The sequence below is a fragment of the Rattus rattus genome, chromosome 3 (assembly GCF_011064425.1).
Source record: "Rattus rattus isolate New Zealand chromosome 3, Rrattus_CSIRO_v1, whole genome shotgun sequence".
NCBI classification, from domain to species: Eukaryota; Metazoa; Chordata; class Mammalia; order Rodentia; family Muridae; genus Rattus; species Rattus rattus.
The window spans coordinates 102,874,791-102,936,725 of NC_046156.1; the positions used below are offsets into that span (position 1 = coordinate 102,874,791).

At 47.3% G+C, this 61,935-nt stretch overlaps 1 protein-coding gene across 1 annotated transcript; it reads left to right on the forward strand.

The window, feature by feature from the left end:
* The first annotated feature begins 16,298 nt into the window (after nucleotides 1-16,298).
* Nucleotides 16,299-58,484, forward strand: Setd7 (SET domain containing 7, histone lysine methyltransferase). The gene is made up of 8 exons (XM_032898434.1): nucleotides 16,299-16,428; nucleotides 26,913-27,042; nucleotides 36,862-37,063; nucleotides 41,147-41,336; nucleotides 44,711-44,792; nucleotides 47,385-47,502; nucleotides 51,423-51,580; nucleotides 57,001-58,484. Exons 1-8 carry the CDS (start codon nucleotides 16,389-16,391, stop codon nucleotides 57,179-57,181), a joined length of 1,101 nt encoding a protein of 366 aa, XP_032754325.1. The 5' UTR covers nucleotides 16,299-16,388; the 3' UTR covers nucleotides 57,182-58,484.
* Nucleotides 58,485-61,935: the final 3,451 nt, after the last annotated feature.

Genomic DNA, 61,935 nt, shown 5'->3' on the forward strand with positions numbered 1-61,935 from the left:
TTGTTGGTACTGGGAACAGAACCGAAGGTCTCTCATGTGCTGAATAGGTGTTCCACCGCTGAATTACACCTTCACCCTGCCCTCTAAATCCACACTTGTCAGGGCTAATGCACAATTAGCAACTCTTCTTTTTGGTCATTTTAGTAGCTGTTTGAATAGGGTACACGATCTTAAACTGGGCTCGCTGAGATGGGCTTGTCTCTGTCTCCTGAAGTCTGGGATTAAAGGCATTACCACCACACTCAGCAACTTTGTGGCCATCTTTAAAACACTGACTCGAGGAGCCTGGAGAATGCTGGCTATGCTGACAGAGGACCAGAGTTCGGTTCCCAGCACCTATGTTGGACTGTTCACAACTGCCTGCAGCCCAGAGGATCCGATAGCCTCTTCCGGCACCTGCACTCCCAATGGACATACCCACTCACACTGACACATATGCACATAATTAAAAACAAATAAAATATATATTTACAAAAGAAAACCATTAAGAGGTCTTCTTTCAAGGACTAAGAACTGAGTCTCCTTTTTTTGTCTCGGACCATTTCTATACAAGCTTCAGAAGTATTGACTGGAATAATTTTAAATTGGTAGGTCCTTCTCAAAAGAGCCCTTACACAAAGTAACTTCATAATTTTTATTTAGTCTCCCATATGAGGATGATTGCCCTTGCTTTTTTGAAGACTTTCAAGGGATAAAAGCTTTTGCCTCAAATAAACAGCAAAATCAAATAAAGGAGTTTAAAAAAAAACACAAGTAGTTAAAAAACAAAACAAAAACAACAACAACAACAAAACACTTGTCATTACCTTGTAGCGAGCAATGTTGTTGATGAAAATAAACTGAAGTTGTTATTGTTATTTTATCTGGGGCTGTGGGACAGGGCGCCTGCATCCCAAGCTGGCTTTGAACATTGTGTAAAGAAGGGTAAGTTTGAACTTGTGACCCTCCAACTATCCAGTGCTAGGATCACAGGTGTGTGGCCACCACTCCTAGATTGTGGGCTATAGATCAAAGCTAGAAAGAGCCTCTGCTGAGCCTGTTCATTTTAAAGCTGTCCAATTGTTCATACTTGGGGAATTCCTTACAGGGGCTCCTTGCAAAAGCTCTCGAGTCGCCTCCACTCCATGCAAATGTCGGTGTTCCAAATAATTCTCTTGTATTTATTCCAGCTTCTAGGATTCAGTGAGTACAAACATCGGCATCAGCCTCTGCCTGCCCTTGGTGCTTGGAGATATAAGGGAATGTTCCGTTAGGCAAGTTGAGACCTGCTCCAAACAGCTAGGCTTTGACTAAGCCCCAGTCCCCAGTCAGCGCTGAGGCTGAGGTAACTGCTTCGGCCCCTCCTCCTTCCTCAGCGGCCTGATCCTTCACCCTACACCAACTCAAAGCGTTCCTCAAAAAACATTCAAGATACTCATGCAAATATGCTTCTTATTCATCCCCCAGGTTGCACTTCCTTGAACATCACGGCATTTTTTTTCTACTTTGCATTGTGGGTTAAAAAAGATTTGTGGACCTGTCCCAGGGCACTGTTCCCAGTGTGCACAGGGAAACTTTTCTCTTTAGAGAGTGGGGACTGCCTGATCAGCCTGCTAGGATCAAGGCTAAAGGCTACAAGGTTCTCTTTTCAAATCTGGGAGGCCCTTTAAAAACTTAGTTTGAAGTAGAGGACTATGAATACAGGTGCGTGATAGAGGGGGATGGAGGGCGGGCTACTTCGGTAGTTAAAGTCATGAGTTGATCTCTTCCTTGAGAAAGTAGTCATCTCTAAGGCAATAGAAAGGGGTCAAGTTTAATCATTAACTTTAGTACCTATGGTAGATTGAGTACCCATGAGCCCTCTGGCAGTTTTAGGTGCTGTCTCTGGCAGGTCAAGCAAAGTGTGTGGGTTATAGAATAAAACAAGCACACAAAACCTTGTAAGGTAGCAAACACGTGTCGTGATGAAAATTCCACAAGGGAAATCTTGAATACCAAGTGTGTATAGGGGTGACTGCTGGCTGGGCACCCAGGGAGCCATCTGAGGAAGCACCTCCCACACTAAAACTATAATCCAACTATGGCAAAGCCAAGAGAAGGACATCCCAAGTAGAAGAAACAGTGCCTGCAAAGGCTCCAGTGTTGGCTAACACTTGAATTTAGTCAGGGAACAGAGAGCCAGTGTGGCTAGCGTGTAAAGTCTGATTGGAGGCCAAGTGCCAGAGGGCAGCTCACAGGGATGAAGAGGGCTCCAGTGTGCCAATTCAGATTTGGCCCCAAGCACTAGGACATCTGAGGTCTTATCTAGGGCAGTGATTTATGAAATACCACATTCCTACTCCAAGAAGAAGAAATGAGGGCTGGAGCGATGGCTCAGTGGTTAAGAGCACTGACTGCTCTTCCAGAGGTCCTGAGTTCATTTCTCAGCAACCACATGGTGGCTCACAACCATCTGTAAAGGGATCCAATGCCCACTTCTGGTGTGTCTGAAGACAGCTACAGTGTACCTACATAAATAAAATAAATAAATCTAGGATGAGGAGGAGGAGGAGGAGGAGGAAGAGGAGGAGGAGGAGAAGGAGGAGAAGGAGGAGAAGGAGGAGAAGGAGAAGAAGGAGAAGGAGAAGAAGAGAGAAGGAGAAGAAGAGGAGAAGAAGGAGAAGGAGAAGGAGAAGAAGAAGAAGAAGAAGAAGAAGAAGAAGAAGGAGAAGGAGAAGAAGAAGAAGAAGAAGAAGAAGAAGAAGAAGAAGAAGAAGAAGAAGAAGAAGAAGAAGAAGAAGAAGAAGAGGCGGCAGCGAGAGATAGCCAGGATAATGGTGACTGCCATGCCCTGAACACTCACACTGTACTTGATATCTGTAAAGTGCTTTCTTGTGTTTGGTTGACTAATCTCAATCATCTGTCTATGGAGAAGAAATTACCGGAATTTCAATTTATATATAAAGGAAATGAAGCCTAGAAAAGTAAAGAACCTTGCCTGTTGCCGGGAGGGTAAGAACCCCATCTTTATAGTTATATGAGCCCCAAATAGCTATTATTTAGAAAGCCTTTGAATGAGCATAAAAAGGAAAATAAAATTAATTAAGATTGCATCCCTCTGATAGAACCATTGTTAACATTTTGGTTTCTATTTTTCAACACGTTCCATGTAGGCATTTTAACTATTGCTTTCTTTAAAAAAATTATAGAGTATGTTTTCTGTTTATGTATGTGTGTTTATACCCATTGTCTTAGGGTTTCTATTCCTGCACAAATACCATGAACAAGAAGCAGGTTGGGGAGGAAAGGGTTTATTCAGCTTACACTTCCACATTGCTGTTCATCACCAAAGGAAGTCAGGACTGGAACTCAAGCAGGCCAGGAAGCAGGAGCTGATGCAGAGGCCATGGAGGGATGTTGCTTACTGGCTTGTTTCCCCTGGCTTACTCAGCTTGCTCTCTTATAGAACCCAAGACCACCAGCCCAGGAATGGCACCACCCACAATGGGCTGCCCCCTGACTCCCCTTGATCACTAATTAAATGCCTTATAGTTGGGTCTCAGGGAGGCATTTCCTCAACTGAGGCTCCTTTCTCTGTGATAACTTCAGCCTGTGTCAAGTTGACACACAAAACCAGCCAGCACACCCATACACAGAGGTACTGTGCCACTGTGCATTTTGAAGAGGTCAGAGGATAACCCTCAGGAGTTGCTTCTCTCCGTGGTGCAGGTCCCAGGCAATAAACTCAGGATCTCAGGTTTCACAGTGAGTGCCTTTTCCCTCCGAGCCACCTCACCTGAGCCCTTGACTGCTGTTTTCAAATGTACACACTTGTCTTCTTTCAATGCCATAATCCCTGAGTATAGTTTTTTACACAGTTATTATTACTTTTGAGAATTGAGTGATACTATGAAAGCAATGCTGGACTCTTAGAAAGTTAACTTATATGAAATATTACTTAAGAATAGAGTTCACTTAAAAAAAATAAAGATTGTTACAAGCAAGGCAGGGTGGCTACCAGTTGCAGGGAAACTGAGGCTGGAGGATTGTGGTGAGTTTGAGGCCACTCTGGGAGACACGGTGTTTGAGATCTTGCCTCATCAACAGCAATAATGAAGAGACTAGTTAATGGTGGTGACTCACGAAACCCAGCGAGCGTTCCTAAAACGTGCTGGACCTTCTGCCATGAGTATGCTAAGCATCTGCCCATGAAGTGACACAGAATAGGACATGCCAGGAGTCTTTGAGAGCCCAGAGGAAGGAGTTATGGCAGTGTCTGTAGTGGGCAGCCAAAGCCCATTTTTTGACAAAAATACTAGCACTCCACAGAAGACTGGGCAGAGATTTGAGTATGTCGAGCCTAAGCAGATGTTGGCTACTAAGAGACACAAGCATTATGAACTGGGGGTAACAAGAAGAGAAAGGACCAGCTCTAGTCAACTTTGGTATGAGGACAATAAAATCAGACATTATGGTCACACACAAAACATGCCTGGAAGGACACAGACTGCATGATTTAGAGTGGTGCCTGTCAGGAACCAGACGGATTTTTACTTCTTTTCAATATTCTTTCGTTCTAGTACCTCTGCCATGACTATTTTCCTCTGAAAGTGGCACTGACTTGCTGTTCAGAAGTATAGGTTAGAACTAGATGTTTTGAGAATTGAATGAAGTCCCCAAGTGACCACTAACTTCTTCTAAACTTCTCAGCATTCCCAGTTTAGATTCACCTTTCAGATCCAAAATGCTCCCTGGAGGGCCATGGTCAGCCCAGGCCTCATCTGCTCATCGTGCATTGGTGAGCCAGACCCCCTTGTTGGCAGGATGGCTCCACTTGCCAATGTGCTTGCCTGAATCTCCAGGACACCTCCGAGCCCTGGGTGTGGTGAAAGATAGCACATTGCTGCCACTGAGATTTTTACTTTCCATTCGGCCATCACAACCCAAAAACCACTCAGGGCAACAAGAAGTATGGGATCTCAAAGAAGTGAGGGCCATCTCAAGTAAGGAGGGTCTCTTGGAACACTCTCACGAAGCAGTACCCACATTCAGCACCTTCCTGGGCCAGATGTGGACAGATGTGGCCAGCTGTGGCCAGATGTGGTCAGCTGCATAGCTGTATCACACTTTTGCAGTGACCAAAATACTCGTCAGAGCAGCTGAAGGGAGGAAAGACCTACTTTGACACACAGTTTCAGAAGTGTCAGTCTGTCATGGTGCAGAGGCCTAAAAGAGTCGCTCAGGTCATAGTGGCAAGAGTGTGCAATGGAGTCCACACCATGGCAGACAGGAAGCCAAGAACAAGGCTGAAACCAGGGTAAGATATAGTTTCCCAAGATCCACCCCTAACGGCTTACTTCTCTACTTAGGCTCCTACCTCCCAAAGTTCCCAGAACTTTCAAAAACTTTCACTTGTCAGAAAACAAAACATTCATAATAAGAGCCTTGTTTTTTATGATCATCTTACCCGCATAAATCCAGCATCTGTGGCACCATAAATATGAGCGTGAGAAAAAAACCCTCAGGTGAATGACCCACTCCCATATTCCCAGCACTTGGGAGGACCGACCATAAATTAAAGGTCAGCCTCAGTTATCTAGTGAGATCTAGGCCAACCTAGAACTGAAAAAAAAAAAAAAGTTAAGGAGACTGCTTGTCTGGAAAAGTGCTTATGATGAACAAGGTCCTGAGTTCACATGCCCAAGCACCCACATGAAAAGCTGTAGCATCACATGCCTGTAATTAGAAGGCAGAAACAGGAGGATTTCTGGGGGTCTTGCCCACTCAAGGAGCTCCAGATTCAGAGAGAATCCCTGCTTCAAATTATAGGGTATAGATAGCGAGAAAAGACATCCAACATGGAGCTCTGGCCTCCAGCATGCATGCATGCGCGTGTGTGCGCGCGTGCACACACACACACACACACACACACACACACACACACACACACACACACACACACACACCATGAATCTTCTAGAACTTTTCCTTTGCTCACCCATCTTCTAGAATGATCCCTCCAGAGCTATGCTGCTATGCTCTCTCTGTGTCTCCTCATAGTTTCAAGACCTACAAAATCCCACTCTCACTAGGTGCAGGACCCCAGGAAGCTGTTTAACACCGAGTCTCTGCATTGGTCACCTATGAATGGATTTCAGGTCACTTTTAGAATTAAGTCTTGTGAATCAAGCTGCTGGGACCTTGTACTCTGTCTCTAAGTGCATTCCGTGCTCACTTTAGAATGGCTCAGCCTGCCAACCCCTTGAGGGCTCCAGGTTCTATACAGGAAGTGTCGAAGGGGGCAGCTGAAGATTCAAGGAGTCCAAATTTGTGTTTCATTGCTTGTGTCTTAGTTGTGAGAACCTGGGTAAAGTCTCGAAAGCTCTCTTGCCTAAGAGACTGCCATGAAGGAAAACAGGTACCAAATGAGTTTCTAATCTCTTCAAATACCTGAAAGAGTATGCAGCAATAGAAATGGTACTTCCTGGGATAAAATGACTTTATGAACAAGATAACCCTCCTGTTTGTTATCAGGGTCCTCATTTTCAGAGAGATTGTCTGGAAAGAGGAAGGGAGTCAGTTACATAAACTGTCTCATGTCCATCTGCCCACAAACGGCCATGTTTTCCATCCAACCTCTTGCTATATTTGTACAGGAGAAAGACTCCAGAACAAGGCTGGAAGGGGGCAGCTCAGTGGGGTGAGGCAGTGTGGAGGAGGCAAGTTTGCAAGCAAGCAGTGGCATAGCACCCCACTCCACTGGGAAGCTCACATTTATCGAAACCCAGGCATTCCTCAGACGCCAGGGAAGGGTGCTGGTGACTTGCAAGACCCACTCCCATGGCTGAGCAACTGGCCCTTGGCCAAAGGTACTAAGCCTGCCTCGGGGCTGCTTGCTTTGTGTCCCTCTGTCCTGAACACAGAAGCATTTGAGCTAAGCTTTTTGAATCTGCCTGAAAGATATTCCAGAAGCTAGGCATGAATCTATAGAGTCAGCAAACAGAATCAATAGGGTCTTAAAGTAACCTGAAAGGACACTGTCCGTTCAGACACTTTTGGCAATGCCCCCGGCAGAGTACATCCCAGGAGAAAACGACAACCTCTAGGTGTCCCCAACCTTTTGACACTGCAATGTGACATTGTCTTCTAAAGAATTCAAGCTATTCAATCAAGTTACAAAATTTCTCCGGGCTGGTGTGATGGCTCCACTGGTAAAGGCTCTTGCCACCAAGCCTGAGTTTGATCCCTGATCCCACATGGCAAGTTGTCTGACTGACATACAAGTTCTCACCCACATACACACTCGAGCCCAGTTAACCCAGTCTAGCAACTCTCTCACAGACATGCCCAGAGAGGTTTGTCTCCTAGGGCATGCCAGACCCTTGCGAGTTGTCAGTGGGAACCACCACACCTCAGGAAGTGGCTCATAAAACAAAAGGAGACACTTCACTGAGATAGAGTGGACCACTGCTCTCAGTTCTAAAAACCACACACACAAGAGATGTGGCTGGAACCCAGACAAAGTAGGCCACGGTAGTGAAGGAATGGGGGGGGTTAATCTCTTTCCCCCTAAAAGTGACATAGAGATGGCTCAGTGGTTAAGAGCACTGACTGCTCTTCCTAGAGGTCCTGAGTTCAAATCCCAACAACCACATGGTGGCTCACAGCCATCTATAATGAGATCTGATGCCCTCTGCTGGTGTGCCTGATGACAGCTACAGTGTACTTATTTATAATAAATAAATAAATTTTTTTAAAACAATGGCATAACTAATATCAGAAAGACAGAGAGATGCAGTTAGGACTTTAAAAACTGAACCTAGGGGGCTGGAGAGAGAGCTCGGGTTCCGTTCCCAGCATCTACAAACCACTCACTGGTAACTCCAGTTCCAGAGGATCCATCACCCTCTTCTGACCTTCTTGGGTAACAGGCACACTCGTGGCACATTAACCTACATAAAGGCCAAACACTCCTGCATATAAAATATAATAAAGTGGAAAACCAAGGTTGTGTGTAGAGCTCCATGATGTGGGAAGGGATACTTAGCGTGCTCCAGGCCCTGAGTCCATTCGCCAACATAAGAAAGGAAAAAACATGGCAGTCTGATGGCAGTCTGTCGCATTGGCTACAGAGGCTTGAAGCATGGAACTCAAACCCTCTGGAGTTGATGGACCAATGTACACAGGGGTGGGTAAGAGAGGGCAGCTTGTGCTTTTCTAAGTCTCCCTGTCTCTCTTGTGGCTCCCGTGATTTTCATTTACCCTCACTCCCAGCTACGTAAGCAAACATGCACAAAACTTATCTTCTAGGCCTCTAATCCCAGCACTTGGGAGGTAGAGGCAGGCAGGACCCTGAGTTTGAGGGCAACCTGGTCTACAGAGTGAGTTCCAGGCAACCAGCGCTACACAGAGAAGCCCTGTCTCCAAAAACAAACAAAAAGCAAACACAGGAAGGGAGGAAGGGAGGCAGGGAGGGAAGGAGGGAGGGAGGGAGGGAGGGAGAGAGAGGGGGAGGGAGGGAGGGAGGGAGGGAGGGAGAGAGGGGAGAGAGGGGGAGGGAGGGAGAGAGACTTATCTTCTCAAACACATACATCTTCAAAAAGAGATTACCCTGGCCATGACAAGAATAACCTTATCTATCAGTCACACCTCAGCTATTCTGGGATGCAGCTCATGGGAGTCCACTTGGAGACTCTTGTGAGTGGCATCTTTAGTCAGGTAGAGCTGATCTTTTATTCATACTGAGTCGTTTTTTTTTTTTTTAAAGAATGTATCTCCCCACCGCTTTTTTTTTTTCAAGGATTTATTTATTTATTTTATGTCTGTGAGTACACTGTAGCTGTCCTCAGACACACCAGAAGAGGGCACTGGATCCCATTACAAATGGTTGTGAGCCACCATGTGGTTGCTGGGAACTGAACTCAGGACCTCTGGAAGAGCAGTCAGTGCTCTTAACCACTGAGCCACCTCTCCAGCCTCCCATATGTTAAAGGAGTATGTTCCTTGGGTTCCAATCCCAATGCTGTAACAGATTGATTGCCTCCTGCAGCGTCTCTGATTCTATATGGCAACTGTGAGACCCAGCTACCTGCATGTGTTCCTATGTATGGGGTACATTTGCACATGTGTATGGAGGTCAGAGATCTGCTCCTGTGTCATTCCTCAGATGCTGTCCACCTTGGTTTTTAGATAGAGTCTTTCATTGGGACCTGGCGCTCACTAATTGGTCTAGCTGGCTGGCCAGTAAGCTGGGGTATTCACCCATCTCTTTTCCCACTGCCAATGCTGGGATTACAAGTATATGTGACTAAACCTGTTAGGATGATTTTTTTGTTTGTTTGTTTGTTTTCCTTGTTTTGTTTTTTAGAAAATGGATTCTGGGACTGGACCGCCACACGTACAAGCCAAGTACTTTGCCAGTTGAGCTCTATCCCTGATCCCCCAAAAATCATTGTAATTGTAGCCCAAGACAATAAAATTTAGACGCTAATAAAGCCAAATAACATTTAAGGAGGTATGTTTGATTTGATGGTAATTGTATTTATTTTTCGAACCTCTGCATCTTACTTTTTCCGAAGTTATTGCTACAGAACTACGCAGTTTCCAGTGTGGCCTCTCCCCCCTCTCCCAAGTTGCCTCACTAGACCCAAATCTAACCTAGGTCCTCAGATCTGAGAAGGCAAGCATGTCATATGACCCATAGCACACGGAGACAGAGATCTGGACCACATGGATCCTTCTCTGCTGTCCCAGAGGGTCTAAATTTAGTTTACTGGATACATTGCAGGGACATGAGCCTGTTGAAAGAATAAGAATCAGGCGAAAAAAGGAGAAAGATGTTTAATATGGCCGGAGGCATTTGACGCCATGGCAACTGTGAAATCTTCGATATTATTAAATTCACTTCCTCGGGTCAGGCTATTCTGCTCGCTCCCTGCACTTCCTGTTGCCATCATCGAATCAGGTCACCCTGAATGTATGAGTCTTCGCCTAACTGCAGTCGTGTCTATTTCCAGCAGCATGAGGTTTCTCCTCTCCTCCTTTGCTCCCCGACCTCAGACTGAGAGCTTACTACCATGGCCCCTTTCATGCAGTCACCCCCACTCCACCCCACCCCACCCCCAATGCCCTTCTCCCCAGCACTCCTAACCCTGCCCCTCTGCCCTCCGCTCCAGCTTCTGCAGCTGTCATTTAACACTGTTAGGCACTGGAATAATGTGATTCAGTGACTCAGAACCCGAGAACCATGGGCCTCATAAAAGCTCATGTCTCCCCCCCTAAGGTCAAGAAAATGGCCTCCCCAGCCCTCTCTTCACGTCTCCTTCATACTAGGAAAAGATAGCATTAGAAAGTCGACGCTCAGTTCATCAGCCAGCCTAGATTCATCTTTTCCTTTCTCTCTTACTGTGCTAGGGTTTGATGGTTTACTTAACCTAAATGGTGAGTCCCTGACCTGACCTTCCCCAGTTGAGTAGAGTGGTGTAGCCCATTCTATCTATCTCAGTACAAGCATTTCATCATCTGGTCACTAGTTCTTAGCTGGACCAAATCACACAAGGAGAAAATTCAATCAAACTCTTTGACTGTCATTTATGTATGCCTGTCTGTGTATCTATGCGGGGGAGGTGGGGAGGTGCCCACAGAGGTCAGAAGAGGGCATTCGATCCTGTTACAGGCAGTTGTAAGCAGCCTGCTGTGGGTGTTGAGAACCTAACCTGGGCCCTCTGGAGGAACATTACATGCTTTTAACTCCCGAGCTATCTCTCCAGCCCAGAAAACTGCCTTTTTAAAGAATACGTAGTCAAATGGGATGTTATTACATAGGATTCTCTGGTTGGGAATGTACACAACTGGGATCTAGCACCCAGGAGGTAAAGGCAGGAGGACCAATAGTTTGAGACCGACATGGATTACATAAGGCTGACTCAAAAATAAATTTAAAAAATGGAAAATAAAATTAAAATTAAAAAAGATCCCTCCTTCACGGAATCATATATAGTAGCACCTATAACACCAACCCACTGGAGTTAGCCACAGGAGGACCACTGAGCATTAAGGGCCAGCCTGGACTACACAGTTAGCCACAGGAGGACCACTGAGAATTAAGGGCCAGCATGGACTACACAGTGAGTTCTGAACCAGCTGTAAAAGACCCCTTTCAAAGTCAGTGGCAAAAAGAGCCTCTGATGAGGGCTGGAGAGATGACTCGGTGAGTAAGAGCACTGGCTGCTCTTCTAAAGGACCACTGCTCAATTCCAAGAACCCAGATGGCAGCTCACATCAGTCTGTGACTCCAGCTCCCGGAGATCCAGTGCCCTTTTCTGGTTTCCATACGAACCAGGCATGTATAGGAAGCACATACACATATGCAGGCAAACACATACTGTACTGGCTGGCTTTGTGTGTCAACTTGACACGAGCTGGAGTTATCACAGAGAAAGGAGCCTCCCTTGAGGAAATGCCTCCATGAGACCCAACTGTAAGGCATTTTCTCAATTAGCGATCAAGGGGGGAGGACCCATTGTGGGTGGGGCCATCCCTGGGCTAGTAGTCCTGAGTTCTATAAGAAAGCAAGCTGAACAAGCCAGGGGAAGCAAGTCAGTAAGTAACATCCCTCCATGGCCTCTGCATCGGCTCCTGCTTCCTGGCCTGCTTGAGTTCCAGTCCTGACTTCCTTTGGTGATGAACAGCAGTGTGGAAGTGTAAGCGGAATAAACCCTTTCCTCCCCAACTTGCTTCTTGTTCATGGTGTTTATGCAGGAATAGAAACCCTGACTAAGGCACATATATAAAATAATTCATATTTTTCCAGGACCTCCTGGTGTCAGCACTTGCTTGGATGCTCCTAAACTCCCAAGAACAGGTAGACCTGTTATGGGTGTTAAGAACTGTGGGTCTTCCAATCCTGATCTTCTGGGTAGGAATAGTTCTTTACTAACAACCACAAGGGAACTCACATTGGCTTAGTTTCCCCAGTGTTTCTCACATGCACATCAGCTATCTGACAACCTTGTTTACCCAGGACATAGGAAGTGCCATAGATGCAGGAAGAGTGTAGAAATATATTTACTGTGGAAGTGACATCCTTTTTGCAAGGAGACGAACCTCGTGGGTTCTCTGGGGAAAGCCATGGGTGGGGAAATGACCTTAAGTAGCTGGGTATTTCAATTTGCAATGACAATGGAGGAGGGACTTGTGTTTCCTACCCTGAGTATGGAGAGATGGGCCACAGGTGAGGACAACGGAAGCCCAGTCACTCTATGTACTGGGGGCAAGGCTCAGCAGGAGAATACTCACTAGAAGCTGGCAGATGGGGAAGCAGTATCTCAGTGATGGAGTCCTGTCTGACTGGACCAGTGAGGGACTGAAGGCATGCTCAGCTAGGCGAAGCCTTCCTGAATCCGCCATCAAGGGGCTAGGAGTGGCAGTAGCATGCTTGCCTAGTATGAACAAAGCCTCAGCATTGCAATCATTAACTAATAAGCTAATTAACTAATAAACTAATAAGCAGAACCACAGAAGTCAGCACTCCATACGGTGTGCAAGCAAGTCTCACACGGGGCTCCACTGCAGCTGTCACGTGCACACCCTACTCTACAGGAATCTGTGAGTTAGGAGCAGCCAGCTACTATTTTGTTGCCGCACACTGACCAAGAGCTTTATTGATTTCTAGCTCATGACCACATTGGGAGGAAACTGGTGGGAAGCCACATGGAGAGTTTGTAAAACAAGCTCTCAGAGAGAAGAGCCCTGTAGAAAGGAACGCAATGGATCCCCACGTGGGGCCTGCAGAACGATGCAAAAGATGCCACTGACGATTGGACTGAAAGGAAGCATTTGGCCACATCGCAGAAGAGGAGCAAATCTGTGAGGAAAAACTCAGCACTGTCTACAGGAGACAGAAAAGTCCTTTCTGCAACAAAAATAATTTTATAATTGGGGGGTCACCACAACATGAGGAATTGGATTAAAGGGTCATGGCACTAGGAGGGTTGAGAACCACTATTTATGGGAGCCAGCAAACATTTTCCCTAAACCTGTGGTCTAGAGCCAAGAGGAGTGAATGGTGAGGACTGAGATGGACCGTCCTAACGGCTGCCTTTTCCTGGCCCTGCGTCAGTACCAGAGGGCCCTGGCTCCCCACACAGCCCCTTCTAGGCATATTCAAGACCCATTTCTGTAGTGCAGGGAGTGGGTGCTGGTTCCAGACACTATCAAAGTAGCACATAGAAAGGCTCTTGACACAGGTAGACTGCTCATAACAGCCTGGGCTAACCTCACTCCTCCAAGAGGACATTCCCCTCTGAACCCAATGACAGACACTTGGGGCAGACCCTTCCCCTCCCCCCGCGCACACACGCACCCTCCCACCATGAGCCTGTGTATGTGTTCTGAGGGGGTCGTTTCCTGCCCTGACGTTTTTCACCCTTTCAGTAGAAAAATAAGTTATTTTTGCTTCTTCCTTCCGTTTTCAGCGTTTTTATTGTGTAGAACCTGAAGGAGATGAGCATGTGATATTCTTCATCACGTGAGCATCAGCATCATGTGTGAGGATGGTATCGATACATAAGAGCTGGAAATGAGAGGAGATATCACATAGCTCAAACCAGAAAGGGATGAAGCACAGTAAATGCCTTCTCAAAGACTCTGAATAAGGACTGGCAGGATTCTCCAACTCCACAATCCATGGCTTAAAACAAAACAAACAAACAAACAAAGACAAGTGTGAAGGCATATGCTTGCAACACAACCCCCGGGAAGGCAGAAACAGGTGGGTATCTGAGGCCTGACCTACTCCATGAGAGACTGTCTAGCTCACCCTCGTAGACATGTGCACACCGCACACACACTCAGTAAAATCCTGTGTCTGTCTTCATGTTTTAAAGCGATGTTCTATGGGGCTGCGGATGACTCAGAAGACCCACATTTGGTTCCCAGCACCCACATCCAAGGGTTTACCACTGCCTCAGCTCCAGTTCCAGGCATCCAATGCTCTCTAGCCTCCTTAGGTACACACACACACACACACACACACACACACACACACACACACACACATACACACACACATACATACACACACATACACACACACAAATAAAATCTTTTTTAAAAAAGATTAAAATGTAAATTATAATCTGAAGGTACCTTTCACATTTCCCCGCAGAAGTAGATTTTTGTGGAGCCTAAGAACCCAGGTATCTGCCCTGGAAAACCTTAAGGAGATCAACCCCAAGACAGACCTCAAAGGGGTCTAGAAGATTTCACAACAATGTAGCCTAGGGTCAGAGTGTACAGTGGTGTAGTCTAGGCTAAAGGTACAAAGGGTAATCCAGCCTAAACCAGAGAAGTCTCTCCCTGCCGCGCCTGACCATCTAATGCTCAGGAGAAGTCCATACTGCCAGAGCGGCCTCCCTAGTGTGTTTGCAGGTGAGAGACTGGACCCTAAGCCTGCTAACTGAACATCCACAGTCTTATTCTTTCTAAAGCAGAGTGGAGCTAAACTTTCTGATAATATTTGGGGCTAGTGTCTCTATAACTTTTCTCTTAAATGTTTTTTTTCCCCCTTCGAGTCAGGATTTCTCTACACAGCCCCGGCTGACCTGGAACTCACTCTGTAGACCAAACAGGCTGGCCTTGAGCTCAGAGATCTGCCTTCCTCTGCCTCCCTAGTGCTGGGATTAACGTCACCACGCCGTTTCTTTTGCTCTTTTTTTTTTTCTATTTTTCTGACATATATATTAGCCAGCGGTGGTGCGGCTCAATTGGTAGAGAGCCTGCTTCCCTAGCACGGAAGAACCAGTCTTGTAAACTCAGCATGCTGGCCAATGTTTGTAATTGCCGTGCTGTGGCGATGGAGGCGAGATGGTTAGTTCTCCTAACCAAAATCGTCCTCCTGTACTTAGTGAGTTAGAGGTTAGAGACCCGGGCTACAGGAGACCCTGCCTACAATACTTCACCCCACCGAAGGACATTTATGAAAAGAAGGGGATGTTGGGGGTGGGGGTGCTGACTCTCCGAGGCGTTGGAAGTGCCTTGAAATCCTGCCTCATTCATTGTTCAGAAAACCAAACGGAATAACTTACTTAGCCTCCTGCCCTACCCGCCACGATGACTGTTCTTGGCAGAAGGCCAGACCGACACCCGGTAATTCCATGGTACATTTTGTACATGTGTAGCCATTTAACCCGCTATTTAAAGTGGTCCTTTGCTGCCACCTGTAAGAGGTAGACCCATAATAACACTCGTTAAGTGTCTGGGCTGGGAAGGGGGTTTTCTTCCCTCAAAGATGCCTGAGTCCGTGAAGTGGTTGGCACTTGGAGAACCTAAAGAGACATCTGGGGACATCACAAGTATAGGACCGGAGGCGAGAGGAAGCGCGCTAGACACGGGGTCCTAGCTCAGGCTCTCCGCTTGGTGGCTCCATCTCCAAGACAAGGAGAAGGAACCCGCCAAACCTCGGGTGCGGCCTGCTGCCATTTGGGTTTGGTAAATTCCTGGATCTCCCTAGGGACCTGGGGATGAGAAAGAAGGTGGAGACTGGGGACTCTGGTAGAAAAGGCAGTCGGGCGGAATCCGGGGCGCAGGACGCCCCCTGGAATCTAGGAAACCGGCTTGTGGAGGGGACTCTGGGCAGTGGAGAGGGAGGGGGCACCTGCGCTCCTGTGCGCGCCGCACTTTGCAACTCTGGGCCGCCGCGAGCCGAGTGAAGTGGGCTCCAGGGCGAGAGGAAGTCGAAGCTCAGGAGCAGCAGAAAGGCTTGGTTCCGAGTGAGCTCTAGCTGTCCTGGAGTGGGATAGTGGTAGGAACACCCAGCACCGCTCACTTCCAAGTCCCCGGTGGCACATCGCGGGGTATCAGGCGCTCCGAGCCCCTCGCCCACCCCAGGCGGGTACCCTGGCGGCCCGGGGTGCTAGCGAGCAGCCGGCGGCGACCTGGACCGCGTGGCTGGCGAACAGTGAACCAAGCCAAAAGGTAAATGCAGCCGGGCCGGCCCATAGCCTGGAAGAGGCGGCGCAGCCCCGGAGCGTCTTCGGCTCTAAGGAGCCTCACTTCTGGGAAAGGACAGGGAACTGTCAATCAACGAGGGAGGGAGCGCACCGGCGCCGGGTGATGTCAGCGGATCAGCTGCTCCATAACAAAGAGGGGGTATCGCAGGAGAAAGTTGCAGCGGCAGCAGCACCCCGGAGCCTCAGGCACCGGAGACGAGGGGAGGGGGAGCGGCGGTTGCGGCAGCCGCGGCTGGCGGAGGAATTAAAAGGACTGTAGGGGGAGGCAGTGCGAGCCGCCCCGACTGCTCCTCCTCTTCCTCCCCCTCCTCCCCCTCCAAACTCGAAGGGCTTAGCTCCTGCGCTCGCTCAGCCACCGCGAGCACCCGGAGGGACGGGAGCCGGACGCACGGCCCCGTGCTGGGTAGGGTCGCAGCTGCCATGGATAGCGACGACGAGGTAGTGGAGGAAGCCGTGGAAGGTACGGCAGGCTTTTCTCCAGGACCCTGGGGTGGGGACAGGCGCCTGGGGCCGAAAGCACCAAGAGTGATGGTCTGCGACTCGCGCGGGGCCGAGCCGAAGGCCACCGCGGTCCCTAAGCGGATGGCGGGTCGCTCGGCTCAGGCGGGGGCTGCACTGCCTACGCCACGCCGCCGGGAGCGCGCGGGGCGCGGTGGGGCACGGGCAGGGAATGGGGCCCCGCGGCCCTGGGAAGGCTGGGCCCCTGCATCCAGCCGGGCCACGGCAGCATCCTCCCTGGGAGTTGCAACGCTGCCTAGCACCTTGGCCTTAGTCCTTGCGGGGATGGAGGATGGGAGGGCGCCGGAGGGCAGTCCCTTGAGGCCCTCGATCTCCGCGGAGCAGCTGCGTTTCAACCACTTCGACTTCCCCTCTCCGACCGCCTGCCCTTTTCCTAGCTGAGTCGCTGCGTCCCGCGACCACTAGGGCCGAGTTTAGGTGGGTCTTCCATCGCAGCGCACCGGGCCAGACACATGGTAGCCCCGGGCGCTCCTCCCGGAAAAAAAAAAAAAAAAAGAAAAAAAGAAAAGAAAAGAAAAAAGATGAAATCATGGCTAGGTAGTGCACGCCGCTCCCCACCAGGCTCGAACGCTCTGCGTTCCGGAGGCGGCTGGCCCTGGTCTGCGCTGCCCCCGGGCGAACTCAGCCACCCACCCCTTCCCCCTCCCTGGCTTCTGAGTGAGGTGCAGCCGCGCCGTGCGGACGCTCCAGCCGGGACCCAAATTGCTGGGTGACACTTAACTTTCTGAATTCCGAGCTGTTGGCTGCTGGTGATATCACCGCCTGGGTGTCAGGTTTCTCCGCCCCTTCTTGCGCACCCCTCCCCCGACTCTTGTCGCCACCGTGTTTTGCTGAGTTTCTCTGACTCTTTTTTTTTTTTTTTTTTTTTTGCCCCCCACTTATAAAAGGCACCGTAGGAACGTTATACAATCTCGATGTTTGTGTCGTGAGAGGTTATGATTTTATAACAATAGACACTGAAAAACATTCTTAAGCGTATTTATTATTTATCTTATTCTATCCCAGATAGTGTTCCCGTGATGTTTTGCAAGATTGCGTAGTGTTGTTCCAGAATTTGTTAAACGCAGCTTCTCAGTAAATAATTTTAAGTCCATGGTTGGTTCTCGTTTTGATGTAATTGTATAAAAAAGGTCTGACAAACGATAAAGAAAAACGTGGCGGTGCTTAACAAATGCATATGGATATGTATTTGTTAATGGTACGTTGGGAGGAACCCCTTTTTGGTGTGTTCATAAATATAACTTTTGCAGACTGCTGAAAGCTTAGGGTGAGATGAAGTAGAATCATTTTTTTTGAATTCCCGAAAAGGCATTCATTCTAATTTAAGTTGTAAAATTTATCTTCATTTTAGTTTAAAAAAAAAAACTTTAAACTACATAATTTTGCTTGTAACTTTTGAAGAGACTAAAATGTTGTGGACCCACAGAGCTTATGTCTCTAAATAAACCCAGTGTTGGAATTAGTGAGGCCCAGCCAGCTTGAGGGAGCCATAGGAAGCCTTAACTTTCAAAGTTATTGACTTCTTGTAAATTTCTGTTATGACAGAAAACATGTTCTTAACAAATCGCCCTCCACTGTCTTGCTCATTCCTCTGGGTTTTGTTTTGTTTTGTTTTGTTTTTAATAGTATTTGTTTAGGTTTGTTTGGGTCATTGTCGATGTTGTTGATTTTTTTACTTATTTATTTTACCTCATGTGAAATGCATATATGTCTGTGTGAGGGTATCATATTCCCTGGAATGGTGTTACAGATAGTTGTGAGCTGCCATGTGGTTGCTGGGAATTGTTCCCAACCTGGAACAGCAGCCAGGGCTCTTAACCACTGAGCCATCTCTCCAGCCCCTCCTCCTGTTCTTTAACTTGCAAATTTTCTTGTTTTTTGGTTTTTTGTTTTTTTTTTTTAAGATTTATTTAATATATGTAGTTGTCTTCAGACACACCAGAAGAGGGCATCAGATCTCATTACAGATGGTTTCGAGCCACCACGTGGTTGCTAGGATTTGAACTCAGGACCTCTGGAAAAGCAGTCAGTGCTCTTAACCACTGAGCCATCTCTTGCAATTTTTAAAAAACAAACCTTTGATCACAGATAGTGCCCCCGACTGAAGCCATCTTCCACTGGGCCTGTGTTTAGAAAACATGCCCTGTTGTTTATGACCCTAGCACTTGCATGGGAACAAAAACCAGACCTAGTGGCATACACCTGCAGGTGGAGGTAGAAGGCAAGAGGATCAGGAGTTCAAGGCCATCCTCAGTTGTATAGCAAATTCAAACCCAGCCTGAACTATATGAGACCCTTTCTCAAAATAAAAATGTTTAAAGTATGTTTTCAGGTTTCATGTTAGTCCAGTGGGTTCAAAACACCGAGGTTTCTTTACATAAATGGGGTGTGTGTGTGTGTGTAAGTAAATGGGGTCTTTTTATATAGGATGGACAGATATAGCATTACTATAAATAAGAGTAAACAAGTAGGGTAACTTTCTTGTTTTGCTTTTAGTGAATTTTTGTTTTTGTGGATTTTTGAAACAAGATCTCAGTGGCCCAGGCTGGTTTTGATGTGATGCGCTGGGATTACAGATGTGAGCAACTGTACCTGGATTTTTAAAAGAACAACAACAAAATTTTCTTCCTTCCCTCCTTCCTTTCTTCTTTCTTTCTTTCGCTGTGTATGTCGGGCAAAGGACACACCATTCGGCTACATACTCCTGCAGAAGAGTAACAATATTGTAACATCCTGAGGAAAGCCAGGTATAGTGAGGCCCAGATACATAGAAGGCAGGGGAGACTGGGAGTTCTAACAGAGCTTAGACCTATAATAGGTAGATTTTGTCTCAAAAAAAATAAAAAGCAGTAGAGCGATGGCTCGGTGCCTGCTCTCGAAGAGGACCTGGATTCTGTGCCACCATGTGGTAACTCAGAACCCCCAGTAACTCCAGTTCTATTGATTCATACACATAAAAATAAAACAAATCAAAAAAGAAAAGAAAAAAGGCTGGAGAAGCATCTTAGCCTCCATTTTGCAGTGCACCAGAGCACGTGTGTGCTTGCAGGAAACTACATCCCTGGCCCCTTCCCCGGGTACTGTTGGCCTTGGCACTTCGCACTGCTCTCTGCACATCTCTGAGCAGGTTGGACGGCTGCGGTCTTTTCCTAAACCGAAAGTGGTCTGTGTGCACTGGTGCCTCTCTGCGCACGCTGTCTTGTGATGGTTTCCTCAGCACACGTGTTATCAGCATCGCTGTAGCTCCCCTTACTCTCGGATTCCATGCTGAGTGCCGCTCAGACATTATCCACCCAGCCGTAGGAGGTGGGTACTGTATTATCCTCCTTTTACAGAGAAACTTGGACAAGTTAAGGACAGGATACCTGTCAACGAAGGGAGACAGTCTAGACTTGTGAAATTCTTTTTGTCAATTGCCCTACCATTCTTTCTAACTCCTACATTCCTTCCCAGCAATGCCTCACTCTGGATTTTATAGCCCAGGCTAACCTAGACTTTTATGTAGCCCAGGTTGGCCTGGAACTCACTATGAAGTCCAATTCTCCTGCCTCAGCTTCCTGAGTGCAGAGTAATGGTATGAACTACCATACCCACCGACATCTCTTATCTTTTTAATGCATTTCCCTTTAAAGTGTTTTTTCTTACATTTATTTGATATATATATATACATATATATATACATATATATATATATGAATGTTTTTCTTATGTGTACATCTGTGCATCATGTGCATCCTGGGACTGGCATTGTGGACATCTGTGAACCACCACGTAGGTGCTGGGAATTGAACCCCAGGTCTCTGCAAGAGCAACAAGTGCCTTAACCATTGAGCCATCTCTCCAGCCCAGCATTTCCTTTTAGAAACTCACTTTCTGTATTTTAATGCATCAAACAAGCATGTGATATATATAGATATATAGATAGATACTTATATATATATATATATATTTTTTTTTTTTTTTTTTTTTTTTTGGAGAAAAGAACCTCACTTTCAGCCTCCAGAGCAAACATCCTTAACATCCTTTCTCTTCTTTCCCTCCTCCTCCGAGGAAGACATTGGTCTGACCAAGCCAGCTCTGTGGAATGACCCCAGCCAGTTCTGAGGCTGAAACGGGTTTAATCTTTTCCAGTCTGCTTTTTTACCACTTTAAGTACATGCAAAATAATGAGGTCAGTTCTGGGTCACGGAACAAGCCAGGCTCCTGTAAACACCTTTCTGCTGGCCAGGCCGACCAAGACAAAAGGACTGCTGCACACGCCTCAGCTGAGCGGGCTCTGGGCTTTGAGTTAACTCGAATGTAAATGTTCTTAACTTGGGCCTATTTCCTGAGTCCTAGCCCAAAGTCAGGTTCACACCTAGAGTTTACTTTGTCCTGACCAGATTGTCAGATTCCTGCCAAGTTTCTAGAAGCAGCCCTGAAAGCTCTCCACACTGGCCTCTTCAGGACTTGAGGTCTTACAGGGCGGTGCACACTTGGGATCTCATGGTGGCATTGCAGCCCTGGTGTTCTTCTTTAATTAATGTAATTTTTTTTCCTGGATGCACGTCTCACTCTGTCATCATTGGCTGTCCTAGAACTCATTATATATCCTGAGCTAACCTCAAACCAGCCATGATCCTCCCCGGTCTACAGAGGGCTGAGATTACCATGCCCTGTTGCCCTAGTAGAGTTCTAAATACACGGTGGTTGATCCTCACGCCCTACCCCAGCCTCGTGGAAAGGAGGAAGCAGTTTGGGTTGCAGTACCTGCCCTGCTTCTGTGGGAAGCCAGCCAGCTCCCTGGCATTTCCACTTGAGTTCTCCCTCTGACCTCCCTACCCATGACAGGGCCTTGTTCTGTAACCCCAGGCTATCTTGGAATTCTGGCTCCAAAACATAATCCTCCTGCTTCCTGCTCCTAAGAGGCTGGGTTTAGAAGTATAGGCTACTGCCCCTGGCCATCACTGTGGCTTTAAAACAACCAAAGGAAACAAAGTCTGGGCAAACAAGATGGCTCACGGGTAGAGGCTCTTGCTGCCAAGCCTGCCGTTCTGAGTTCGAGCCCTAGTACCCTCATGGAAGAAGGAGTAAAACGGACTGCTTTGTTATCCTCCAGTTCCCACATTTGTACCATGCTTGTGCATATACAAATACATACATACACACAAATAAACATAAAATCTTAGCCTGACATGGTGACCCACACCTATAATGCCAGCTCTTGGGAGCCAGAGGTTGCTGCAAGTTAGAGGCAGCCAGAGCTCTAACATCCCGAAAGGAGGGAAGGACCAGGACACAGGGCATGCACCTGGAGGCTAACAATTCCCTGAGCCTGGAGAAGTACACAGGATGAGCTTCCCTGAAGAGGTGGCAGAATTCACCTGACTGGGGCTTGGTGCGCATAGGTGAGAGGTATGGAATTGTGTGGCCCTCCTCTTACGTCAGCTGAAACGTGAGACTGAAGAGAGAATTGGGCACACAAGGGGGAGATGGGATAAGGAAGCGGGGCCTCAGGCTGAGAGCATTGGTTGTGGGAACAGAGGCTGTGAGGCAAAGGAGAGGGTCAGAACTCTGCTCAGGAAGTTATACCAGGCAGTTGGTGGGCAGGAAGCCATAGCTGAGGCTCTTGTGGCATCAGATGTGCAGTTATGAGGGCAGAAAAAAAATACAAAGAATAGCCTGGAAGTGCGTAAGAGACACTGAGGGAAAGAGCTCAAAATGGGAAAACGTCGGGGTCCTCGGAACAAGGGACCATGGTGAAAACATATAGCTCCATGTTCTAGTGTTCCTGTCTGCTCTGAACAATCAGGGTTATTTTTATTAACAACCCTGCACTGTCCGGCCCTGCTGTGTCTTATCTGTGTCTGTGCCTGGGACAGAGGGCCGAGTGTTCTGAGAGCATCATTCTCTGAGCCACACATGGAAACCACAGCCCTCGCTAACTCGCATCTGTGCTCTTGAGCCTTTCACAGCCACTGTGAATCCATCATGAAGGAGGCATATTCCGGGCATTAGTAAGCTTGCGCTTTTTTTTTTTTTTTTTTGTCGGGAGGGGAGGAGCCATGTTTTGTCTGCAAACCTAACGGTATGGGCCAAGGTCTCTCGTTCTGAGGGAAATAGACGACCAGACTCTCAGATCTCTTAAGTGGGAAGCAGTCAGTGACCCATCTCTGATCCAAGGCCAACATAACAGACCAATCTTATCAAGTTAAGGGGAAAAACCACCTCTGCTCTGAGGTGACTCTAGGGAAAATGTTTAACTTTCTGTTCGCTTGGTGGATAAAAATATTTGGAACAAAATGGAAAGAGAATCAGACACGTTACTTTTGTCTCTGGCTGCCAGTCAGTCAGTCTTTCTGTAGACAGATTCCGGGTGCCTTGCTCGCTGGAGCTATGTGATTAGCACAAAGCAATCATTCCAGTGAATTTGGCCTGTCGTTCGGGCCTGTTGCCCACCTTCTGCGTAGTGGGAACCGGCCTGGAAGGGGGTTGGCTGACTCCGCACATTCTGTAGTCTTCGGCAAGGACTAGAGTTTCCACCGGGTTAGCGACACAGGCAAGGGTTGGAATCTGCAGCCAGGATATGATGTTGAGAATCTTGGCAGTCCTCTGCGGCCTGCCCACAAAGTCTCCTTACGGTTCTCTATAAGGAGCCTGCATTGCTGGTGGGGGTGTTTGTTTGTTTGTTTGGTTTGGTTTGGTTTTAAAGAAAATATGTAATCACAAACCATTTGGCTTAAAATAGTGCACAGTCACGACATGGTCATAAAACTTGAAACATTGATTTCTTTTAAATATGTATTTTCCTTATACTTGGTACTTGGTTATGTAAGATTATTTTCATACAAGCCTGAAATGTACGCATGTACTTCCCTGCCCTCCCTTTAGTCCCCTGAAACAGTTTCTCTTTCACTTTCCAGTTTAATTACTCATATTGTTTATGTGTGTGCCGAGGGCAGGAGAGGCTGTGGGATCCCTGGGGCTGGAACTGCAGGCATTTGTGAGCAGCCCAGTGTGGTCCTGGCACAGGGTCCTCAGGACAGAGCAGAAAGCCCTTTAACTGCTCTGCAGCTCTTACTCTGCCATCAGCGAGGAGAAAGAGCTCCCGACTTTTTTTTTTTTTTTTGCCTTTCTCTAGAAAGGATGTGAATGGGTGGGTTGGAGGCCGGGGCTCTCTCCACCACCTTGCCCGCATTGAGAGCGATCAGCTTTCTCTCGCAGGTCATGTGGTAGTGTTTAGTCATCTGAGGTTTCAACGAGTGACCAAGAAATCACTTAGGCCCGCCCCCCACTGCTCCAAACAGTAGCCCCGCCGCCCACTGCTCCAAACAGTAGCCCCGCCCCCACCGCCCAGAACAGTAGCTTCATAGTTGTTTTCTTCGCTGGATAGTGACCTTAGGTTAAGGTTGTGATGCCACATCACCTTGCTGTGCTAACAGCATTTGAGTAAGAAGTGGGCTAAGACCTCTCACGGTACTTGTGCTCAGAGGCGGCAGGATTTTAACGGCCTAATCTCTTCCCTAGGTTTGTCTGCTTTGCAAGTCTTTCTGTTGCTATTGTTATGATTGGGGTTGTTCATTCCGTTCTGGTCTGGTGTGGTTTGTGTCGGAGACTGAATGTTCCCATTCCAGGCTAGCCTCAAACTTGCTACCTACTCATGCTGGCCTTGATCTCCTAATCCCTAGTTGTAAAATGGCAAGTTTTTCCCACCACGCCCAAGTTGTTTGGTTTTGCGGTTTGGGTTAGCTACTTAGCAGTGGTGCCTGGTAAACAAACTAGGGTAAATGTGGAAGTTTCAGACAATCTCTAGTTTCTAATCTTTGCATTGCTTACACCCGAGATGCGAAACAAACCAAGTCAAGGGGAAATCCTTTCGAGGTCTGACAGATTTCAGAACTTTCATGTGCAGACAGACTAGCAACAAACAGCCCCCCGTCCACATATCTTCTTCTAGATGCACAAGGTCCTCCGAGAAGTGGGTGTCACTCAGAATCTTTCAGCAAAGAGTAGAAGGGTTCCTTCTCCATTGGCCTGTTGCAGAAGGGTCCAAACAGGTCCGTCAGGGAGCAGGGGTGAGATGTTGTTGTCCTCACCTGGGGTCAGAACTGGCCTCTGCCTGCTTTCAGTTACAGGACGCCTTCCATCTTTAATATCTGAGTTCAGTGCGGAGGATGCCCACACCTTCGGTGTTTGATTCAGAAATAGGGCAGGGAGGAAGGAAACGGATGGATTACCCTGGCTTCCCTTCCCCTCGGTGTTCATGTTTATCGTGATGTTTCTCTTGACTTACAGTAGAAAGACAATTTTATTAACAGTCACTTTTTAAAGTTCTCCATCGTGGGAGTCTTCCCGCACATCAGTAATTACTCTCGTGAGAGACTAACCTAATTATTCCGATACATCCACCAAGTCAAAAGTAGGACACTGAATCCATAGGAATGTTAATGGCTACATTTAATTGATTTCAACGTTTCATAAGAGAAAGCTTTTAGCGAGATACTGAATATTCTTTTATTTAACGAGAGGGGGGGGAGTAAATTTTTCTTCCTTGTCAGTGAAAGAATGTCATCAGTAGATGGTTAGAAAACAGTTGTCCGAATTATTTCACGTGACCCTGTTAGAATTATGTCATGTAACTTAGTTCTTCTACCAAAAGAAAGCAAGTTTGGACGGGTTCCCTGCTGACCACTGATTTCCTGACCCTTGTAGGAGAAGTTTATGTTCGGAAAGAAACTCACCTGTCTGTGGTGTGTTTACATAGCCACGTATGGGCTCAGAGCTAAGAGCACTGCCTTCTCTCGCAGAGGATCCCAGTTGGGTTCCCAGTACCTACATGGTGGTTCACACCCACCTGTAACTCCAGTTCCAGGGGACCCAACCGCCAGTCTCTTGTGGCCTCTGAAGGCTACGTGTGTGTGATGAACACGAACTCAACCAGGCACACACATGCACATAATAAACAAATAGATCGTAGCATGAATTATTGTACTGTGTTCTAGGTAACTCATTCCATCCAGTCAGAGTGATGAGATAGGGTTTTTTTGTTTTGTTTTGTTTTGTTTTGTCTTTGCTGTGATTTTATGTTCCAGTCGTCAGTAATATAAAGAACATTTTTTCCTTCTGACTGTCATCTCTTCTCTCCTGAGACCGTAGCCTTCTCTCTTTTTTTTAATTTTTCTTTCGCAGAGCTGGGTGTTACTTAGGTTCTCGGGCACGCTAAGCCCTCTACCCCCGACTTCTAGCCTTAGCCTGGAACTTTATCATCTTAAATAAAATGTCAGGATATTCAGGCACTCGTGCGGTAGCATGGTTTGTGTTTTATGCCAGTGGGCCCCGTCTGGAAGCCATCTTGAGGATTTAACGTCCCTGCATTACACAGTATTTAATGTTTTCACCCATGAGGTTGTTAGCCCAGGGGAGAAGCCAGGAGAGTGATTTATTTTCACTCATCTGGCTTTATTTTCACTCATCTCTGCAAAATCCTTTCACCTGGATGATGGGCGTGCTAATGGGAGAGGAGGGGCCTGGGGCTTGTGAGAGGCGTGGGTGGTAACAAAGAACCTAGTGCGTCCTCGGCTGTAGAGTCTGTAGATAGGAAACACCAGGATGTCCAAGACGAGTGTAAGGGCCATTCCTAGAGTCCACAATCACTGTTTCAGAGGCAGTGTAGACACGTAAGTCTCCACTTAAGGCAGAGGCCTCTGACGCACAGGGCGTACAAAAGACCACCATGCACCATTCAGAGGGGAGATGGGTTTATAAAGTAAAGCACTCAGGGTTCACTCAAGTTTAAACTTAGAAAACCTCTCGGCCATGACGTGTTAGACACGTGTCTCCCCTCTGTTATCTGAATGTAGAGTAAAATGGGGTGTCCAGACTCTACGAGCCCTCAACACAAGTGCTGTAGTATAACATGTAAGACCATTCTGCATGCTTACAACATGCCAGGACCGCAGGGACAGTGTAGGCGACAGTGAGAGGACAACTCGTTGCCATCTGAGCACGTTACAGTTGAAGATAAGATGCTGGGGACATTGATTCCAAACGTAAGTACTGTGGGGGAGCCTGGGCAGGGGTAACCAGGCTGCCGATGGCCCTACTGACAATACAGCCCAGTCCCGGGGAAAAGGCAAGTCAGCAGGACCTGTCTTCAGACGTACCCAGGCCTTTCTGTGTAGACCAGCCAGTTCACAACGTATACAAACCGTCAAGTAGATACTCTTCAGCGAGGGGGGAAAGTTTTACGCCCTTGGTCCTCTCAACACATGGAAGTGTTAGGAGCACTTGCTGCTCTTACCTGAACTCCGCTCTCAGGACCCATGATGGGCAGCTCAAAACCATGTGTAATTCCAGGCGCAGGGGACTGATGCTCTCCTCTGGCCTCCCGTGGCAGTTTCTGAGACTTGCCTAACCATTCTGAGCCGACAATTTCTCTTTCCCCAGGGCACCTGGACGATGACGGATTACCACATGGGTTCTGCACTGTCACCTACTCCTCCACAGACAGATTTGAGGGCAACTTCGTGCATGGAGAAAAGAATGGACGTGGGAAATTCTTCTTCTTTGACGGCAGGTAGCCCGCACTGTTCTGTTTCATTTGGGGGCGTGGGGACCCCCAACTGTTTCAAGGGGGAAAAGTTATACAAGAATAGAAGAATTCAGTTAAAAGTTTGTGTTTAGCTCATGCCAAAGGTGAGAGTGACCCCAACATGTGTGCACACGGCTTTGGTGACCAGAAATGACAATGGTGGCCGTGCAGAAGCCAGCCGGAGGTGTGCCAAGCCTGGGATGTGTCTCCATCAATGTTCTGCTGTGGCAGAATTAGCACTCCCCCATGTCCTGCACAAATTCATTTCATGGCCACCTAGTTCAAGGTCCATAACATAGCTTAACAGCACCACACAAGGTAGAAGACAGATATAGACACCGCAGTCTGACCTCCACGTGGACCATGACATGTGTATGCTGACACTGACACATATCCGTGTGCACGGGCACATACATCATATAGACACACATGCACTGGCACAGATTCAGTACGCACTGGTTCCCTGGTCCCCAGGGGGCTCTTTCAAGGTGTGGCATCAATGCTGCCTCTTTCCAGAAGGAAACGCCCCTGCTTCGACTCCATGACTATTTAATCGTAGCTCTTTTCCTGGAAAATGTCCACTTTTCCTTTGTGCCGGGGCTATTTTTGTATTCATTCAACAATGTATGTTTTTGTAAATGGCTTATTTCCCCTCCCCACCCAAGGAGAGTCTCCTTGAGTGCACGGTCCCTATGGTATCTTCTATGTTTTACGACCCGTTCTCTTAACTTGATAGTTTAAAATAATGAGAGTAAAGTCCTTGCCGAGGGGATGTAGGAGCTGAAAACAAGTTAGAGTTTATCCAGATGGCCACACACACATGCACAGGCACATATGCCATATGCGCATACACACACACACACACACACACACACACACACACACACACACACACACACACACACACACACACTCACACACACACACACACACACACACACACACACACACACACACACACACACACACACACACACACACGAACTCACATGCATGAGCATGTTCATACTTTGAATTTGGTGGTTAAATGAGGCTAGCCAACAACTGACCGATTCTTAGGGGAAGCCGTCCAGCAAATTGTTGTTATTTGAAGGCACACCTTCTATCTTTACAGACCCATTGTACCAGAGCATTAATGGGCATTTGAACCAGTGTGCCAAAATGTGTTCCTGTTAGCCACAGGAGACTGATCCCTGAGCAGGGAGTGCCTTCCCCGATACATCTTGCTGGCCACCTCCGACCTCAAGTGCCCTACCTGGTCACCTTGTGCCATACATGTGCACTGATTTGTATGTGTTTCAAGTGGCAAATCTGGAGGAAAGGTTAAAGCATGTTCCCAGTGACCAGCAGTAAATCCACTCATGGCTTTTCTTTTCCGTTTGATGTGCCTGGTCACTTCTCTAGACAGGGTTTCGTGTGTAACCCAGGCTGGCCTCACACTCACTGCTTAGCCAAGGATTTCCTTGGCCTCCTGACCCTGCTGCCTCCACCTTCCAGGTGGCTAGATTGACTGGGGTATGCCACCATGCTCAACTTTTTCTCCCTTTGTAAAATTAGCTAATTTTAAGTTCACGTGTCATTTAATGTCTTTCATTGGGATATTTTTCATATGTCTTTTGTTTTTCCTGGCTGAGAATTTGAACCCAGGACCTGGCACATGCTATGCCAGACCTCTACCATAGAAATATAGCCTCATCCCACCCCTACCCTTTCAAAGGAAAAACAGAAAAGAATCGAAGTTAAAGTAACAGAGACTTAGTTCAAGAAACTGAGACCTCTTAAGCTCTCTGATCCTGAGAGAAGAAGGACATGTCAGAAACAAGATCTTGAGATCTTGTCATTAGCCTAGAAATAAAAATAAAAATAAAAATCAAAGAAACCCAGAGGCATCTACTTTTAAGCTATGGAGTGGTCATTTTAGGGAGTCTTGTGGTCTGTAGCCCAAGATAAAAAGGGAAGTAGGGAATCATATGTATGATTATTCTTTGGTACTAGGGAACCCAGGGCCTCATGAATGCAGGCAAATGTTCTACCACAGAGCTTCATCCTCTGCTCTTTGAACGCTACCCAGCTGCCCTCAAACCTGCTGTCCCTCTGCCTCTTCCTCAAGAGTGCTGGGATCCCTCCCAGGGTGAGCTACAGAACCCAGTGTGCTGGGATCCCTCCCAGGGTAAGCTACAGAACCCAGAGTGCTGGGATCCCTCCCCTGTGCTACAGAACCCAGAGTGCTGGGATCCCTCCCAAGCTACAGAACCCAGTGTGCTGGGATCCCTCCCAGGGTAAGCTACAGAGCCCAGAGTGCTGGGATCCCTCCCAGGGTGAGCTACAGAACCCAGAGTGCTGGGATCCCTCCCAGGGTGTGCTACAGAACCCAGAGTGCTGGGATCCCTCCCAGGGTGTGCTACAGAACCCAGAGTGCTGGGATCCCTCCCAGGGTGAGCTACAGAGCCCAGAGTGCTGGGATCCCTCCCAGGGTGAGCTACAGAACCCAGAATGTAAATATTTATTTTCAGTGTTTTTCCTGGACATGCCATCTGGGTTTCAGAGTACTTGCTACTGCATGCCTTTATTTTTCTGTACCCTCGTCTCGTGTGTGTGTGTGTGTGTGTGTGTGTGTGTGTGTGTGTGTGTGTGTGTGTGTAGGGGTGGGGGGATGTGATGTACCTGTGTGAAGAATAAAAAGAAAAAAAACTTCATTGTTGTTCAGTGGCATGAACCTTGATTTTATGAGGGTTTTTTTTTTAATTACATAGATTTATTTATTGGGAGGGGCTAGACATGTCACAGTGTTTGTGGAGGTCACAGCACAACTTACAGGAGCTGGTTCTCTCCTACCTGTGGGTCGTCCCACAGATGGAGCTCAGGACATCAGGCTTCACCGAGCTCCTATACCTGCTGAGTGTGTCCAATGTTTGTTTTTAGAGAGGGCCCCTCACTGGCGTGAAACTCCCCAAGCAGGCTAGGCTGAGATCACAGGTCCACACCAGCACACCTGTCTTTTTCTTTTTTTAGTGGATTCTGAGGGACTAGACCACATCCTCACCTTTGCAAGGCAAATGGCCTACCAGCCGAGCTATGGCCGTCAGCCTCCAAATGCGTTCTCTGATGTTGATTTCCTGTCCTAGTGTGTTCTGCTGAGAGGGATCCATGTGGACTGAGGGGAAATGAGAACACCTAAGGTTTCCCAGGTTGTCACAAAGTGCTTGGTCACATTTCAGAGAAGCTGTCACCCATTCCAGCCTCTCAGCGAAGCACAATCCTTTCTGTGTCCCTGACAGTCTTCCAGCATCTGTGCAACCAAGCTCAGCAAATAAGTACATTTAGAGTTACAGTCCCATTTCATTTACAAAGAAACTAAGGCGCAGACAGGCTAGATACCTTTCCCAGAGTCCCCTAGTTAGTAAGAGTGACAGTTAAGGTGAATTCACTGCTACACTTTCTTTCCTATTTTTTTTTTTTTTGAGACAAGTTCTCATGTAGCCCAGGCTGGCCTTGACCTTACTATACAGCAGAGGATAACCGTAAACCCCTGATCCTACTGCCTTTACCTCCCAAGTGCTGAGATTACAGGTGTGAAACACTGGCTAAATTCACTTTTAGAGGTAACTTTTTTCTTCTTTCTTTTTTTTTTTTTCTTTTCTTTTTTCTTTTCTTTTTTTTTTTTTTTTTTTTTTACTACATCTGCTGCTCCATTCTGACCAGCAGTGAGGAAATAGTGTCTGGTCTGTGTCCTTTTTTCTGAGCTTTCTTCATTTTCTTAACTGTTCTTGGTTGGTTGATTAGTTGGTTGAGTTTGTTTTTAGGGTTTTTATTTTATTTTATTTTTATCTATTAATTTATTCATTTGTTGTAGCTCTGGGTGTCCTGGAACTCACTGTGTAAACCAGGCTGGTTTTAGAGGTCCACCCGCCTTTGCCACCCTAGTGTTAGAGTTAAAGATGTGTGCAACCACACCTAGCACTTCTTAGCTAGAATTGTAATACTTTCCAAGGAGCCCTAGGCTGTTCTTAGCTCCTTCTCTGTGGTGCATTAGCACTTGCTAAGAGCGGGGCAGAGGCAGAGCACATCTGGCTAGTGCCTGGGGCCAGGGGTGAATGATGATGGTGACTAACCTGTCAGATGTTGTTGCTGTAGTCTTAGTTCATTACGATGGCTTAGAGGCCTCCTATGTTAGGGAAAACAGCAAAGTGTCGCATGTCATAATGTCGATACATGCACACAACAGTCAACTACTCCAAAAAGTATAACATCCCCAACCCCCATCAGCAAGCAAGCAATTCAGCACCAGACACCCACGGGTGTGTCACACATTACAATTCAGTTCTGACAATGTCTGTCTACCTTGGGTAGTCTTCCACCTCTCATAGTGGAGAGCTGAAAGCTTTGAGATCAAAATGCTGTTAGATTGGTATCTGGCAAGGACCCGCTTGTTTCCTTGCTTCCCGATGGATGCTTGCTTAACCTGTCCCTTCATCCTCCGGTAGTGGAGAAGGAAGCCGGAGAAAGCAAGCTTCCTGGTTACTTTGTATAAGGGCGGTAAGCCCACTAGGGAGCACTCCAACTTTAGGACCTGATACCCAGTCTCACAATCTCGTCTCCTGGGACCACCCCATGGGGGAATAAGGCTTCAGTGCACAGGTCTTACAGGGACCTAAACATTCAGTCCATGGCAACTCGTTTTCAAGGGTTTTATTTCAAGAAAGAACTAGATCTTGCTAATTGCCGTTACTTAGAGCCTTCGCTGTCATCAGCTCTCTAGACTCGCATCTTCTGTTAAAAAACAAAAGCAAAAGCAATTTTGAAGGTGTCCGGCCCGTAGAAGGCACTTCATGCCACTTGCCCCTCCCACCTCGGTGGTTAAAGGCGATAGCCGGAAGTAGCTTTGGCAGATGGCTTAGGGCTCCTCCCCTTTCCTGGCTGGCAGTGTTAGGTAATAGTACAACCACAGGCAATCATTCCCAGAGCAATGTTCTCAAACTAAGAGCCGCACGTTTGTTAGAGATGGGACTTGTACGCAGAATTCGGGTTCATTTTTAAGTTTCTTTCTCAGCTCTCCCAGTGCCGAGGACATCCCAGCAGGTGTGTCGGGGCTTGTGATACTGAGACTCCGTGTTATTATCTATGAAGTTCAGACTTGAGACCCATGAAGTAATAGTTTCCCACCAAAAAGTCAATCTTAAGTTTTAAGCAAGTTTGAGATTTTGAATTGGCCATATTCATAGCTACCCCAGGCCATATATGACCCAAAAGTTACAGGCTGCACGTACCCACTAGAGAAAAGGAGTGATGGTCAGGCCCTGGAAGTAGAAAGGACAGAAATTCTCAGGCCGTAAACCATGAAGAAAAGTCAAATTTTCTAAATTACCTTTGTGTATTCAGATACTATAGAGGTGACTTTCAAATGAAAATACAGTAATATTTTAATAAAATGCAGGTGCACCCGTTGGGGTGAGAAACTGCTAAATTTCTTCATTATTTTAAGTTATGTTTCCTAGTTTCATTATTTCTGCAAACCTAGCACCTCATAAAATGAGCTTTGATAATCACACCACCAAAAAAACACCATTAAATTGGTGTTTTCCCTAAGATGTCTAGTGTTTGCCGATACCAGAGAAATCAATCAATCCAAAGACAGTTATTGTAATGTCTTAATATCCCAAGCAGTCTGGAAAAATGTTAAAAGGAAACACAGGTTAAAAAACATTAAAAAACCTAGGGGTTGGGGATTTAGCTCAGTGGTAGAGCGCTTGTTAGCATGCTGCTCCTTCAAGGCCCTGGGTTGGTCCCCAACTCAAAAAAAAAAAAAAAAAAAAAAAAAAAAAAAAAACATTAAAACTAGAGCCAGAGAGATGGCTTCATGGGTAAGAACACGTTGCTGCTCCTTCAGAAGATTCAGGTGCTCCCAACTGGTACGCACGCACGCACGCACGCACGCACGCACGCACGCACGGTGGGAGGGATAAAATCAAACTAGCTTCAGCTGTTAGCTGTGGCCTCTGCCTACAGTTTCAGCACCTGGGGGGTGGCAGAAGGGATTCATCCTTGGGGCTGGAGAGATGGCTCAGTGGTTAAGAGCACTGACTGCTCTTCCAGAGGTCCTGAGTTCAAATCCCAGCAACCACATGGTGACTTACAACCATCTGTAATGGGATCTGATGCCCTCTTCTGGTGTGTCTGAGGACAGCCACAGTGTACTTATATATAATAAATAAATAAATCTAAGAGTTCATCCTCAGCTACACAGTGAGTTCATGGCCAGCCTGAAGCCATGAGGCCTTGTCTCAAAACAAACAACCGTTCAAAGACTGAGGTGAGTGTCAGGGTGGTGCAAGGTTGTAACCCCAACACTAAGGAGACAGAGGGATCCTGTGTTTGTCCGGGGCTGCACACTGAGACCCTGTGACAGAAAGAAAGAGGGGAGATGGAGGAGGGAAGGGAAGAGGATGGGGAGGGGGATGGAAATGCTTGATATTCACATAAAAACCAATCAATACTTTGGATAGGAGTTGTAAAGATCTGTACTTTCTGTAGCCTGGGGATTCTTGGTTTATTTTATTTGTTCTGATGAAAACATTACTTCAAAATAAATTTTTTTTTCGGAGCTGGGGACCGAACCCAGGGCCTTGCGCTTGCTAGGCAAGCACTCTACCACTGAGCTAAATCCCCAACCCCTAAAATTTTTAACATAAAAGATATTTATTCCTTCCTTTTCCCATCTTTCTTGTGTCCCTAAGAATGTAGTTTTAAGGGCTCTTGACTTTGGCTGAGCTGTAGACCGTTTGCTGGCCTGCGGTCGGACCGAGCGCTGGACGTCAGTGCTAGGAAGTGCCTGGGAAGGCAGCTGGGCAAGGCTGTTTCTCTGAGAGTGGAGTGGGGTTGGGCTCACAGACAAAGAGGCAAGACAAGCCATGAAAACAATGGGGAGTCAAGATCAAAACAAGTCAGTGGAGTTGGGTGTAGAGGCCCCTCCTTTAGCATGGTCACTTGAGAGATAGAAGCAGGTAGATGTCTGAGTTCGAGGGCAGCCTGGTATACATACTGAGTCTCGGGATAACCAGGACCAACCCTGTATGGCAAAAACAGAAACAAACACATGATTCCGTGGGTAAAAGCTTTCGCTCGATGACCTGAGCTCAGCTCCCAGGACCCACAGTGGAAGGAAGAGCTGATTCCCAAAAGTTGTCCCTGTCCCTCCAAATGCAAGCCCTGGCAGTCATAAACTCACACTCCCCAAACTACGTGCCAGTCACAAGAACGTTAACTTGTCCAAAGGACCTATGCCTTTAAGATTTGATCGTGACTCTGAGAGGGAATGGGATGCTTGTCTGTTGGGGTAAAACCCGAGTATACACAGGGACATTTTGAATGCTGCTGAGGATCTAAAGTCAAACAGGTGGAAAACAGGACTAGCAAATAAAAACTTAGACCTCGCGGTTCAATGAATAGTTCCAGCAAGAACAGCAAAACATATCTTTTATGTTTATATCTTACACTTACTATTTGGGCTGTACGCCTGCTGAAGTTCATGACCTAAAATTCAGACATCGCTGGGCATCTTGTATCTTACCTGACAATCCCTCCCAGAAATGAAGAGACGGTCGATTCACCTCCCCGCGGTCCATGCCACGTCTCCTGTCAGTTGGTTAGCAACCCTTCCTTCTCCGGGCGGCTCTCTCTTTTTTTAATTGTGCGATCCTAATGACAGTTGCATCTCATTAACTCAGCCTCACTGAGTTTAGAGTTTTGATTATTTATGCAAAGATGATGTTAAAGTATACTTTATTCCTTTCGTGAATTTAATAAGCCTATTTGTCATTGATAATACAAACAAACAGGAGAGAGAACTATTTATCCCCTTGGGAGACCACAAGTAGTGTAATTACAATGAAATCAGGAGCTGTCAGCGTTCGGGCTGTGAATTTCGTTTAATAATTACAGATCATTCTCAATCACAAGACAAGGTTTTACTTGGCAGAGGCGGGGACAGCCCGCTCAGTCCCTGTTCCTCGCTTTGTCCTACCTGCCCCAGAACATGCTGTGCAGCACGTCCGCTTGTCCCACTTAACCTGGGACACAGCGTACGCTTGTCCTAGTGTAAGGTACGTGTTTATCCTGCCTACCCAGTACGCAGTGTGTGCTTACCACAAAGTACTGCTGGGCTGTACGTATTCTGTGCAGCATGCTGGCTAGAGCCCCCATACAGTGCTCACTACATAGAAAGATACCTTTAAATGCCTGCTTGCTGCGTCTGTGAATAAAAGCTGGCGTTAGTCGAACCATCTTGATTCCTGAGTATCTTGTATTTAATTTTTAAATCTTTAAATTACATTTGCTTATTTTGTGTGGGGATGTCATGTGTAGGGAGGCGTAGGTGCCATGAGCTACATGTGTAAGTCAGTGTACAACTTACCTCAGTGGGTTCTCTCCTTCCATGGTATGTGCCCAAGGGATCAAACTCATATCCTCAGGTTTGACGGCAAGCACCTTTACCCACTGCGCCATATTGCTGACCCTCACATTTTAAATTTTTAAAATGATTTGAGCCCCTCTTTCCTTTATTCCAAATGGAATTTTTGGTAAACTTACTTTTATTGCATAAGGATATTGGACACAAAACGTATTTCTGAACTTCCAGATGTAGTTTCTGAGGACAGAAGTAAGAAGAGAATGGTGAAATTGCCATAAACATACTGTGAGCTTTCTTTGGGTCCAGCACCATGGGGCTCAGCCTCTGTCAGGCTGCTAATGGGACCAGCAGGGTTGAGCGCGACACACACACACACACACAGCATATGCCTCAAAAGTTCCAATTCTCAGGTAACCTAGGTGTTGAAGCAGCTACAGCATCTGGATTTGTGTGTCTGTGTTTGTGTTGTCCATGCAATGACAAAATCATCTAATGACGAACTTTCGAGAGCCTGACCCTGTCATTGGGAATGCATGACTGTGAGACAGAAATAAAGCCTCCCCTATCTCCAATGGGAGGCAAAGGAGAGAGAGCCTTTTGGTTGGGTGCCAGTTGTCATTACTACTGTAGAATGTAATATGAGTGGCTTGAAAATACGATGACCAGTTGGATAAGGTAAGCCATTCCTGAGTGACTGACGACCCCTGTGTTTGAGCCGTCCAAGAGGGTCAGTGAGTGCTGGCCCACAAGGGAAGTGAATGGCCAGCGATAGAGGAGTGTAACAGCAGAAACGCCAGTGCCCGGTGTAGGCTACTCATCTGCCGGGCCACAGAGATGGCAGAGAGAGGGGGGAAGGGGGGAGAGAGGGAGAGAGAGAGAGAGAGAGAGAAAGAGACTTGTTCTCAACCCAACCTGTACCCAACCTGTAGATTTTTCTTCTCTTTGGCAGAGTAAAAAGAGGGAAGGGGGAAAGATTCATAAGAACCAGGAGATCATGGGTTAAGGCTTCCTGGAACCCAGGGCCTTGGGCATGTTGGGTAAATGCCCTACCAGCCAGCTGACATCGCCAACCATTTATCCATCTGTCGGCATTTTTCCTAGCCATCAATCTCTGGGAACTTCAGGTGTTGTTTTGAATATATATAAGAGTGAAACAGAGCCGGGCATGTGGGTCCCTGGACCCTATCCTTTGTTTTTAAATGGCTCAGTGGATAAAGGTGTTTATCACCAAGGCTGACAACCTGAGTTTGATCCCTGGAACCCACATGGTAGAGTGAGAGAGCCAGCAACAGGAAGATATGTGCTACCCGCCAAATGTATCGGGCTGGGGCAGAGGGGAGGGGAACTATAGCACTGTGTCATCAGACTGTCCCTTCTGTCCCCTCCTTGCCTCACAGCACCCTGGAGGGATACTATGTGGATGATGCCCTGCAGGGCCAGGGCGTTTACACCTATGAGGACGGAGGTGTTCTGCAAGGCACCTATGTGGATGGGGAGCTGAATGGGCCAGCCCAGGAGTACGACACCGACGGGAGGCTGATCTTCAAGGGACAGTACAAAGACAACATTCGACACGGAGTGTGTTGGATCCATTACCCAGTAAGCTGCTACCTGTTCGCTCTGAGGGAAAGAAAGCAACTAGTTTTAAGACAATGTTTTGACTTCTCACGATAAACAGTAAACATGTATCCTCTTTGAAGCCATGGTTAGCCTAAAGCTAAAGTTGAGAGTTTCTGAGGCCGGCCTACCTCACTGTTGCCACTCTGACTTAGATTTACTATTAATTCCTCTTCTGAGTCATGCTGAGTATTCCTGAGTATTTACTCATCCCTGGGACAAACTAGTTTTATTGTACCACCAGTAAAGTACAAATTTATTTTTCATTCCTTTGTCCTATAGAAAGAAGCAGAAGGATATTTCGTTGTTGAAATGCATATGGGGGGGTGGCTGGGTGTGGTGATGCCTTTGATCCAGGCACATAGTGAGATCCAGCACAGCCAGGACCCTGTCTCCAGAGATACAGGAGAGGGGAGTCAGGATCTCACCCTGTAAATTGTCTCACCTCATATTCACTATGTAGACCAGGCTGTCCTCGAACTCACAGATATCCACCTGCCTCTGCTTCTACCTCCCAAATGCTAGTATTAAAGCATGTGCCACCACACCCAGCTGTTGCTTAACTGTATCCAGTGTCTTACAAGTGAAATCGAATTCAGCAGTTTTCTGGTCTTTTTGGAGTTACTTCACTCCTGCTGTTTGCTGGTGAACAGCAAACACCCCTTACCCCACCCCAATCTCCTCCCTGAACTCTCTCACCAGCTCACACTGTTCTCTATAAACCGTTTAATCAGCTAGGGAGATGGCTCAGCAGACAATAATGCTTGCTGAAGGTAAGAAGGACCTGAGTTCAGATCCTCAGAAACCAAGTAAAAAGCCTTGCTTGGTCCCTTATGTGCTCACAAAGCATTCACTGGGGTTTCATGGGAGGATCTCTGGGCTTACTGGCATAGCTCAACTTCAGTGAGACCCTGTCTCCGGGAATAGAGCAGAGAGTGATGGATCAGGGCATCTAACACCGTCCTACACACAACTGGTTTTTATTTATTTTTGAGACAAGGTTTTCCAATGTAGTCCTGGCTGTCCTGGGGCTCACTGTATAAACCAGCCTGGCCTTGAACTCACAGAGATCCAGCTGCCTCTGCCTCCCTAGTGTTAGGATTGAAGGCACACTCCACCATGACCAGTCACACAATTGTTTTTTTCAATCAGTTAAGCTTGGCACAGTTTATGCCCCTGGGGGCCCAGCTACTAGGGGAGCCTGAGACAGAAGGGCTTACGCCTGCAGTTTGGGGCTAGGGAGATGGCCCCACAGTTAGGAGCTCCTGCTGTCCTGTCCTGAGGACTGGAGTTTGAATCTCAGTACCACATTAGAGGCTCCAAGGGATGCAGCACCCTTCCCTCCCCTAGCTCACTCCCCACACACTGAAATTTATAAAAAGAGCTGTGTCCTAAGGAAAGGATGTAGTTGAGAGTGGGGCTGATTACAGCCTTCGGCTGTCTGGAGGCTGTCAGTAAAGAAGCAGGCATCAGTGTTGGGGGAGGCCTTGCTCTGGTCATCACTGTAGTCATTTTGGACTGGAGGTGGGATGGGAACACAGAGCCACAACAGGCTTCTAGGTCCCCTCTGCTGCTAAAGCACTGGAGGTGTCTCTGGAGGGACATGGGCCTTCCTGGGGTTGACAGGACAATGCCTAGCACCCATCATAGGGACATCCCAAGCAGCCTTTATCTTGTCAATCCACACCCAAGAGAGAAATGTGTTGTCGACAAGCATTTGACCTGCCTTCTCACCAGTCACACTTAGGGGGAGCCAGCGAGCAGAAGAAACCAGGAATGACCTCTTCCCCCTAAGTGTAAGAAACCTACTAATCTGCCTGTTGTCCGTGTGAGATCACTCCACGAACAGCTTCTTCTGAAAATCTCCCTCTAATTAGGGTACAGAAGTTTTGCCAGTGATGTTTTGATTTTTGTGACAGTCTTGGGTAGCCCAGGCTGGCCTCAGATTCTCTGTAGCTGCAGAGGACCTCAAACCTCTGATTCTCCTGCCTCTGCCTCCTAAGGGCTGGAATTACAGGTGTCTGCCACCAACTCATGCAGAGCTGAGACTCAAACCCAGGGACTGGCTCGTGCTAGCTGAACACTGGCCAGAGGCACCATGTGCAGCCGCAGTAAACTGTTTGGGTTTGGTTTGATTATTTTATTTATTATTTAGAAAACCAAACGATTTCTGTTCTGCCAGTGCAAAGTAAGAAGTTCGGCTCTTGAGGGAAAGGGCGTGAGGCCCTAAACACAGACTTCTGCTTCAAATAAGCACTAATGTGGCGGCTCCAGCTAGTTGCCGCATGTAAGAATAACACACACCACACGCTAACACGCTGTGTCGCGGCGGCAGTAGCCTGAAGGCAGAATGCACAGAAAGAACCATCCCATTTACACGGCATTCGTAAGAATTAAGTTCAGAAGGACAAAGAGCAACAACTGTCACCCTCCTGCATTTTCTGCCCATGGAAATGATGCTGCATCGTTTTCCTCAAAACTCATTTAAAACTCATTTTAGTTTATAATCTCTCCCCCATCAAAGAGTGGATAGACTGCGGCGAGCTGTGCAACCTGTGTATGTAAGGTCACTTGTCCCTGTCCCAATGAGCAGCTCTGAGGGTCACATGAGTGTCACCTGCTGCTTAACTGGTCTTAGATGTTTGAGCTGAGGAAATTAACCAAGCTATCACAGACGCCATGGTATCAAATTGTTTAGCAAGCTTACGAAGGACTTTGATTGGTCAGTTATGCATTAAGGACTTCCAGCAGACAACCCATCTCTTGCTTCCTAAATTAAATCATCCACAACACTGTGGTAGCCCCGTTCAATTAAAACATCTGTCTTCAGATACACCAGAAGAGGGCATCAAATCCTAGTATAGATGGTTATGAGCCACCATGTGGTTGCTGGGAATTGAACTCAGGACCTCTGGAAGAGCAGTCAGTGCTCTTAACCATTGAGCCGTCTCTCCAGCCCAATAATAATAATTTTTAAAATACATTTTAACTGATGGTTTTGTTGTGTTATATTTTTGAGACAGGGTCTCTCTGTATAATCCTGGCTATCCTTGAATAGGTCAGATTGGCCTCAAACCCACGAAGATCAGAGATCTGCTTGCCTCTGCTTTCCTAATCTTGAGATCAAAGACATGCAAGACCATATCCAGCCTTAAGATTTTCTTAGCAGGCTATTGACAAGTGAGTTGGGCACTCCTGCAATTCCAGCACTTGAGAAGCAGACATGGGGACCACAGTGAATTTACAGCCAGCCTGTTATATATAACGAATTCAAGGCCAGGCTCAAAAACATAGCAAGAACTTTTTTGAAAAAAAAAAAAAAAAAACACAGAAAGAGGAAAAGGAAGACAGATGAACTTATAGAGATGGCTCAGTGGGTAGAGCTCATCCAGAGGACCCAGGTTCAAGTTCCAGCACCCACAACTGTCTATAACCCAGCGCCAGTCCTGTTACCCTCTTCTTCCACTGCATACACAGTGCACAGACACACATGCAGGTAAAACAGCTGTGCACACAAAATAAATTATTTTTAAAAGAAAATTTAAAGAGGTAAAATCGTTTGACTGGCAGATAGTAATACCCTACTATAGATACTTATACCTTTTTTTTTTTTTTGAGGGAATTTGAGACAGAAACAGTTTGTAGCCTAGACTGACCTAAAACTCACAATCCTCCTGCCTCGATCTTTAGAATGCCGAGATTCCTGGTGTGTGCTGTAATAACATATAGCTTGTATTTCCCCTTAAATGTTTGCAGTTCTGCTCTGAGTGTAACTTGTTTGTTTCTTAGATAGCCCACCAAGCCAGGGGGCCAGTAACTAGTTCAGGATTACAAAGTATCCTTCTGTCACCTCCTCTAAATGAGGCACGGGTGCCCAGAAGCTTATTTGCACGTGGCAGAGGCATCAAGAGCTTTCACTTTTGTCAAAGGCTCTAGATTTTTAAGTTTAAAAAATCAGTGTTGGGCATTCTTCATGGTGGAGGAGTGGAAGAGAAACATCTTGAGCTCGTACCCTACAGATGAATCTTTTATATAATATCTCCGTGTTTTGTTTCCTCCTGACAGGACGGAGGCAGTCTCGTCGGGGAAGTCAATGAAGATGGGGAGATGACGGGGGAAAAGATAGCCTACGTGTACCCTGATCAGAGGACTGCGCTCTATGGGAAGTTCATTGATGGAGAGATGCTGGAAGGGAAGCTGGCCACCCTCATGGCCACAGAAGAAGGGAAGCCACACTTTGAACTGACATCGGGAAGTAAGTTAGATCTGCTTCTAGTGGGGTGACAGGTTGAAAAGGTTTCTTTCCTTCCCTGAGTAGCCCACTTTAGTGGACTGTCGGGTTTTGGCAAAAAAACAGGTCCCTCTGCCTCTCCTGAGTTTATAACAACAAACAAAGGTTTGTTGTGTCCCCAGGTTCAGCTGGTCTAGCCTGGTCTGGGCTGGTAGGGCTGAGGCAGGCTATACTCTGAGTTTCTGGTCAGATTTGCTCTGTGTTTTATGGTGGGCCCAGTCTGAAGGCACAGTGGCCACGTTGGGCAATAGTTACTCACAGTGGCTCATAGATGTGTCAGAGTACAATCAGGTAATACAAGCAGGGCCTCCCGAAACCTCCCCGGGGAACTTTCATTCACTTTATGTTGCAAGTCACATGACAAAGCCCAATGCGAGAGAGTCAGAGAAAGTGTAGCGTGTGTGTCCGGGGGATGTGCCGAGAAGTCACGCGAGGAGGCGCCGTGGGGGATTCAGCCAGTTCAGATGGCTGTACCTCTACACTGAGCACTGAGCACTGAGCACTTTATGCTGTTAAAGAATCAAATCAGAAAGACTTCCCAATCTGTATAAACAGATGAGCTGATTAAGCCCGTGAGACAGCTCTGCGGCTGTAGGAGCTTGCGTCAAAGGCCGATGACCTGCGTTCAATCTCTGGGATCCACATCATGAGTGAAGAATCAGCTACATTAAAAGTTGCCCTTTGACCTCACAGGAGCATACATGCAGAGTATATGCATGCGCGCGCGCACACACACACACACACACACACACACACAAACAAACACACACACACACACACACACACACACGCAAACATGCTAAATATATGTAAAGCATTTTTTTTAAAGTTACCATTAAGAGAAAGCGGGAGCATTCTGTGCTTTCTTCGTACTTTTCCGTGTAGTGGCTGTTATTCTAGGAGCTGTGGAAATAGCTCAGGGGAAAAGCGCTCACCACCAAAGCATAAAGACCAGAGTTAGAGCTAAGTCCCGGGTACAAAAGCCATGTAGCACTGGAGAAGGGCAGACAGGCAGGTCCCCAGAGTTTGCTGGCCAGCTCCAGGCCTGCAAAATTGCCAGATTTCGAAATCATGTCTCAGAATCACAAGATGGATGGAGCCTGAGGGCCAGCCCTCAGGATCACCCTCACACCTATTGCCACCGGCGTCATACAAGTATAAACCCATTCATTTAATCCCAAAATGAAGGGTTTCGGGTTTGTTTGGTTTTTTCCGCCGCTCCACCCTACCTCTCCAGCAGGTCAGTGGTGGGCAAATGCAGAGGTCCATGGCTATCCGAGATGCCTGGTGCCTACAGAAGCCAGGAGAGGGCCTTGGATCCCCTGGAACTGGTGTTCCAGACAGTTGGGAGCTGCCAAGTGGGTGCTGGGAATAGAACCCAGGACTTCCACAAGAGCAGTCAGCAATCTTAATCCCGGAGCATGCCTCTAGCCCAGGACCGTAGTTTTGGGTTTTGGTTTGGTCTCTGAGACAGGGTTTCTCTATGTCCCCAGTTGTCCTGGAACTTCCTCTACAGAGCGGCCGGCATCAGACTCAGAGATCCGCCTGCTGTCTCCCCAGTGCTGGGGCTGGGCGTGCTCCATCCGCGCCCAGCTCACTACAGCATTTGAAGTGGGATCTAGTGGCACGCCTTGACTTTATACTAGGGTTCAGACTATGGGCCTCGCACGTGGCAGCTAAGAGTTCTCAGCTGGGGCTCCAGCCCTCGCCTGGGCACACATTTGAAACTACCCACGAGGCAGTGTTTTGGGTGTCAAGAGCCAGAACTTTAAGTCAACTGATCCGATTCTCTCTCAAATTCCAGCAATTACCGAGTCTCGGTCTGGGTCACAATGTCTTTCAGAACGTGCAGTCCAGATTAACGGTGGATCCTCCCACTGCACAAGACTTGATAAGAAAGCAATCCCTCACAGGTGGACTAGCTGCCTGGATTTCGGTTAATGACAGATGTCGTAAAGTTGACAGCCAAGGATAGCCATCAGTCACACTGTCCCTTGTATTCTGCTGCCTGCTTCTTTTACCAGCTCCCTTTCCGGGCTCTGTTCCTGGGCTCCTGTGTGTCTGTCTGTCTCTCTGTCTGTCTGCCTACCTACCTACCTACCTACCTATCTATCTACCTACTATCTATCTATCTATCCTATCTATCTATCTATCTATCTATCTATCTATCTATCTATCTATCTATCTATCTATCTATCTATCTACCTACCTACCTACCTACCTACCTACCTACCTGACTTCTGAGTTTGTTTAAGCCCAAGAGGCTGCTTGCCACAGATGCGTTGTGGGGTTGGGGAGAACGAGCTTCCTCTTCCTCCATGCCCAGCTTGGTAAGGCAGAGCTTCCTACTCCTGCCCACACCTAGATTCCTCTGGGCTCCCTGCTTAGCCTCACGGCTCTCCTGCCTGCCTCATAACCAAGTTGCCTAGCTAAAAGTTCCACTTTTGAAATCCTGAGGCGGTCTGATCCTGGGTCATCTCTGGCTGATTTGGATTTTGTAACTTAAGTTTGAGGCACTTATTTAGGTTGACATTGTGTTTTAGACAACAGGAGAGGGGTCGGGTAACCATGACAACTACTGAAGACCTGACTGACGGGACCGCTTAGTGCGGTGTTGGTGCTAAAAATAATTGGCTTTGTAGGAGTTTACCCTCAGGTTCCAAGTCTTGTTTCTTTGTTTTATGAACTCTCAGAAATCGCCAAGGCTGACAGAAAGCCAACAGTGATTCTAGGACAATTGCAGGAATAGTCCCTCCCCAGGTTCTCAGCCACTGAGACAGAAGCCAAACGGCAGCTTAGCATAGCATGGAGAGCAGCGTTGCTCCTAATTCTCTGAGGCTGACTTCACTCTCAGTAAAGGAGTCAACTGCTGGGCTCTGCTGTAGATTCTACAGACTGTCTGGTATGAAAACCTCCGAGAAATTTAAAAACCATTATCCAGTTTAGTTCTAACCAGAGCAATCTGAAAAGTCTATGAAAAAGTGTTTTTGCTTAAAATTTTAAGTACCCAAGCAGATTTTTTTAAAGACATTTGAATAAAGAAAAAAAATCAACAATCGGAATCCTAAGAGTTTAAGTCCGATGGCTGTCCATTCAGACTTAAATTAAACCAGGCCTGGTAAATGCAGGTCTGGAATCCCATCCACTCAAAAACTTGAGGATTACAAGGTCAAAGCCAGGCTGGACAACTTAGTAGGACCCTGTCTCCTTCAGCTGGGGCGGGGAATGGGGGTGGATGGGCGGAGCCAGGTTGGCACGCATGGCTGCTTGGCCCCTCCTGTGTTGGGGAGCACATCAGGTGCTCTGCACCTGCACTGACCTGTGGATTTGCCTTTTAGGTTCCGTGTTCCACTTTGACAAATCGACTTCCTCCTGCATCTCTAGCGATGCCCTCCTTCCAGACCCCTATGAGTCCGAGAGGTAACTATTTCCTTGTGCCATTCATTGCACTGCGTGTGCCCTGGCGGTGGGCACCCTTGAGCTTCTGCGGCTCTCTGCTCAGGCTGGGCTCCTGCTCAAACCAAGCGCTTTTCCTTGGCACATATCCCAAGTATGTGTTTAGGTATCCTGAGGAAGACCGACTGCATTCTCGTAGCGAGCCTGTCCGTAGAAAGTGTCTACAGTATCAGGCCAGTTCGTCTCGTCCTAGAATGAATTCTCTAGGAAAGGTGTTGGGTCAGGCAGTCGGTCATTTCCTTTCAGATGTCACCTTTCTCAGGACTCTCAGTGGGTAGGGAAGCACGCATGTAGACATCAGAGAACAGCTTTTCCTTCCACCAGGCTTGTAAACAGTCGCTTTTACCCACAGAGCCATGTTACAGGCCCTGTCAAGGCTCCCTCTAGGGGACCAGTTCAGGCCCTTTCAAGCCTGACCTATACCTCCAGCACAACTCCTATTCTCTGCAGCCTGACCTTCGTACCATAAATCAACTTCTTTATTCATAAGGGAAGACAGCGTAGAAAGAAAGCAAATAAGTACTCATGAAATCTCCCCACCACGGCAAGCCTGGCCATTTCACACCTAACCTACGCCATTGGCTGCCTTTTAGCCGGGTCTAGGTGTTCAGAATTCTCTTTATTCTCCAGCAGCTGGACAACCTCTGAGTAAGAACAGCCCCCCAAGCCCCAGGACGGGGTTTATTTCTTGTTTACTTTCTGCTCCCATCTGAGAAACAAGCCTCCTCCTGGTCTGCCTGACAGAGCTGATCCCACAGTGCCACAGGCAGGGAGAGAATGTCCTCTTTTTTTGACAAGAGGTTCTGGCCCAGGGCCAGGGCTGCAGACCGTTTTCGGTGTTAGCCCCAAAGGACTACAGGGCCAACTGTGTCTGTCAATCCAGGCTGTCGTGAATTCTACATAGCAATACCCTCAAACCGCTTACCTGTTCGCAGGAGCGAGCATTTTGTGTTATACTCGCGGTTCTGAAGGTTGGCTTAGATTCAGCCATTTTTATTTGGGCTTCACCAGGCTCAGCCAGACTAGGCTGGGCTCCAGGATTCAAGTCAGGTTCAGGTCTGTTTCACATCTCTTCATTCCAAGACTCTGGCTAAAGGAAAAACAACCCCCGGGACATATCTTTTTTTTCCCTGGAGACAATGGAAACTGGCAGAAACTCGCCATGTCTCCTAACACCTGAGACCCAGCAGCAGGGCCGTCCTCCATGTACCTCCAGCAGGGTCAGCAGGGCATGGGATGCAACCCACCTGCACTGAAGCAAGTATCATGACGTCACCTGGCAAAAGGGTGAGGTGCATCATTCTGTCACCGCGAAGGAGCAGAACTGGAGGAAATAATTCAGATTTCCAGTCCATAAAATAGCCCAGATTTTACAGATGCCCAGCCTCTAGCAGGGTCATCTGTCACGGTGCATGAAAGATTTGTTGGTAGAACATAGGTTTTTATTACATCCATTCCACAGCCAAGAGTGCTTTTCTTGTAAAACTGTGCTTAGCAACCTTCTTCACCCTGAGGAACAATTTGGAACCTGGGAGGCCTCGTGTTGTCTACTGCACAGACTCAGTTCTGCCTTTGAGCCCAGCGGTAGTCAGGCACAGCCTTAAAAAAAACTGCGGAAGGCAACTGTGTCTCAATAAAACTTTATCAACAAGAAATGAGCAGCAGTTGGATTTGACCTGGGGCTGGCTGACCTCTGCTTTAACCCTTTGTGGGGAAATTCTTCTTGGCTATATCTCATTAGTAGTCCTTTTTTGTGTAAACAGTCCATCTTGGCATTTGACTAAGAAATAGACTTTCTCTGTTATCTGGCTTTGAAAAGTCTGGGGATGTTTTCTTGTCTGGTAAAACTAAAAGCCATCATTAGCTGTAAAGATTATCTTCTTTTACAAAAGAGTATATCAGGTATGGGTGGCTTTAGGAACCTATAATAATTACTCCTTGTTAAAGAAGACTTAAAGTATGTGCATGAGTGTTTGCCTGCTGTGTATCTGTGTAGCATGTGTATGCACTGGCCACAGGGGCCAGAAGAGGGCGTCAGATCCCTGGAATTGTGTTACAGATAGTTGTGAGATGACATGTGGGTGCTGGGAACCAAACCCAGGTCATCTGTAAGAACAACCATCTCCCCGTTCTTAGGGAAGACATTGTTTGAGGCCTGGGGATATAGCTCAGTGGGTTTGAGACCAGTCTGATCTATAGAGAGAGTTCCAAAACAGCCAGGGCTATACAGAGAGAACCTGTCTCAAAATAAAATGATAAAATAAAGAAATAGTTCCTGTCCTCATTGGCTCCAGAGCAAGTCTGAGGCCATTCTGAGCCGGATACTTCATCTAAAGAAACAAGAGTGGAGTTCAGTGTGAATACAGTTTTTACCAAGATAAAAGGTGTTCCTTCCACTCCTGTGGCTAACATATTGTGGCTTACTGTCTTGACCTCACTTCCTTCCATTGTTGAATGACTGGAAGAATCTGTGATGGACTTGTGGTGATTGACGTGAAGTGACAGGTCGTACTGAGAAGCTCACGGTTCAATTTTCATTATTATGTATGTTTGCAGGGTTTATGTTGCCGACTCTCTCATCTCCAGTGCCGGAGAAGGACTGTTTTCCAAGGTAGCAGTGGGACCCAATACTGTCATGTCATTTTATAATGGAGTCCGAATTACACACCAAGAGGTAAGTGCGAAAGACTCGAACATCAACCTAATCGGTTAAAGGGCTTTAGCTTAAACAAGCCACTTTCATGGCCACGGAAGATAGGATAATGACATAGTCATGTGTTTTCTCTAGACCCTACCCAACATCTCAAATCCAAGATCCAGTCAGATTCCTAACAATTAACTAATGGCCTCCAATGTGGTATGTTTTTAGGAAAGAAACCCCACTCCTGCTAACGCAAAGTCTTAAAATGGTCTCCATCTTTCCAGAAAAGAGTTAGTGAAAAAAAAAAAAAATCCAAACTCAAAAGCTAAAAGTTAAATAAGCAGGATGTGGTGGTGCATGCCTGTAGTCTTAGCACCTGAAAGGCCCAAACTGTGAGGATCACACGTTACACAGCGCTGTCCCCATTTGAGTCTTAGCCCCTGAAAATGAGTTCCTTTCAGTCTGTCCATCATCTACTCTCAGAATCGTCAGGGGATGTCAGGCAAGGCATGTACCCGTAGCCCCAGCATTTGTGAGGATGAGACCGGAGAATCATGAATCCCGGGCCAGCCTGGTCTATATAGGTCAGGGTCTTTTCTTGGGGGTTGGAGGAGGATGCTGCAGCCGTTAAAGTGTCTGCCTTGCAGGTAAGAGGAAGCTCACCCAGTCCCCAAGGCCTCAGTTTTAAAAGCCAGGCATGGTAGCCTATGCTTATAACCGTAGTGCTGGGAGCTGCAGTTAGGTGGGTGCCTGGGACTCACTGGCCATCCAGCCTAGCCTGCTGGGTGAGTTTTAGGCAATTCGAGACCCTGAGAAGGAAGGAAGGAAGGAAGGAAGGAATGAAAGAAAGAAAAAGAAAAGGTTCCAGGACAGCCAGGAGTACACAGAGAAACCTTGTCTCCAAAAAAAGGAAGAAAGGAGGGAGAGACAGAGTGCAGGCAGACAGACAGACATCAAGAATCCTTGGGGAAGGACACTGAACTTGTTCTCTGGCCACCCCACACATTCATGAAACACACAGCAGCTCTTGCCTTTGAGACACAGTCTGTGGCATATTTTAGACCTCCATGGATGGCTCTGCTTAAGCATCTTCAGCTCACAGGGTCAAGGACCTCACCGGCCAGGAGCAAGTCTGAAGCTTCCAGCGCAGCCGTCAAACCCCACTGTGTTCTGATGCATGTGCCAGGCTCACAGCCAGCGTCTCAGGTCTGGGGTTCCATTCTGCCGCTATTCCAGTGGATAATAAGGGGACATTTCACAAAATGGTCCAGTTAGTCACACAGTCAAAGCAGCTGGGCAGGCAAAAGGCAAGAAGGAGCTGGCATTCACACTGGTGACCCCTTTGCCAGCCTTCCAGAAGGTCCTGGACATTCAACACGGAGCTTCATGGGTAGAGCACCCCTTATCTGAAATGCTAGGGACCAGAAGCGTTAAGAATTTGGGGTTTTTAAATATTTGCATATGTATATCATCTTAGGAATGGGACCTCAGTCAGAGTATGAAATTTGATGTTCCCGTTCCCCCTGTGTGCATAGCTTAGAGGCAGCTGTTCTATATTTCATTGTGTCTACCTTTTGCCTGTGACAAAAAATGAGGTCAGGTGCGGTTTCTTCCAATTACATCATAGCAGCCTCTTCAAAAAGGTTTGAATTTGGAAGCATTCTGGAGTTTTAAATATTAAACCCGTGCTGCTTTATCTGAACACTTTTCAGATGAGGCAACAAAAACCTAGGAGAGATTAAAGAGTTTGCCCCAGGTCACAATTCAGTGAACTGCAGAGTTCAAGGAAGGTTTGAAAGCAGAGGTAGGTAGGCATCTGACACTGTTGTCATGGTTGCAGCATCTGACACAGTTTTGATGGTTGCAGCATCTGACACTGTTGTGATGGTTGCAGCATCTGACACCGTTGTGATGACTGCAGCATCTGACACAGTTTTGATGGTTGCAGCATCTGACACCGTTGTCATGGTTACAGCATCTGACACAGTTGTCATGGTTGCAGCATCTGACACAGTTTTGATGGTTGCAGCATCTGACACCGTTGTCATGGTTACAGCATCTGACACAGTTGTCATGGTTGCAGCATCTGACACCATTGTCATGGTTGCAGCGTCTGACACTGTTGTGGTGGTTGCAGCATCTGACACCATTGTGGTGGTTGCAGCTTCTGACACCGCTGTGGTGGTTGCAGCATCTGACACCGTTGTCATGGTTGCAGCGTCTGACACCGCTGTGGTGGTTGCAGCATCTGACACCGTTGTCATGGTTGCATCTGACACTGTTGTGGTGGTTGCAGCATCTGACACCATTGTCATGGTTGCAGCATCCGACACCGTCGTCATGGTTGCAGCGTCTGACACTGTTGTCATGGTTGCAGCATCTGACACCGCTGTGGTGGTTGCGGTGATGCAGGAGATGCCGCTCGCACCCTGTGCAGTTGAGATTCTGACACCCACCTAATGGCAACATAGCACAAACCACACACACTTCCATGGCGGGTTAGGAGCAATGAAGATGAGAGTGACCACTGACCAGATGTCACATCTAAATGCAGTGTATCAGAGGAAGAGTCAGTTTATGGAGGAAGGGTGGCCAACCTGTGGTTCTCAGGCTACCTGAGGCAATGGGTAACTGCAGACAGAACCTCACAGAAAGTACTAAGTTTACCTAAAGCTTAAGAAACATTGTTTGGGGGTTGGGGATTTAGCTCAGTGGTAAAGTGCTTGCCTAGCATGCGCAAGGCCCTGGGTTCGGTCCCCAGCTCCGAAAAAAAGATAAAAGAAAAAAAAAACATTGTTTGGTTTTTATAGTTTCTTTTTAAAGATGTTTATTTTGTATATGTGAGTACACTCTCACTGTCCTCAGACACACTAGAAGAGGGCACAGATCCCATTACAGATGGTTGTGAGCCACCATGTGGTTGCTGGGAGTTGAACTCAGGACCTCTGGAAGAGCAGTCAGTGCTCTTAACCACTGAGCCATCCCTCCAGCCTCTTGTTTTGTTTTTAAACTCAGTCTTCGGCTCACAAACATGAATTGTAGACCACAGTTGTGTCACAATGTCAGAAACTTGGACACGCCTTTCTGGAGTCTACACATTGCTATGCAAACACGGCCCTTTTTTGGAAAAGGTGAAAGATTTCTACACTCTGAAGATACACCAGAGTGTCATGACCATTTTATCTAAAAGCCCCAAAGGGCTATTCTGCTGTCCTCCCAACATCCAACCTGATGCCTGATGGTTGTATGGTAGGTGATAAGTCACACCCGGTAAGGCACGGTACAGAAGCACCCAGGCTTAAAGACAGCCTCCTGAGCCACAGTTCCTCCACTGGAACAGAAGTGTGGATCTTTTAATAAAGGTTTTAAAAATACACTTATGACCGGATGGTGTTGGTGCACACCTTTAATCCAAGCTGGGGAAGCTAAGGCAAGAAGATCTCTGAGTTCAAAGCCAGCCTGGTCTACAGAGTGAGTTCCAGGACAGCCAGGGCTACATAGAGAAACCCTGTCCAAAAAAAAAAAAAAAAAAAAATGGAGGCATCATGTGGAGGTCAGACGCAGTTTCCTGGAATAGGCTCTCACCTTCGGCTGTGTGGCTCTGTGGACTGGACTCAGGTGGTCAGGCATAGGTGGCTGTGGGTATCTTACCCACAGAGCCGTCTCAACAGCCTCGCCTCTGTTTATTTTTAGTTCGGGCTGTCTGATCTTTTCGTGTGTCTCTGTAAGGGTTGGAAATCCCTTTCTTCCCTCTGAAATGAGGAGAATCCAGCAAGCAGTAGGTTGAGCTCTCTGGTTGCACCGTCCTTGCGTGGGAAGACGACTTGGCTGTCTCGCATGGTCTGCAGCAGCACTCTGACTATGACGTGTTAAGCTAAGTGAGTTCGCGCCTCTGACACGCCGTGAGCTTTTGTGAGAAAGGCCCTCTTTAGCACGACTTCCCTGTTTTGCAGGTTGACAGCAGGGACTGGGCCCTAAATGGGAACACTCTCTCCCTGGATGAGGAAACAGTCATTGATGTGCCTGAGCCCTACAACCACGTGTCCAAGTACTGTGCCTCCTTGGGACACAAGGCGAATCACTCCTTTACTCCAAACTGCATCTATGACATGTAAGTAGGACGCCGTGGTTGCTTGGATCTGTGCAGAGGGCCCCCAGGGCTGAGGAGGGCATGAGAAAGGTCCCTAAGCTTCAGATGGTGGCTGCTCTCACAGAATGACCCGGGTGGGGGTGGGGGGGATGCTGTGAACCTCCGCCTTGTAGTTTAAGGCTCCAGATCTGAGCAGTTTGCCTTCCAGCCATGAGATGAAAATGTGCTTTGAAAAATAGAAATGTCATAGAAATATGGTGGCTGTTTTATTACTATCCTTAGTTGCCCTTAGGGGTTTTGTTTTTTGGTTTAAAGATCACATGACAGAGCTGGGGAGGGGAGGAGCCGCTAAGTCATTCAGGCGCTTGCTGCACAAGCATGAAGACTTGAGTTCAATCCTCGCCCAGCACCCACAGAAACAGCTAAATGTTGGGGCGGGAACCTGTAATCCCATCACTGAGGAGGCAGAGGCAGGGGCATCCCCTGGGCTCACTGGCCACCCAGCCTACCCTAGTCAGAGAGTTCTAGGCCAGTAGGTAACCCGGTCTCAAAAACAAGGTGTTGAGGACCACACCTGAGGTTGTTCTTTGGCTCCCACATACACGTATGCGCAGGAGCAGACATACCTGCATACACATGTATAGACGTAATCTTATAGAGTGTTTCTGACGCACTCTAGCCTGTATAGTTCCCAAATAAAAGTCACAGAAATCTGGTAATTTTTTTTTTTTTTTTTTTTTTGGTTCTTTTTTTTTGGGCTGGGGACTGAACCCAGGGCCTTGTGCTTCCTAGGCAAGCGCTCTACCCCTGAGCTAAATCCCCAACCCCAATTTTTTTTTTAAGATTTATTTATTTTATGTATGTGAGTGCACTGTAGCTGTCTCATGCACACCAGAAGAGGGCATTGGGTTCTCTTACAGGTGGTTGGGAGCCACCATGTGGTTACTGGGACTTGAACTCAGGACCTCTGGGAGAGCAGTCCGTGCTCTTAACCGCTGAGTCCTCTCTCTCTCCAGCCTTGATATTTTGATTAACAAGTTATAAGCCAGAAACCGAGCAGGTTCCGAGCCGATCTAACCTACATCCCAGTCGTAGGCCCTGTGTTACTTACCATCTGATTCTTGCTCTGTTTGCTGTGCTCCATGTGTGTCCTCTGGGGGATTTTCTCTTGGCCACATGGTCCATCCCGCATCATGGAGACTGCCTTCTCCTACCTCTTTCCTTCTCCTCATGGTTCTGCCTGAGACCCCCTACTCCATCTCAAGGCCTGCCTTCCTCCCTCTCCTGCCCAGTCACAGGCTCTAGCCTTTTATTATCCAATCAGGGATTACTGGAGAGCATTCTTGGTCAGCACATTGGTCAATACAATGCCCGTGTCACCCAGCATCTGAATACACAGTGCAAGACCAATCTCAACACACGCTTGCACCTGCATACACACGTGCACAGAGATTATGGGATGGCAGTGCAGCTCAGTTGTAGTGCATCGGCTTCCCTGTTTGGTGCTATGGCTGCAGCCCTAATGCTGTCCGTGATCACAGCAGACATGTCCAGTGCACGACTCTGAACATCTCATCTGTCAGACCTTGCCAAGATTTGGGGCTTGCTAGGAAACGCCCCAAGACTTGTCCTTACGATGCCTCAGAGGTCATCCTGGCAGTGACTTCCTTTCCTTGTCAGCCAGTAACCAGTACCTGGGGCTCCAGCTGCTTCCAAAGGGCGAGCTGAAATGGCAGAGGACGTGTCATGTGAAGTGAAACTAACGCTATTATTAGTTGCGGGGCTTTCGTGGCTAGTGTACATTTGTCTGACGCTCATTCCCAGCTGTGCTGGCATAACAACAGCCCCTTAAAGCCACGGTAACTAACCATCCGAACACCCCTTAGACCCCCTCCTTCAATCAAGCCCCTTCTGTGGCTTCTCTGCACGGCTGGCTTTTCTCCCCACGGTGTTAGAGCACTGGAAACAGGAGACGTTTCTGTCTGTGCAAAATCGCTGTCTGCACAGCAGGTTTTGTTTGGGGGTTTTTCTGTTTGTTTTCTTTGTGTTTTTTTGCTGGCGTTTCTCTTTCAAGCCCAGTGTAGCCAAAAGTCCGTTCTGTGGAAGGATGAGAAGACTCCTTGAATAATAACCAAGTGTAAACCTCAGATTACAACTCCTGGCATCTGTGTGTTTCTCAGGCCACTGGCGTTCACAGAAATGAGAAAGCCCTTCCCTATGCTGCTTTACTGAAGTCTGTCACAAAATGTCCAGGGAACAATTACACAAGTAAATACGGCACATTCCGTCATAAGGTCCAGAGCTGTGTGGCCCACAGGTTTGGGTTCCTTGCTACTCCTGTAGCCCTGAGCTCTGAGCATTCATTCCAGGTCCCTCTCCTTTCCTCCCTCATTCCTTCTTCTTACGTTAGAAATTGAGCCCAGGACCTCACACATGCTAAGCTCACATTCTGTCCATTTACCCGGGCGCTACTCTGGATGCCTTCCCTGTTTCGTCTCAGTCAGTCCCCCTGGACCTTCCCATCAGTTAGAGCTCAGGTCTAGAGGTAGAGCGACCCCATGCAGTGTGCCCCCAGTGCTGTAACTCCTGAGAACAAGTTCTCTGTCTACTCAAACGAAGAACGTGCTGGATAGGTGGTGAGCAGCTGTAACTCTGGTGCCTGGAAGTCTGAGGCGGAAGGAGACTGAGTTCTTTAATCCCAACACTCGGGAGGCAGAGGCGGGAGGATCTGTGCGATTCTAATGCCACCGTGAGACCATGTCTCAACACAAACATCGACAAAAAACACATCAGAATGGAAAGACAACCAACACAGTGGGCATCAGAGTGAAGCTACAAGAACATTGGAAAAGAAGTCTCAGGTCCAAAACTTCAACATCGGGCTCCCCTCCCCCGCCCCCACTAGATCTTCTAGAAGGTTGATCAAAGCTCCATTTCAGGAGCACTATTTAATTTTCACTCTGAAGTCATAGGATGCAGATTATAATGAATCATGCCAACTTGAAAACAAAATGGTCTGGCGCTGCAGCCCAAGTCTTCAATCTTAGCACTCAGAAGTCAGAGGCAGGAGGTTCTCTCTGAGTTCAGAGATAGCCAGAGCTACACAGTAATACACTTCTGTCTGCTTTCCATCGCTGTTAACAGACACCATGACCACAGTAACTCACGTAAAGGACAACCCTTCATTGGGGCTGGCCCACAGCTCAGAGGTTTAATCCGTTGCCATCATGGTGGGAAACATGGCGTCAGGCATGCAGAGAAGGTGCTGGAGAGGTAGCTGAGAGTTCTATATCCAGATCCACAGGCAGCAGGAAGAGAGAGAGACACTGGGCCTGGCTTGGGCTTCTGAAACACCAAAGCCCCACCTCCAGTGCCTCCAACAAGGCCACACCTCCCAATAGTGCCACTCCCTGTGAGCCTATGTGGGGCTGTTTCCATTCAGACCACCACAACTGTCTGTCCATACATTGTAAGTGGATTTTAATAAACTCTATCAAGATGACCCGGCTACCCTCCCAATGACCGAGGCAGAGCCTATGGATTTACTTAAACAGTTCTTGCACAATTACTGAGGGGCTACCCCTATTCTATTTTTCTAAGACTCTACTGGCTACTTCCCCATGGGCTCGCGGGTTGAGTCTTGCCCAAGCTCATTCTGCTCCAGCAGTCTGTCCTGGGGAGCATTTCACTGGGGCATGGGCTGCTGGTCCACCACGTCTAATGGAGAGCTCCTGTGTTTTCTGTCTTCTCCCTCCTTCACTCCCTCTTCCATCATCATACCCGAGCCCCCAGCCCAGTCACTGAAACTCCGCCTACCACTCCCCAGTAACTGGCTATAGCCACCTTTATTTAACCAATAGTTTTAAATTGGGGAACAAGGTTTAAATAGCATCACTTGGTAAATGTGAGGATCTGCTTGCAGGGGCAACCAAATCTTGGGGGCCAATGTTTAGCATTTGTATACATAGCACCAGACCAACCACCAACACATACATATGTACATACATACATACATACATAACATACATACAAAATTGTGATCTTATGACGCTGGAGATCTGTGTGCCAGCAAGTTCTCTTCCGCTAGATAGATCCTCCACCCAAAGCCACAGTTTTAACAAAAGAGTTCTGAACCCACGGTCTGGATATCGTCTTTGCAAAGGAGCGTAATCTGAATGTTGTATGCTTACATGTTCACACGCCTGTGCATGTGCGCACATGTACTCGTGAATGCCCAGGAAGAGCTTATAAGTGCTGTCCATATATCCATATACATGAATGCACACATTCCTACATACATATTCACACGTGTGCATGCTTACATGCATAGTAGCTGATAGCAGGGTCTCAGTTTGTGTGAGCCACTGTGTTAGGGACACGCCATTTTCTCACCACAGAGACCATCCAGGGAAAGCCTTACTAGTGTCGCCATGATCTTATAGAGCAGGAAAGTGAAATTCAGGAACATACGAGAGCACCGTGATATGTATGAGACCAGAACAGCCAGCCAACGCTCTTGGTCCCAAGTTAAATGCCCCTTTCATGAACCATAATAGCCAAGTAGAATGGATAGAGGCCTCTTTGGTGTCAGGTAGAAGTTGTTCATTTTATACCACATAAAAGTTAGCCAAACACACACACACACACACACACACACACACACACACACACACACACACACACACTCCTGGGAGCATAGCCCAGAGAGAGCACTTGGTCACTGGTTCTGTTCCAGCCATCTAAGAAAACAGCAGACACACACCTTTCTCCACAGACAGAGGAGCCAGACGGAGCCGAATACTTAGCTCCTTAGCTCCATCAGGCCCTAGAGGCCAATCTGATTTATGGCTGGCCTTTTCCCATTTCATATGTCCTCTGTCCTCCATTTATCCTGGGGGCCTATGGGAAGGATGAGGGCTAGCAAAATAGCTAAGCAGGTACTTGTCCCCAAGCCTAAAGACCTGTGTTTGATCCCTGGAACCCATGTGGTTGAAGGGAAGAAGCAACTTGTCCAAGTTGTCCTCTGACCTCCCCAGCATGTACTGAGGTGTTCTGTGAGATTTGGGGTTTTAGCTTTAAGACAAGATATTTCATCATCCAGGTCTGGCCTCAAATTCACTGTGAAGCCAAAAACAACCTTGCATTCAGAGCTCTCCCCCACCTCCTGAGTGCTAGGACCACCGTGCCTGGTTTATGATGATGCTGAGAAGAGCCTCGGACCCCATCTGTGCTAGATGAACAATCTCCCAACTGAGCTCCCCCCACCCCCTCCTCCCAGTGTGCCTAGAGTGTTCTAACCCAGCAGATCTGGGTCCTGCTGAAGTTGGCCGTCCCCTGAGAACACAGAAGTGATATCCAGCCGGTGCCTGTAGGTGAGCTGCTCCCTTTGCACCGAGGTCCTGGGTTGGCCCAAGAATGACCTTTCCCATCTTGATGTTTAGGTTTGTCCACCCCCGTTTTGGGCCCATCAAGTGCATCCGCACCCTTCGAGCTGTGGAGGCTGAGGAGGAGCTGACCGTTGCCTACGGCTATGACCACAGCCCCCCGGGGAAGAGTGGGCCCGAAGCCCCCGAGTGGTATCAGGTGGAGCTGAAGGCCTTCCAGGCCACCCAGCAAAAGTGAAAGGCTTGGCCCTGGGTTCCAGAGACCTGGGATAGAAATTCGGATCTATGCACTACATTTATCTGACAACGGGACAACCAGGGACTGTTCATGCCGTGACTTCACATCCTCTCACCCTGCGTTAGCAACGACTCCTCTCGCATACTAACTAGGTTTGACTGTATTACTCATACCAGATTTAAAATTAGCTAGCCTTGCAACAAAGCCCTACTGAGAGGGACTGTCGAACTGTGGGACAACATGATGTTCTTTGATGGTTGAAGTCTAAATCTGGACCACGTTCAGAGATACCAAATGATTAGGCTGAAAAAGGGAAATGGGGTTCTTTGGTCTTTTTTTTTTCTCTTTCTTTCTTTCTTTTTTTTTTTTTTTTTTTTTTTTTTTTTGGTCGATGGGTTTTTTTTTCCCATGATGCTTTTCTCTATGGCCAGTGCAAACGGTGCTCAGTCACCCTTGCACGTTGCCAACCGCAGGGCAGGAAGCGATTACGTCTTTATATACATGTAGGGCCACTTGCCTTTTAACCTTTGATCTGTATCTTGCAATAGAATGGCATTGTTTTCGTTGTTACTCTCCTAGCTTCCCAACGTTAGCTACTACACTTTACAAGAGGAAGCTTCCAAATGGATTTTGCACTTGTAGCAGCATACAGGTCTCTCTGGTTCTTTCTCTGCCATTTCATTCTTATGTCCTGATATAAAGTCCTGGCTCGTAGGGCCAGACTATTATTATAGACTTAACTATTCTCGCATGTCAACAGATATCTTTACTTTCAGATGTGAGAAGAGAGGAATTTACCGTGTTTGCATTAATTATGAGAGAGTTGTAAGGTATACGTTCAGGAAAAGAGGGGGAAATTAGTATTTCTAAACAGTTGTTAGAGCAGTTTTTTGCAGTATCTTCGGTAGCATTGGTAATTTTTTTTTCTTCTTGGGTACACATTAATTGTACATAACCTAGTGCAGTCCGGCTTGTGACACAGCTCATTGGATTCAAATCCCATAGCCGAGGTGCATTCCAAGGCGGAATGCAGACGTCTCTTTGGAATCAGTGTCATGTCATGAAGGCAGACGTGCTGATCACTAGGCACGGATCAGATCCTTAGCGGAAGCTTCTCGTCACAGCGATCTCAGAGCACTTAGCTGCTTCCAAGAGCTCACACCTGTGCGGTTAATACCGCTAGCATTTCAGCCACCTCACAAGCCGTATGTAACCACACCTGCAGAAGTACAGAGAGAACCCCACTCTTTTAGTTTAGCACATTAGGTCTGTAACATAACTGGATTGCTCTGAATGAAGGCCGAGTTTGGGGAGCACCTCCCCAAGGCGTCGCTCCGTCACCAGGAGGCCTGGGAACAACCTTTGCTGAAGCCTGCAGCTGTCACCAGGGCTCCCTGTGGCCTGTGTTGGTTTAGGCTTAACAGATAAAGCTTTCTACCAAGCTGCAATCGATCAATCATCGCTGAAGGAGCTGGGAATGAGGAGAGACGCTTACTTTGACATTCTGCTGTCAGTTGCAGCTTGCTCTTCTCGGCTTTCACAAGTACTCCGTCTGGGGCTGTGACACAGTTTGCCCATCAAACAGCCCCAGGCGGAGAACTCAGCCCTTGGTTACGATAGCCACACCTGAGCTCTTTCACAAGCTTCGCACCTACAGAGCCTGTCTGCACCGTGCTCTGGGTGACCATGCTTTCCAGGAGAGCTAGTCACGTCCCTGTTTGAAAGCTTAAGGAGACAGTTCCCTCAGGAGCCTCCTGCAAAGGTGACTGGATAGTTTCTAGACTGCAAGTCAGCGGGGTAGGATGGCTTCTGGTCTGTAGAAAGAGACCATTCAGTAAACTGTGACAGAAGGAGTCTGTGGATTCGAATTCCAAGTGGAGCTTTTATGTAAATGTGTCCAAAGAGAGTTGGCTGCCTTGGGAAGAAAGATGGCTGACTTCAGTCACCAGATGAGACAGAAGAAGAGAGGGCAGGTCCCATCTCCATTCGCCTGGGCTCACAGGATTTCATATCTGGGTATGGAACCTTAGCCTCAGTTGCTGTAGGGGCTCAACCTCAATCCTAAAGGGCTACTCTAGCAGTCTCATCCAATGGAACTCAATTGTGGGGGCTCCAGGGCCAGCGGAATCATTTGTCAGGTAAAGGTGCTTGTTGTCAAGCCTATGGCCTGAGTTTCGGCTTTAGGACCTATATCGTAGAAGAGAACCGACTCCTGAAAGCTCTCCTCTGGCCATACCCAGGGTGGCATACACACAGCCCACACACACACAGATGTGGCTGCTAAACTGGCTAGTCTGCTTTCCCCATTCCACAGTGGAGGAAGACACGCTGGATTTCAAACCCTAGCAATATGTCTGTGACCCTTAAGACAAATCACAGGAAGCAATTCTCCCAGCTGAGCCTCTCTGTCTCCCCTCTCCCTGTGTTTCCGGTGCCTTTCAGCTCCTTCTTTTCTGCCGTGTGAGAAACCTGGGTGCGTGTGCAGAATGACAGCCCAGCTGATTGCTCCACCTCTTTATGTCTTAAGTTCCTCACCTCTCTCGCTGGACTCTGCCTTTCCCTGAGTGTGACCCATTCCAGTCACCGTTTTCCCCACACACCTTCTCCCTCATGCCCCCTCCCTCTCCCTCTCCAAAATACCCAGCATCATCACAGGTCGCAGCTGTTGGAGAGGCCAGAACGTCACTATGAGGTAGAGAAGTGGACAGCATAGGCACTACGCAGAGAATTAGCTGCTAAGGGAAGTTGGGGTTTGCTCCTTGCTTGAACCAAAATGGAAGAGCCTCAGAACGTGCCTTCTACATCGCATCTGCCGTAGAAGGAAATGGGAAGCAGACAGATCTGTCTTCTCTCAGGATCATAATCACAAACAGACATGATTGAGATTCCGCGTGGTAGGAAGAATAACTTAACTGTCTGCTGTCTTCCACACAGCTGGAGCTTGTGCACTTGCCTGACGCCTTGGTCTCCAGGGGACTCATTCAGAGCTGTCTCAGTCCAACCCTGCATGACTTGACTCATCTTTAGCATCTTTTCTATGATGAACTATTATTACCTTGTGTTAGAGTTAGGATTTAGGACTAGAAACTAATCCACAGAGCATGTCCCTCCACTGGGGCATTCTCTGGAACTAACAAAAGCAAACGGAAGAACTGAATTTAGGACACAAAAGAATGATAAGGTTACAAAGTAACAGGCAGAAGACTTGAGTTTCTTAGTACAGATTCTTATTTTAACCCTCTCAAATCCTGATCTCCCCAGCAACTAAAAAGGAAACGTTTCTTTGTCAAGGCCTCTTTGAACCTGACTGGGAGTTCAGCCTCATTACCCTTTGGGATTCATCAGACTTGAAAAATTATTTATCGCCAACTACCCTCCCCCTTCACACACACACACACACACACACACACACACACACACACACACACACACGTGTGCCAACAAGTCCATGTAACCATTTACAAGATTTAATTGTGACAATTAAAATTGTGTTGGACTGCAGATACAGCTCAGTGTCCAACATTTGCTTAGCAACTAGAGAGAGGCCCTGGCTTACATCCCTACTACTGGGGGTGGAAGGGTCAGTTATAAATGCTGAATTAAAAGGATGTCTTAGCGAGACAGTGTGTGACACTTGTATTAATTTCAGTTCATTGGTTTTTAAAAAAAATCTAAATTTGTCACTGCAAAATGTGCTTCTACATCTTCCAAGAAGGTCAAGAATTCTCGACTTTGGTTATTCTCAGTCACCTCAAATTCTGTCTTCAAAGTAGTGATTTGGAATCCAGCCATCTTTTGTTTTAGATAAACAAGCAAAACTATGTTGCAAGATGGATAGTTGCAATGTTTCTTTGCTGCAGATCAAAGGTTCACAAATAGATTCAATTTACAGGTACGTGAGGTACCTCGATAGATTCCCCAGAAACACCTTGGATTGTTTTCCCTTCAGAAATTTTAAGCTTTGGCGTCAGGGTTTTTTGGTTTGGGTTCTAGTTTTAGAGGGTTGTTTTTGGTTTCTGGGTGGTGTTTTGTTTTTTGTTTTTAGTTTTTGGGGGTTTGGGTGTTGGTTTTGGTTTTATTTGCTGGGGTTGGGGCGGGGAGGGCAGGGGTGGTGATTTTTGTTTTCAAAAATACTAAATTTTGTAAGTTTTATTTTGCCAAACATGTGCATACATATTCAGAGCAATGAAACTATTTTCAAGCCATAAAGCCGCAGGGGAGGAGCCCTTTTCACAAATTTTAATGTGTTTGTATGTAAATAGATGTTTGTATGAAATATTTTCATGGTAGAATGAATATATTTAAATGAAGTTGAATTATTCCAGTGCTATTTAAACACATGACAAAAAAATTTTTGGTGAGAATTATCTGAGTCTATTGAGATATAATGCAGATCAATTTTCATTTTTAGAAATCAAAAGCCTACAAACCGCTCTGACTGGTGATCACCTCCTGGTGGGGTGGCGTCCGATGTGAGGTAGGCTTCCCCAGTGCCTCAGCCGCTTTCTGGTGGTAAGTTCGGTGCTAAAGAAGATGTGTTTACCTTTTAGTGATTCCTGCAGGCCTCCGAGGGGCCTGAGAGCGAATCGAGGCGTTAGAGACACCGGTGCAGTTACCCGAGCACAATTTCTTTGCAGGGCAGCAGAATCAGAAGCCAGACTTGGCCGTGTAAACCTCGGAGCTGGGTTTCCCGGCTACCTTCACTCGCCACCCCTAACTGCCTAGTCACAATGTCAGGGAGGCGACCCTCAGTG

What these genes read in the sequence shown, in the direction of transcription:
- Setd7 (XM_032898434.1), top strand. Translation starts at nt 16,389, where the DNA reads ATGGATAGCGACGACGAGGTAGTGGAGGAAGCCGTGGAAG. An exon ending in TTCTTCTTCTTTGACGGCAG is followed by an intron (nt 27,043 to 36,861) that starts GTAGCCCGCACT and finishes CTTGCCTCACAG; the next exon opens with CACCCTGGAGGGATACTATG. An exon ending in GACCCCTATGAGTCCGAGAG is followed by an intron (nt 44,793 to 47,384) that starts GTAACTATTTCC and finishes GTATGTTTGCAG; the next exon opens with GGTTTATGTTGCCGACTCTC.